The 69,440-nt window shown below is 44.5% G+C and overlaps 6 protein-coding genes across 9 annotated transcripts; 3 read left to right on the forward strand and 3 right to left on the reverse strand.

Moving 5' to 3' along the window:
* Positions 1-20,271: 20,271 nt before the first annotated feature.
* Positions 20,272-22,216, forward strand: nr2c2ap (nuclear receptor 2C2-associated protein). 3 transcript variants are annotated; one of them, XM_076153226.1, is made up of 5 exons: positions 20,272-20,602; positions 20,681-20,771; positions 21,226-21,331; positions 21,409-21,473; positions 21,805-22,216. In XM_076153226.1, the coding sequence occupies exons 1-5, from the start codon at positions 20,565-20,567 to the stop codon at positions 21,856-21,858; spliced, it is 354 nt and encodes a 117-aa protein (XP_076009341.1). In that variant the 5' UTR covers positions 20,272-20,564; the 3' UTR covers positions 21,859-22,216. The 3 variants fall into 3 exon arrangements, with proteins under 3 accessions (XP_076009341.1, XP_076009339.1, XP_076009340.1); XM_076153224.1 differs by having other exon boundaries at positions 20,274-20,602; positions 21,409-21,476; positions 21,806-22,216; XM_076153225.1 differs by having other exon boundaries at positions 20,274-20,544; positions 21,409-21,476; positions 21,806-22,216.
* A 62-nt stretch (positions 22,217-22,278) lies between these two features.
* On the reverse strand, positions 22,279-24,310 carry rfxank (regulatory factor X-associated ankyrin-containing protein). Its single transcript, XM_076153222.1, has 9 exons — positions 24,054-24,310; positions 23,837-23,941; positions 23,570-23,680; positions 23,415-23,480; positions 23,236-23,336; positions 23,015-23,140; positions 22,857-22,923; positions 22,685-22,765; positions 22,279-22,592 (listed from the first exon to the last, which is right to left on the reverse strand). The coding sequence occupies exons 1-9, from the start codon at positions 24,160-24,162 to the stop codon at positions 22,540-22,542; spliced, it is 819 nt and encodes a 272-aa protein (XP_076009337.1). The 5' UTR covers positions 24,163-24,310; the 3' UTR covers positions 22,279-22,539.
* Positions 24,311-24,350: 40 nt separating this feature from the next.
* On the forward strand, positions 24,351-27,854 carry borcs8 (BLOC-1 related complex subunit 8). The gene is made up of 5 exons (XM_076153227.1): positions 24,351-24,496; positions 24,696-24,808; positions 25,041-25,105; positions 25,197-25,304; positions 27,074-27,854. The coding sequence occupies exons 1-5, from the start codon at positions 24,460-24,462 to the stop codon at positions 27,135-27,137; spliced, it is 387 nt and encodes a 128-aa protein (XP_076009342.1). The 5' UTR covers positions 24,351-24,459; the 3' UTR covers positions 27,138-27,854.
* tmem221 (transmembrane protein 221) lies at positions 25,874-28,907 on the reverse strand. Its single transcript, XM_076153228.1, has 3 exons — positions 28,449-28,907; positions 27,523-27,608; positions 25,874-26,859 (listed from the first exon to the last, which is right to left on the reverse strand). Exons 1-3 carry the CDS (start codon positions 28,778-28,780, stop codon positions 26,324-26,326), a joined length of 954 nt encoding a protein of 317 aa, XP_076009343.1. The 5' UTR covers positions 28,781-28,907; the 3' UTR covers positions 25,874-26,323.
* A 3,632-nt stretch (positions 28,908-32,539) lies between these two features.
* Positions 32,540-40,866, forward strand: mef2b (myocyte enhancer factor 2b). Of its 2 annotated transcripts, none has more exons than XM_076153413.1 (10): positions 32,540-32,805; positions 33,420-33,478; positions 36,537-36,617; positions 36,991-37,194; positions 37,282-37,410; positions 37,501-37,681; positions 38,231-38,373; positions 38,458-38,572; positions 38,858-38,969; positions 39,097-40,866. In XM_076153413.1, exons 3-10 carry the CDS (start codon positions 36,564-36,566, stop codon positions 39,407-39,409), a joined length of 1,251 nt encoding a protein of 416 aa, XP_076009528.1. In that variant the 5' UTR covers positions 32,540-32,805; positions 33,420-33,478; positions 36,537-36,563; the 3' UTR covers positions 39,410-40,866. The 2 variants fall into 2 exon arrangements, with proteins under 2 accessions (XP_076009528.1, XP_076009527.1); XM_076153412.1 differs by having other exon boundaries at positions 33,439-33,478.
* A 2,011-nt stretch (positions 40,867-42,877) lies between these two features.
* On the reverse strand, positions 42,878-47,428 carry tmem161a (transmembrane protein 161A). Its single transcript, XM_076153410.1, has 11 exons — positions 47,321-47,428; positions 46,620-46,723; positions 46,450-46,533; positions 46,043-46,134; positions 45,750-45,906; positions 45,405-45,620; positions 45,175-45,318; positions 44,952-45,065; positions 44,637-44,811; positions 44,429-44,525; positions 42,878-44,313 (listed from the first exon to the last, which is right to left on the reverse strand). The coding sequence occupies exons 1-11, from the start codon at positions 47,321-47,323 to the stop codon at positions 44,009-44,011; spliced, it is 1,491 nt and encodes a 496-aa protein (XP_076009525.1). The 5' UTR covers positions 47,324-47,428; the 3' UTR covers positions 42,878-44,008.
* Positions 47,429-69,440: the final 22,012 nt, after the last annotated feature.

Genomic DNA, 69,440 nt, shown 5'->3' on the forward strand with positions numbered 1-69,440 from the left:
TGTGCAGACCCGAGAAATCCACGCCTGGCCGATCCTACAGGAGGAAGCACCTATACGTGTCCAGGCTCGAGTCCGGCAAGATGGAGAGAGAGGGACACTCGACCTAACAGTACATAGAGACGCCGGACATGTTCAGGAAAGTGTTCACTCAACACATCCTGGCGTGTAATAAGCTGTAGCCATAAACATTAGGATCAGATGAAACAGGATGTGATGTACGTTTAATGATCCCCGTGGGAAAATAGATGTAAGTGATACAAGTCTACACAGCTCATCGCCCAGGCCAAACGAGCCAAACTGACTGATGACATAATTGCCGCGTTGGCGTCGCCGAGGACAGACGACGTCCTCGTCCTCTTCAAGGACACGGCGAGTGTGAGCGGATGTTGGCTGAGGGTTTAGAGACGCTTTTGGCACTCAAGAGTAAAGCTCGGTCATCCTCCGGTGGGTCTGACACCAAGAGGAGGACTCCAGCTTATCGGGTCACTTGTCCACTCAGACGCTCTCAAAAAGGACAGGACTTAGTGGCGATGATGATGGTGGAGATGAGGATGAAGCCTGGTGAGACAGTGCTCTCTCTCTCTCTCTCTCTCTCTCTCGCTCTGTCGAAATAATCTAAAAGGCAATCAAACCTACAAACCAAAGAGTAAACAAAGGAACCACTTATATCGATCGCCTGGCTTTGTACATCCCAGGGTAAATGTGTTTATCTTGTGTAGCCACTTCATTATACTGAGGCTAAATACATATTTGAGGCACCGGCTGGAGCTGTGAGCAACTCGCCGATCCTTTTACTCGAGTATATTACATTTTTGTTAATACCTTAATTAGGCAAAGCATAAGAGAAATTAATCCCTGCGGTATTGTCTATTTTCTGAAACACCGTCCAGCCACCCCTGAAACCCACAGGGATAATTAGGCAGTGCAGAGATATGAGATATGTTTGTGCCTCAGAGGGGTTTGGAACCAAGTTTACTCACAACTACAGCGTTTCCCAGACGACGGCGGCACCGCCCTGCACGACAATCGGCCGCCGTGACAACAATGGAGCCTTTCAATCATATCAAACGGCCAAAAACTCAGAGGAAGACAAACAAAAATCATTTCATGTGGGCAAACGTCTCAAACAAAAACACACTTTGTGTGGCAGGGAAGCGAACAAATCGACCGGCTCGTCGTCTTTTATCTCCGCGAGGCGAAAGGAAAGGAAAAGGTCAGCAGACATGCAGACGCTGAGGAAGACCTCTGCTGTTACACGCTAATATTGCATCATCTTCCCATTTGGGGCGACTCAAAGAAGAGCTCAAATCAAAAGGCCTCTAAAACAGTGAAATCCAACCCCACTCCTGTTTTTAGTTAACTTCACAATACAATCATCTACAGCATTTAAATCACATTATCCCTTTTCCTTCGGCTTAATTCCTCCTGTGAATGAAAGAATAACACTTTGAGCGGCCGACCCAGACGCCACTCTGCTCGCAATTAGCCTGAGAAATCCACGCATTGTAACTTTCAAGGAGATGGAATTACTTTAATGAGCCGCGAAACTGCCGACGTTCATCATATCTCAAGGTAAAGCTCTGGATTCTCTAAGGCCTCCGTCTTTAAAAAGCAAATACAAAGATGAAAACTGATTGCCGCACATCCCCGGATGATGTAATCAATCAAATCCATGTGCGGTACCTGTGTATGTGTGTGTTTGAATGAAAAGTACACACCTGAATTCATCGTTTTCACACCCCAGCCATTCTATTATTATCTCTTTGTCGCATCTTCTGCTTGAGCTATGTGACAATTTTGCTCACAGGCTGCAGCGTTTTGATTATATTGATGTGACTTTAAAGCAATACGCCATCCATAATAACTGTGCGATAACAGTAATCTTTCAAGTTCACAGCATGTCACACTGTGCCAGCCTCAGTTCACTTGTATTGGGTGTCATATTGTAGATAACAATGTCCTCTCTATCACCAGCAGGAACCTGGAGTTGCTCCACTGTCAGGGTTTCCTCAGGCGGTGAGCTTGTAAGATAGGGCCTGGCCTGTGGGAGACAAGGAGGACCATAGTCTGATGTCTCCTTTGATAGAAACACAGTAGATCAACCCCAGGCTCAGACGATATAACAGGGACAAAGAGTAGGAATTCTTCATTTCTGGTCATTTAGTTTGGTTTTCTTGTTAAGGAAGCTACGTCTCCTTTAGCTTTTATGAAGAAAACAAAGAAGAAATGTGTGTTTGAGTTCTTGTAAGTGCATTTGTAGAGGTTAATGCTCATCAACTTTGTGGTTTGCAACTAAAATAGTAGTGCAGAGTTGAAAATCAAAGTAGGTGTGTGTGTGTGCTTGTGTGGGTTTTTGTCTGTGTGTATGTGCGTGTGTGTGCGTCATGGTGGAGGGGTCATTATTGGCGCTGATCCAGACTCCGTCGCTCACTGACCCAGAAACCACTGACACGGGCACTAAAAGCCAATCAACAAACTGCATGCAGCCATTTGCCATGACTGAGGACATCTGCCTGCAAGATGTGGGTGAAGTGACCAAAAAGGTGAAGATGAGAGCTCAGGGTGGGGGGAGGAGGGGGAGGGAGGTGGAGGGGGGGCAGAGGGGAGTGAGGGAAGTGAGGGGAGATGCTGGAGGGGTTTGTTAGGCCACAGAAAGGCATTTTGTTGGAGCACCGGGAGGCGACGGAGAAAAGGGTCGAGTCAGCAGAGCAGAGATGCTGAAAATGAGAGAGTAATGAAGCCTCGCAGGTGGGGGGGGGGCAAGTGGTTGGTAATGAATGAAGCGCAGAGGGGGGGAAGTGTGTGTGTGTGTGTGTGTGTGTGTGTGGGGCTCAGGGTTTGCTTAGGTGTTGAAATCAAAACACGCGGCCAATCAGAGCGAGGAGGATCTGTGCCTGACCTGGTGGAAGAGCAGAAGAAGGTCAGACTGAGAGAAGAGAAGGTTAAACCGATCCAACTGATCGATCGGTAATGTGTTAACTGGAAAGACAGGTTTGGAAGCTTGTCATCCAATTTAATCCACATCCAACCAAATATGAACAGCAGCAATTTCACCATTGGCTGGATTGCAGTGGTTGGCGTTTGCATATTTGTTGAGTGTTATTCCCAGCTTATCTTCTGCACAGACTTTAGCAGCTTCTACAATTGAACTGGTATGTTTCACAAAATGAGAAAGTTCAAACACTAAACAAGATTAAAAAAAGTACAGTTGAGTTCTCTTTGAAACATTAATTTCCCAGTGTAATTGCTCAGCCACAGTGATTAAAAACTCAAATTGGAAAACAAACCGCACTGACCTTGTGACTGGGACGGGATTTAAAATTAAAAACATGTGGAAATGTCACCTTTGGATGAATGGAGTCAAAGTCGACTGATCCGATTGGTTCTGATGGTGTTCAGAAAGAAAACACGTGCTCATGTGTTCCTCCTGGCAGCCTCTCAGCAAAAACGTATGACAGCTTTCCTTCCTTCTGTCTCCTCAGCTCGCAGATGGAATGTGCCATCAAAGAAAAACACACCAGCACCAGCGATAAACGCACACAATTCCATTCTATGCCCGTGTTTGTTTGTGAGCCTCTGGAGCGTCACACCAAAATGCTAAACTATCCACACATTAAGAGTTTATATAGATAAAAAAAACAATTAGTAATACATTCCCCTGTCGCAGCCGTGGCTCATTCTTCAAACCCAACCAGAACGTGATGTTTCCAAGAAGCCCGGTTGGGAGCAAAGCACCCGTGGGCGGTGTGGGGGGGGGGATGTCAGGATCAAAGTCTGCGTCCTTGGGCCTGGTTGTATTACAAAGCGTAGCGAGGGGACACTTAGGTTTTATGGCCCCGTCAGTGCTGACACGCGGGACCCAGAGGGGAGCTGCTGTCAGCGGGACAACGAGGGAGAGACAGACTGAGTGACAACCGGCAAAGACAGCCTGGTGGCGATGGCGGTAAAAGTTACTGGCACACACGCACACGCACACGCACACGCACACGCACACACGTCACCGGCAGGCCTGGACTTTGAAGGTGAGGCTAATTAATCACCCCGAGCTCTGATCATGGAGCAGTGATTAAAAACTGAGGGCCAACACGGAGGAATGGACTCTGATATGTGTGTGTGTGTGTGCGCTTTTAGATCAAGTGGACTTTAGATAATATCCATGATTTAATGAACTTATTATAATAATGTTCAAAGCTATCACATTTTAGTACAGGGAAGAGGCAAGGACAACATGTTTGTTTTCACTTCACTAAATTAGTGCAAAGTTTCTCTTGCAACAGCGTCAGCAGTGACTCACCTTCATCCCCAGTGTGTCTCAGCGTTAATGAGACACAGAATACACCACTGCATTATCATCTGACTCATCACACAGACAAACAGGAGGGGAGGGCGTATGTGTGTGTGTGAGTGTGTGAGTGTGTTTGAAATGCACAGGTAGAGAGTGTGTTACCATAAAGCACCAAGAGGAGACTTCAGTGTGAACCATAAATGTGTCCGTCAAGGTTTGGAGAGCAGGAGCGGGACGTGAGCCAATCTCTGAAGCTATGAATCCAGGAAACGCGCTTGTAAAACAACAGGATGAGAATCCACCGCTGCTGGAACGCATCCCGCTCCCTGAAATGACATCTTCTTCATCTTCTTCTATCATTTTGAATCACAATATGCGTCTGTCACCACTTTGTACTTTCTGGCACACAAGGTTGAGAAGTGATCTGTTATGGAAATTAATTGTTTCTGGCACATTTCTAATTCCTTATAGAATAAAAGTACGCCACAACTCCATCTTGCCATAATGCTACTGTGATATACAATACCATGTACACACGAGACTCACTATATTGGCAATACAAACGCATCAGAAATAAAGTAAAATAAAATAAGATTAAAAAAAATAAAAAAATATATATAAAAGAAATAAAATAAAAAAATAAAAAAAATAATATAATCTAGTAAATATTCATTTTATTGCAAGTTCAGACCCACATACCATTATCTTGTGCTGTATTTGCTCACTGTTTCCTGTTCTTCCAGACACATACTGTGTGAAATAAATGTATTGTTTTTCAACAAGCGCCTCTCAAGTCTTCTCTCTCAAAGTGTCCCTGAATGCACCATAAAGAGAAGCAACAAAAACATTCTTTAGATTAGACCGCCTATTGGATATCTGCTGGTATGGGGGACAAAATGTAAAACGTCCCCGCGTGGACGGTGGGGACGGGAACGGCGCGGTAATGAAATGTTTATTGACTCTGCTGTAATAGGGATAAATATGATGACAGTTAAGCTTCTTTTACAAGTCAAACAGGAGGGGTTTGTGAGGACATTGCCAAATTGGAGTTTCAAAGACATTGCACTTCTCTCAAATAGAAATGTCTGCATTGTCAGCTGTACTAAGACATTGGGGCGCACACACACACACACACACAAACACACACACAGGTAAGAGAGACTGTGAAGTTACAACTTACGAATGGTTTGCAATCATGTTTAACACAATTGATGGGCTAAAATGTGCACAATCACCAGTTTGGACCTTTACGTATTGATACAGTGACTCTGTGGTGCCGAGTGATGATGATGATGTACAGTAGATTCATCACATCGTCAATAAAAATGTATAGAATTCGTGAAGAGTAATGGCGCCATGGAGATCTTTCCTCTGCAGTCCGTACACAGCATATAGCCGGAGTATAAATCAACATAATGAGGCATAAATCAGCATTAATCAGCATATGGGTTATGGGCACACAGTAACATACATAATGGCACATGACGTATACTCTCCATTATCTAGTCGCACAGAGCAGCAGCAATTACCACCTCGCTCTCCCTCTGCCTCCCTCAGCCAGCTCATCATTATTGGCGATCAGCGTATTGTGTGACTTCTACAAATGCCAGGAGCCATTGCACACAGCCAGATGGACGACGCCTGCCTGCCACCTTCTTTTTTTTTTGTTGCAGAAAGCTCAGCCACAAACATGTCAATGACTTTCCTGAGGAGGAGGAAGAGGAAGAGGAGGAGGAGGAGGAGGGGGGAGAGAACAGCAATGACAAAAACAAGTCAACACAGGACAGAGTGCTGCACTCAGCACACTGGAAGTCATTTAGAAGAGTTGAACGGCCGTCACCTGAGATTATCAGAGGTGGGAAATAACTAAATACTGCACTGAGGTGTGGATCAGCGGGGACAGTGCTGTAAAAACCACAAATCTGAGTTTATGCGTCAAACAATGAAGATTCCTGATTTGCCGGGAAAACAAAAACAAGTATTGCCAATTTTGAGGTTTCCATCTTTCTACTTTCTTCTGATCCTGGTCTGGGTTTCCAAATTTTGAGGATTTTCCAAAACAAAATGTAACATTCAGAGCAATACTCTCCACAAATGCTGTCTTTTACATTGCAGCTCCAATTATGAGGACTTTATAAAATGGACTTAATTGGTGATGGAGAGCGAGACTCAGCACAAAACAGTTGTGGTAAAATAACCTCATAAAGGTTTTGTGGTTTGGTGGCATATCTTATATTTTAAAGGTTTTACTTACTGGCTTTAAAAATAGCTATAATACCACGAGTTAATAAATAGGTGGCAAAAGCCTCTGCAAACTGGAGTGTGCTCATCCGTTCCCCTCTCATCCCTCTCCATCCATATCCTCTCTCCCTGTCTCCAGCCATTGTCTCTCTCCTCTCTGATGTCCCTCCTTATCTTGTCCAACTCCCCGCAGAGCGCTCAGTCAATGCAGAGAGCATTCTGATTGTAGCCAGACAACAAGGAAGCTGTTCTGCTATAGCCGAGGCTCGGCTGCTGGACGACGAACACTCAAGCGCCGGGGCCCAGCGGCGATCTGTCAGCCCGAGCGTCTCCGGCGCCTCTCTCAATCTGCCACCCCGAATAATCAGGCCTCAGAATCGCAGCATGGCGTCCTGGCCCCCCTGGTTTGGCTTTATGTGAAAGGACGGCACGTGGAGATGCAGTCCTGGGAGATTTCAAAGGGATCTGGGAATCTGGAGTATGGTGAGAGACGGTCCTAAATCATGCGCCACAATATTTCCTTCTTAAGCCCTTTACTTAATACCTGCAGGAAGGCGACTCTCTCAGCACCCTGAAGATAGCATACCGTATTTATACAGATGATACCATATTTATACAGACGGGCATCAACCAAGAAACATGGTGTCCAGCCGCTTATTCTTTCATGGGAGAGAATCTATTCAACCATTCACCTTCAGAATCCTTCATTCCACTCCTGTCCTCTTTCTTCACCTCTCTTGGCTCCTCGCAACATCTTAAGTTGTTGACATCACTGCAGGACATTAATTCCCTTATAGTTTCATTAAGAAATGATATAATGAACAATTTCTGCAAATCAGTGCACAACACATTATTTTTATGTCCGGTGCGTTAAAGGAGCATACTGCACTTAGCCCCGGCCCTAATAAAAGGGGATTTAAACACAGAGTCAGTAAACTACCTGAGCGCCTTGCATCTTCAGCTGTATACTCCATATAAAATCAAATGATCCTGCGCCGTGCTGTTTCATAGCGAGGCGTGAATAATAATCACAGCTTCTTGTGCATATTTTAGCATCCTGAAATGAGCCTGGGGCAATATGAAAGTCTTGTCTAGTTGAGTCGAACAAAACAAAAGAGCACCCAGGTTACTGTCTCTACTGCCCTCATTATGTAGCTGCCATTATTAAAGAAGCGGCCATCCGGTTGTCGCGGCTTATAGAGTCAGATGTCGCACACGTGTCTGTATTAATATTAGAATTTCAATGGTAACACGGCGGAGCTCCTTTTAGAGATGTCTGATCTGTCGACTTTATTTCTGAGCTAACGACATGAGGTGCAGCCGGACGTTACGCGCACGCGGCAATTTCATTTCAATCGCCGCAGTTTCAGGGCGTATTTTTTAACTTTCAACCGGTTATGCTCGTCTATTTATGTGACATTTCTAATAGATGTAACCACGCTTGCACTGCTGTTGCGTGTAATTGTTATTCAGCTGCTGTATCCTCCTCCTGTGGTGAAACTGGGGGCGAAGAAAGACGGCGTTTTGCAAGTTATTCTATCCCAAAAAAAAGCGTCCCTGTGCAGCTCTCTCTAATATACCTCAATATGGAGCCAAACGCTGCTGTAACATTCTCATCCGCCTCAGCTGTGCTCCAGACTAAACTGCCACTCAGACGTGTCATTGTCATGCATCCTGCGTCACGTGCCGACGCCGACACATGGCGAGAGAGAGAGAGAGAGAGAGAGCCTACTGTTGGCTATCAAGACCTTTATTTAAATAATGGACTGAGCTGAGCAGCAGTCTAGTCCATATGGTCACCCCCCCTAAACCCCTCCCCCTCCTCCTCAGCTCGTCTTCCTCTAATGATCTCATTGGAGGACAGATATCAACACGCTCACAGGGAGAGAGAGAGGCTCACGTATATGGAGCTGTGCTGTGCAGAGTTTTGGGTTTGGGTTATTTGGGGGTTTTTTTTGCTATTGTTCGATGTAAAACTATTTTACCGAGGCCGGCTGGAATACGTTTAGATAAGCCGCACACTGAGATAAAGTTATGATTGATTTTTATCAGAGAGATTTCCTTTCACGGGGACTCAGACTCACAAAATCAGGGCGAATGCTGAACGCTCACCTGTGTTGATTGTGCACAGCTCTACTTCTCCATCCATCTCGCTAAGATCTCCTAACATCTAATGACCAATTTGTGTGTGCTGTGTCCAGATGTCTCACTTATACGAGTACGGTTCCCTTGCTGACAACTGTGTGTGTTACATAAAGGCTGAACACTATGGAATATATGGCAAATGTTTGTGGGAATTGCTGCAGCAAGCCTAAAAGCTCAGCATTGGTCATAAACAATTAGGAGATGGTTGAGTGTTAAGTGTTGGTGTGCTGCTTGCTGGTGGGAGTTCACCCACCGACAGGATGGAGAGGAGAGGAGGAAGCTGAGGGAGCGAAGAGGAAAAACACTCACACAGGTGGTGCAGAAGAGGAGACGGAGAGAGAAAGAAAGTAAAGAAAGGTGGAAAGAGTTAGAGGGTCGGCAGCAGGGGACTTGGTCTGAGGAGGAGGAGGAGGAAGGCCAGAAGCAGTAGAAGGGAGATCATAACTAAGGTCCACTGGGAGCAGCATTTATTCTTGGTAGTCCTGTCCTGGAAAAAAACATCCGACTGACTGTGAGAGTGTGTGTATGTGTGTGTGTGACTTGTTAAACCCCAGACGACCTCCCCTGAGCTGTCAGATGGACGCGGCTTTAATATTGCATGCGGAGCGCTCGGCTTCAGCTCATTTCAGAAGCGTCTAATCATCAGGAGTGAAGCCTGACGCGAGCTGTTTGTCAGAGCAAATTAAAAGCATGAGAGCGATGTGATAGATTTACATCACGACCTGTTATGAGCTCTGGACTTACGCAGGTCATTAAAAACGATATCCAGGCCAAAACAACCGCAGCGCCCATGATCTTAATGTCCTGGGCAGGAAGTACGGAGAGGCAGGAGTCATGATGTGTTGATGTGAGAGCTTTTGCATATGCAGCACTCAGATCCTTTACAGAGTGTGGAGACAAGGCTCTGCTCTCACAAGGACTCAGTGAGCACAATGTTTCCTGTCATTGTTAACATTAATGTGTAAATAATGATTCTTCCTTATTCAGCAGCGTGGAACCAAAGTGGGTTTCGTCGAAAGAAACATTTGTGGAATAATAAATATGGAAATGTTCTCAGACTGCTACTTTATTTTTTAACCGAGATAAAATAAAGTATAAAAAGTATTTTGGCGTATAACGCATTATTTTTTATTTTAATTTTTTTTCAGTAAAGTGGCTGGATGTAGACGTGGTATTAACTACAACTGCCAGATAAAGAGTGGAGGAAAACACACACACACACACACACATATAGTACATTTACTCTGAAAGTCAATGTGGTGAAAGTAAACAAAATGTGTTAACAAAATAATGAAGTGTGTCAGAGTGAATGCATTAAAATTACACATTTAAAACTGTGTGTGTGTGTGTGTGCGTGTGTGCGTGTGTGCGTGTGTGTGTGTGTGTGTGTGTGTGTGTGCAGCTACATCCTCACTGCCGCGCTGAGACGGCTCAGCTTAGTGGTCCCACACACACACACAACAGGGCCGCTGCTAACAAAGAGAAGTTTGGTCAACAAGACTTATGGCTTTTGATTCTAAAATCAGTGGTAATTAACGAGTCTCCTCCTAAACCAAACAGCGCTTGTTAGAAAGGCTCTGCCAGCTGGCCTTAAAATGTAAACACACCCTGGCATCACGTCCAGGAGCAAGTTGCCAGAGGTCCATTAGTTTTGCATAAACAGAGGATCATTTTCTTCTCTGTTGGCAAGGAAAACTTGTTTGCAGCTGCAGCGCCGTGCGAGCGTTGCTTTGTGTCTCATTCATTATTGAAAGAATCAGCGAAGGAGCTGATGGGTGCTGCTGGAAATCAGCCGCTTGAAATTGCCACCAGACAGCAGCGAGGCAATATCGTTCATGAAGAGATGAATGAAGAATCAGCCACACACACACACACACACACACACACACACACACAGCAGTGTTCAGAGGGGGCGATGCACAGAGGAACTGTAACAGTGGTGAGAACGTTCCTGTGACTTTCACTCTCACACACAAGAACTGTATGTGTATTCTCAATGTTTCTGCCAAAGCAACCTTCACTATTTGTTGAAAACATCCTTTTCATTTTTGTCTTACTGTGGAATGCGGGTGGATGACATCATTCCATTCATGTCAGAGCTAAAAAAGAAAATTCTCCCTCAGGAATTTTAATTTATCTTTGCAATTTTACTGTTCATTGACTTTAACAGATGACAAATATTCCTGTGTGACACTCTTTCCTACCCAACTTGTAAACCACAAATGAAAGTGGCAGAAACACTGTGTGTGAAGGACGCTGCCGATAATAAGTCATGTGACCAAGTTCAGAATCTACATGCAAGTACAAAAACCTGGAGCTTGGCACACATGTCCACCTGTCACATGCCAGACGTGACTGTCCTGTCTGGCAAATCATCAAGCTACAAGCCATGTAAACATCTGCACTGAGGAAGCTTCATGAAGCGATAAACAGATGTGAGCTTTAACAGCTTGAACTGACGGTGTGTGTGTGTGTGTGTGTGGGGGGAAAGAGGCGTCGAGAGCAATTAAACCAACAAACAATGCTCCTTATGGATGGCTGTACTCACCGCAGGAGATAATGTCTGGGTCTCATCATTACCAGACTGCAGCTTATAAAAAAAAAAAAAAGTACAGTTAAGACTTAATTAAGTTTTAATTCTTAATTGGCTCCACCGCTGGGGGCATCTAAACAAAGGAAAGGAGGGATGGAGCAGCTGTTTGAATGACAGAAAGGCTTAGGAGAAACGCTGCATCAGGTTCCTCAACTCTGGAGCGCAGCGAACACAAAATCTAAAACTGATTGTTTCCATCCATCATCCACTTACCTCTGCTTGGCAATGACTTGCTTGATTGCACTGATTATGATTGGATAGGCAAACCACCTCCTCCTCTCCTCTTTCTCTCCTTTTCTCCCCGTATCCTCTTTCTCCTTTCTGCTTTATTTATTATTTATGCGACAGCACACAGCTCATTGTTAGGCTGCAGTTGGAAATTATGGATGAAGTCTCTTTCAAGGTGGCGGGCTCGTGTGTCGTGTCACGCCGTCTGATCCTGGCAAAGGGGCGACAAATACGGATGTATCAAACTTTCTCCACCAGCACTCAACCTCGGCACACTCAACAGTCCGGAGACACAGCAGCGTTATCATAGAATCAGAAGAACGGGGGCCAGACAGGAGCAGGGGTCATGTCAAAGGGCAGACATAGTGTGTGTGTGTGTGTGTACATGCATGATGAAGCTCAAGGAACAAGAGAGTGATTCAACGCACTGCATCTCTAAAACTCAACTTCAAGTTGAGCTGCGTGTGTGTGTGTATGAGAGGTAGAGAGAGGTAGAGAGAGAGAGAGAGAGAGAGATAGAGAGAGAGAGATAGAGAGAGAGCCTGGAAGGGTTTGTGATTCCGTGCTGCTGCTGTTAAAGCAAACAGCCCTGCAGTCCCGTCTGCTTCATAACTGTGAGAAGAATCGATAGCAGCCATGAGATCGGGCAGAAAATATGGAAGCGCTGTGATAGAAAGTAGATAGATAGTAGTTTCTATGAATGACATCAGGCATAATCAACCCTTTAAGCTTTACCAATGAAGTGCTCCTTTAGCACTATAGTTAAAGAACATCAAAAAGACTAGAGGAGACTAGAATACTATACCAAGTCTCTATAGTACACACTACTACACTGAGCTGAATAGAAAGATGATGTGGGCCGAACAGGAAGAGGTGAAGTGCATTTTCCACTCTGCGACCAGAAATGATGGTGTGTTCAACTACTGTGGGAAATATATAAGAAATAATATGAAAACAGGACACGACAGGAAACAGAACTTTGTGAAAGCAGCAACTTTTCTCAGACAGGTGAGTGCCCACAGAGGTAATGTTGCCTGTCAGAGTGCTAAATTATAGATTAACACGCATCAACTCATGAGGTTCACCGTATAAACTACTGCTTTCACGACTACTGGAAATTCTGTAAAAGTGTCCGTGCTACTTAATGAGTAAATCATCAGACCTTGAGGATTATAAAACCCACACACGCAAGACGTATGACTTCATATAGAGATAACTCTAAAAAGCAAGCCATCTGCAGGGCAATAGTGAGTTTGCAGGTATCTAGGTGTTTCTTCTTCAGCTGTACCTCCATTACAGTTAACATTTGAAATCAAATTAGAGGATAAGAAGGAGTGCAAACTGGAAAAGACGCTGTAAAGTTAAGCAAGCTTTCATTCAGCTTACCGGCCATTGTACGGTTTTTACAAGGCGTACCCGGGCAAAGTGAAATGGCCTGTGGATAACGTAATGTGGCCACAGGAATAGACGACATCAGCCAAAACATGAAGAATCCCATTACTTTCCTCTAAACGCACAATTATCTGACATCTTTCACTGAGCATCAACGTAATAAAACGTCTGCGGTGAGGTAGTTATTGTCTTTATGGCGTTGTCGCTCTATTTGATGGCGTGGAGAGCGAGCGGGAGAGAGCAATGAGGGCAGACAGACAGAGGCGATAACGCGGCATACATGGCATGTGCTTGGTTTACTGCGACGCAAGCATACCAATAATATTGCTGATGGTATCGGCCCCGGGCCCCGCAGTTGAAAACTTCAAGATCAATCAGGGTTTGATGAGCTGGTTTCTAATACCATAACACATTCATGAAGCTCAGTCACGAGGGGGTGGGGAGATAAAATTGCCAAATCCAATTTCCCTTCATAATCTCATTGGCTAATACAGAACACGCCTGGAACCCCCAAATCCAGCTCTAATATCTTCGCCGTAGCCTAGACCCAAGTTTGGTCTTTCTATAGATCTGAGAGACGCAAACATCTGGTAAATGGACCCTGGCTGGCCAATATAGTAGTTTATCTTCATTTTATTGAGTTGGGAACTTATTCCTTCAGATAGAGAGAAAATCCCATTTCGCCAGCATATCTCAGTCCTGCTTGACATTGATGTATTACTTTGGTCCAAAGCATTCCCATTCATTTCTGAAGTAATTGCATTTAGGAAGCAAGCACCTGCATACTGGAGGAGGAATGCAAACCAACCGGAAATAATACAATAATACAGTCCTGGGGAATACACCCAAGGGTGCTCGTGTGAGATGAGACTTTTTAGGGACAGTGTGAAGCTTGATAGAGAGAGAGGAGATGACACAGATGCTGTTCACACACACTCACACAGACCCTTTATTGTAAACTATGCTAAATGAGAACATTCAGTCTTAACTATTGTAAATAAGGGAATATAGCTGCAACACACAGTGGGCCAACTTTACTACAGCACCACACTTTTGTACATTTAGAGTAACAACCCTGATGATTACCCAAGAAGAAGAATGAGCCATCAGTCATCAGTATGAATCATCTAAACCGACACAAACATGGATCCTTCAGTTATGGACCGGAGCCAGACGAACTATTGTTCAGCATACTATTGTTCTATAGAGCAGATGCATCCTGGACTGAGCTAATGGTACAAACTGGCCCGGAGCTCGTCCACTGATGATGAATGGCCGGTTTACCTTTGCACCTAAAGTGACTCTCTGCACTGATGACATCGTCAGCCTGAGAGCAGAATCCCCCCCCCCCCCCCCGTCTGAAGAATGATCATGTCATAAAAGCCATTTGTATCTGCATATTCTCCAAATTAGCCACAGAGCAGGTGTGTATTAGTGCCATCGCAGATTCAACCGCGAGAATATAAACTGTCTTCTCCCCTGGTGATGAATGACGCTGTTAAAAAATCAGTGAAACAAACGGAGATATAAAAGCATTAATATGGCAGCTAACAGACATATTAATGACACCCCGCACTGTGCTGCCTCTTTATCCGCTCCGCATTTCTCTGTATTTACTTTTATACGACACCATTACTTCTGCTAATTTACTTCTTCTTCTGCGTCTAAACAAGTGGCGGAGACGATGTGAGCGACGTCGTCCTTCGCCTTTGCCGCTTCGCTCCTCCCTCAAACTGCTGCAATACTTCAAGCCTCGGTGCCAAACTAGGTTAGTTGCTACCTGTGCAATACAGTGTGATTAAATCTCAGGCCATATGTTCTGCAGCAGGACCACCTGAGATGGATGGATCTACCCTAACCACTTCTCCTGATGGATCACCGTTTGCTTTTTGACGCAGTAGTTAATTAGGCCTGCCCAAGGACCTTGTCTCCGTCCGCTCATCTCTCCATACCGCCTGACCCGCTCATAAATAACGTCTGGGAGATACATCAGGCCTGCCGGACGCGTGGGAGGTGATTAAGGAGACTAAGTGTGGCCATTTTAGTTCCAGAGTTGAAGTTTAACGACTTTGCGTGTGTGATTATGTGGGATTTTCTTCTACTGCGCTAAAATGTTAGAGAGAGTCGGGGTAGAAGCGTCACCGCACGTGGAGATGAATACTGGCCGTCTGTTTCAGTCCTATTTATTCCAGTGACAGCTCCCAAACCAATTGTACGATATAGGTTTACTCCTCTGGTTTCATATACGCCTCGGTTGATAACGTGCCGAATGAAGGCGCTTACCTCAAGTTTTAGTGCTTAGAAAGAAGGAGACAGAGACGCAGAGAGAGACGGGGGCGGGGGGAAAGAGACGGGGGAGGGGAGGCAGGTTATGGTGAGCTGTTGAGTGCTTGCTGATGGTCTAACTCAATTTCAGGGAACACAATGGAGCCAGAGGCCGATTTCCAAAAAAGGTAAATTGTCATTCAGAGTAGCGTGGAACCCGTCTGCTGAGTTCATATCTTGGGGTTTACTCAGGGTGGGGGGGGCGGAGGTATAGGCAGAAAAGGGTGGGGCCGGCCTCACAGCCAGAGAATTGAAAGTGAAAGTGGCTGAGGTGCATTTCAATGAAAATCGGTGAAGGCTCTTGATAGGAAACCATTTCGACAGATGCCTGAGCAGCTCGGACCGAACTGTGAGGGCCAGGGGGGGATGCGGGTGGGGGGGTAGGAGGGTGGGGGATCGAGCCCATCTACCCGCACAATGATGCTGTTGCCTTAGTGATGGACCAGGGGAGGCTGCCCCCAGGACCACCGCTGCCAATCTCTGTACTCTCAGCCCTAACTACTCCCACCCTCCATCACAACACACAACACACACACACACACACACACACACACACACACACACACACACACACACACACACACACACACACACACACACACACACACACACACACACACACACACACACACATACACACACACACAGACACACCCCTCCTCCATCCCTATTATTTCCCCAGCTTGGAGACTGTGGGTGTATTATCAGTGGCAGGCCCCCCCACTACATGCAGCATGGTCCAATTACATAGCTGTCTGGGCAGATTAAAGAGGGAGCCCATCTGACACCAGCTAAACATTTCTACACACTCACACACACACACTCTCTCTCTCTCACACAAACACACACACACTATACATCTAACCCAGTGAACCCTACAGACAAAGACATGCACATGCACATACCCTGACTATTCTTCTCTGCAGCACAACAACCAACCTGACACACTGTGGCAATGTTCATACACACACACACATCTGTTGTCCCAACGCGCTTGACAATGTATGCATGCATGCACACAAACTCGCGGAGCCCCTAATTAAAGCTGCTTGGTTTTTAATTGTTATACGTACACGTTTGCGGCGTTAAACCGCGTGGGTTCAGGCCTGTGCGGGCGACAACATCATCATCCCCAGTGTGCCTGGCAGCGTTTGGAGCTCAAGTCCCCGACCTCTCGCTGTTTGGCAGACGCTCAAAAGCCTAAAACACGACCCCGGGAAAATAGGCTAATTTTCCTGAGAACAGGGAATATCCCCGCTTAGTCTGTGTGTTTATTCTGAGCTTCTTCTCCAACCACCCACTCTCGTCTATTACATCATCATTTCTGTGCAGAACTGCCAGGGGACTTTAAAAAATCGACCTTCTTTGCATCCCGGAATGAGTAAATCTGACAGATGGGATATACAAGAATTTACCAAGGCATCTATGAGCTTAAATACATTAAACATTACATGCTGCTGGTGTCTATTCTGAGTTTGAGTCAGTGTCTCTCTCTCTCTCGCTCTCTCCCCAAGGTTTGCTCAAGAATACAGCAAACTGACACGTGATGCTGCGAGCGCCGTCGAGTGAATTCAGCTCTTTCTGACTCGTCTTCCCCAGTTCTGTTTGTTTGCCAGACTATAAACGGAACCCTGCAGATTTGAGTGTTACCCCCTGAACCATGAGATCTCACTATCCCTCAATGTGTGCTGTGAATTCACCGGCTCTGGCTTCTCCTCATCTCACCCCCCTCTGCCCCCCCGTAGTCTGCTACAGTCTCCTGGTGGACATGCAGTCGTTAATACCAGGCCCATTTCCTTTCACGGGTATCAGTTGTTGTGGTTCTGGTGGAGGGAGCCATGCGGGTCCTGTGGGCCTGCGAACCGCATCATGAGCAAGCAGGGACTCAGTCTGCCGGAGCGTGACGCAGGAGCCACCACACTTCATAAATTCTGCCTACTGAGGCGCCGCACATTCTCGGGTCTGCAAAACCTCAGGGAGCACAGGAGTCTCGGCTCTTTCATGCTGCGTTCAGCTATATGGACACACACCTATAGTATAGCTTGTGCTGCATAATATAGACAGCACCGGCATTATGTAATTACCACTTGCCTTAGCAGAGAAACGCTGAATCATTCAAAGCAAAAAGTTGCAACCGATGTTTCTTATTTGCTTGTCACACTTGCAATACACACACGCAATGATATTCTTTCCATATTTCTGCCACCGTCTGTTGCGCCAAAGTTGTGCAAACCTTCTGGACACATAGAAACACGAGGCACTCCACGGGTTCCACTCTGCTTCAGCCATCCAATCCATCAACCTCTTAGTCATTTGGAGGCAGTGAGAACATGCATGTCCACCTTTAAACTGCCTGGCAGGAGAACTGTAGAAGAGATAGTGAGCAGCTTCACAGGACAACACACCCAGCCCCCCCCCCCCTGTGTGTGAGAGGATAAATGAGGAGTGATAGTGCTTAGTGAGGAAGGCAGTGAAGCATATTGTGCAAATGCGCCACTTTTTTTTATAAATGATTTAATTAAATAGCATCAACTCCAACTGAGGCAGAGATTTGTGAGCGTGGGGACTAGCGAAGGGACGAGCGAGGGGCGAGCGAGGGGGTGAGCGAGGGGCCTCTGCCAGGAAAGCTGCCAAACAAACTCAACATTCAAATTGACCAGAATCGTCCAACAGTGCCGACTCCCGTGTCTTCCCGTTTCTCTGCATTATTAAGCTCAGCCGGTTCCCAAAAGAACCGAATGATTTACAACCAGCATGCGGCGTCGTTTCCGTTGCTGCGTTCCCAACCACAGAGGGGCTTGAGTGACGCTCTGGGCGACTCCGGCTCATATTTAATCTGAAAAAATAACTCACTTGTTCCAAAATAACAAAAAGGAATACGTCTCCCTCAGCAAACTTCAAGAGTTCCAGATCTGTTTTATTACCCATCAACGTATACCCTCAATAAGACTAGACCTGCTATTTTAATAACGGCTGATTCCCCCGTCGGCCCCCCGGTTGAGTTTCAGGTTTGCGGGCTTTTGCGTCTCATTAATCAAACTAAGCTACAAGAAAGTTAAGCACAGTCAGGCTGTCAGCGCAGTCACTTTGTCACGCGGGCCGAAGGGGGACAGCCAGACGTGTTGTGTCGGTGGCCCAGCCTGGAAGCTGAGCCCAGGAGCCGACGGTAACAGAGGCATTAATCACCCGACTCCTTTAAGTACGATCTGCACAAGTGTCCACAGCTCATAAACTCTGGACTGTTTTACTCTCTGAGGCCAAACTTATTTAGCTCCCGGAAGACAATCAACACACCTACGTACATAATCCTCGGCTGCTATCTAACCTGCTGTCACACTGCTCACGTCTATTCACAGGATGTTTCGACTGTATGTTCTAGTTAATCTGCTACCTTTGCTGACCTCCCATGTACGTCAGCAGGTCAGACTGATTTTAGCTTTTTCGTCATACTTAGAGTTGAAGTCTCACGCCCATAAGATAAGACTCATTTCCTGTTGACAAATTAGATCTCAACTATGATAACAACTGCAAAGAGACACTGTTCAAATCTACGTTGTGCTATGTGCATGAGTATATTAAAATAGTATACACAATAAATTTGATGAATATTAATATGCCACGTCTCTCTTTTCAGTCTTTCCTCTCAAGTCTACAGAAACACCATCTTCCAGAATGTCGACTGGCGATGAGGAACACTTTTAATATGCCGGGATCTGATAGCTGGCAGGTAACGTGTGCCGCCTAGGTTACCATGGTGATAGACCCTGCACAAACGTGAGCAGCTGCTGTGAAACTGAAAAGCTGAGGTTAAGCCCAAAGTTTAGTCTGCGAATGCTATCTGACAAATACAGGTGACTACTACGTTTATCCCCTCATCGTTTCTTATGTCATCTTATTAAAACTCATACAGAACGATGTTATGATGTAGGTCAGACTAAGACAGCAAGAGAACAGGAGGATTTAGACGCTGTATTGGAGACAAAGGTGATAATAATCTAAGGTGAAAGGTAGAGAAATAGAAATAAATAGGACGAGATGCTTTTTCACAGGTCAGCAAAAACAACCAACGTAGCCACAAGACAAGAAATCCATCGAAATCAGATAGAGATCGAAACGTTGGCAGGGTTGTCAATCACTTGGGGGGGCCCATGTTTGCCCATATGTTCCCTAGCTGTAGCCCAAATAAGTGGACTTGCTGTTATGCTGTAGTGTTATTCCACCTGCGAGCACCAGCTGTAGGTCCCACTATCAACCCCCATCAGCAAACACACACACACGGCTCTTTTATTCTTATGAGCTTCAACGGCAGCTCATCAATAATCCATTCGGAAGCCACTTAGGTCCATTGGATGAAGATTGGCCAGAGATGACCGTTGAAAGGGAGAAAGGACTCCAAGTCCAGCCAACGCTCCTGATTAACAGCTCCACTAAACAGCCAAACCTACATTAGAGCCGTTCTGAGATATGGCACAGTAAAAACCTCACTGCAGCTTTAAAACATCACAATTTACACAAAATCAATCAATCTCAAATGCTTCAGATTGAGAGAGAGAGACTTGCATCTGGTGTTTGTTTTTTTTCTTCTTCTACCAAACCTTCTCTCCAGCATGCCCTCGCCCACCCACCCACTCATTCCCTCCTACGCAATTTTCATGGGCGTTGAGTTTCATCTGGTTTGTATTTCAGACATATTGATCATCTGCAGTGGAGGGGGCACCATGACAAAACCTCAGCAGGAGTTCTCCATCTGCAATGAGCCATGTGCCAAATACAGCACACACACCCACACATGTACACACACCCACAGAGAGAGAGAGAGAGGGAGAGGGAGAGAGAGAGAGAGAGAGAGAGAGAGAGAGAGAGAGAGAGAGAGAGAGTTTGTGCTATTCCCAGGATTAAAAAAATAAAAGCATTTATCTTACAAAGCCGTCCTTCATCCTGTCTGCTCCATTCGCATGTTGCAATAGGTCTGTAGGTCGATTCCCCCTTTGAGAGGCCGATTGTTTCCGCTCTTCTCTTTCCATAATCGATTCTTATCTCTCTGACCTTTGAGTCCTGAAACCCGTAGGCGCGCACAAAGGCTTCATTCTCACTTTCCAGGTCCTTTGCCAAATTAAATGGGGTTAAATTAGGTTTAAAACGCGGGACGCTATTCATTATTAACGTTAATTAAGTGCCACCGGGGCCGGAGATGACATCAAAGGACCGCTGGCGTCTGACGCGCGCGACTTTGGGATTTTGATTTCAACGGGCCGCGAGTTCCATCTAGCGGCGAAATGTGTACCTGCATACTGTCGCAAAATCTGAATCGCCACCGCCTCACTTGACGGCACATGTGAGTTCCAAACCCTCGCTATGGCTTCCTCATTGATCTGCAGCGAAACACAGAGCAGGTAAACAACATCTGGCACTGAATGATGGTTACACGAAGGTTTGATTTCAAACTGTGTGTGGTGTCGCTTGGTTTCCAGGGTGAGCTCGGTTCTCAACAGAGACGTAAAGCAGTTTGGAAAGAAGTTCATGTTTGATAGCAACGAGGAGACGTGCTGGAACTCAGACCAGGTACAGATATATGATGGAAACATGATCTAAAACTCAAAATCAAACTACAACTTGTATTTTGCTATAATCTACCAAAAAGTCCTTTCATATAGAGACATGACATCACTAGAAAACAACAAAATCTACCTTATTAATGTGTTCTGAGCTGTAAAATAGTCTGTTCAGATACAATTATGGAAAAGTTCAAGTTCCATTTTGAGGGAATTCAAGTTTTAAGACCTTAATCATCGTTCTTCACCCAAAAACATACATTCTTAATCATTGGGATGTTTTATGATTACTGCATGTCACAGAAATGAGGATATGTTGAATGTTAAAGATCTATTCTACAGGATAAAGAGTTAAATAAAGCAGGTTTACTGACTTTTCTTGGGGTCCAGGTCCTGGTCCAGGTCAGGGGGAATAGGCCTGTGTGTTGTTGTGTTTTAAACCTTCTGCGTGGTGTCTCTGACAGGGTGATCCACAGTGGGTTACTCTGGAGTTCCCTCAGTCTGTCAAGGTGTCAGACTTAAAGGTCCAGTTCCAGGGAGGTTTCTCGTCCAAAACATGCAGACTAGAAGGTAAAGTGTCGCCCTCTCATCATTTCATCATCACAGGTGTGACAAACTGAATGACCTCCAGCTTGTGCTTTCTGCAGGGAGACCAAAAGACGGAGACTTTGGAGTAATAAGCCAGTTTTACCCAGAGGACAACAACTCTCTTCAGATATCCTTTATTACTGCTCTTCAGCACTTTCTCACAGATTTGCTTGATTTTTACAGCTATTTTATGGCAAATACTAAAATGTTCCAATCCATTATGAACAAATTATGATCTAGCCTGAGTGGAGATATAAATATTGAACCCGTAATTTAACGTAATATATATGAAAATCTATTTTCATATATCTATCAGCTGTACCTACCCAGCCTGTATGATCAGTACAGCTCGTTTCCTCTTCCTGCTCTCAGCGGTTCATAATATAAGTCATAATATTTTCCTGGACATGCCTGTCATTAATACCATGCTTATCTTTCTCTTAACACTCCACCCACAGATTTCCCATACAGGAGGCCCCGGCTGTGGACAAAGTAAAAATAGTGTTTGAGAACAGTGCTGACTTTTTTGGAAGAATTATTATTTACTCCTTAGATGTCCTGGGGGAAAAAGCTTCCTGACTTCCGCTTTTTACATTTTTTTCCACATCCCCACCTCAACCGCCAGACACAGGACAGCGCGGTGGCACTTGGGAAACAGGACATCGGCCTCTCCCCGGTGAACTGATGTGAATGGATGCGACATGGCCTTTTTTGGTATGGAGGGTTGATGGCATCGCCCCCCCCTCACTCACACACGACCTCCGTCTGAATCTTAGTCTGAATCTCTGTCGCAGATTCAAAGGCTTGGTTGTTGTAAAAGTGACTAGATACGCATTTTTATCACACTTCATCTATTTATTCGTTGCGGAAACACAATTCCAGTGAAACATGGTATAAAAATACATTGTATTTTCGTAAACAAACTTCTTCCCCCCCATTATCAGTGAAACTAAATAACTACTGCACAACCATTTAGGCTGCATGTCGCTCTGTACAAAACTTCCTCAAAAATATATTTGTACACAATAACGCATACAAATGGAATTAAACAAATGATATATGAACAGATGTAGATTATTTTGTGCAAACATTTCTACATATCTGTGTATTTCTCTAATAATGGCTTCTTCATTCTTAATCTCTCCGCTGTTGGCATATAGTTGCATTTTCCATTCATTTGCTGGAATCTGTCATGTCGGCGGCTTGTAGAGTTTCAGAATGTGCTTTTCCAACACTTTCTGAACTATGAAAAAAAAATATATATATTGAAAAGTTACATCTACACAGTGCATTGTTATTTACAGGAATTTTTGACAACAAAGATTGTACTCTTACTCTTTTTGTGTCCGAGGGCAACAGCTAAGGCCATTGGACTGTAGCCAGAGTCCGACTCAATGGTCATGTCGGCCCCTTTGGCTGAAACATTGTACAAATACACCAATTATTACAATTTAAATCATGCAAACAGACACTTGCCATTAATTTATCACACAAAAAAGTAATGTACCTAAGAGTGCCTCGGCGCATTTGACGTGATTCCCTCGTACAGCATAGAGAAGAGGAGTTCCGCCATTCTGAAATTACAAGGGGATCAATTAGTGATAGATCCGTGCTTTGCCATAACTACTCATGATTTGTAATGACATCATAAAGTCACAACTGTACCCAGTCATAAGTGTTGATCTCTACACCGTGTCTCAACAGAGACTTGACAATGTCCACATAACCTCCAGAGCTGGACAGGGACAGGGCGCTCTCTCTCTCCCGTGCAATAGTCTTGGGGTCTGCGCCCTAAAAACATGAATCCCCAGTAACTGATGTTGTTTTGTCCTGCATGTCCTCATATATCTAAAGTAAAAGGTGCCAGTCTCTTTCTTGATACAAACCTTTTCTAAGAGAAAGTCCACCACTGCCTTTTCTCCAAACGCTGCTGCCCACATGAGGGGTGTGAATCCTCGTTCGTCCTCTTTGCTGAGGAGCGAACCGTCTATTAAATAACACAGGTTGCCATGAGATCAGTTACAATACAACAAAAGATGCTGATCGGTGAAAGAAACAACCTCACCTTTACTCAAGTGTGCAGCCACCTGTGAAACATCCCCCTGAGCTGCCAGCTGGTGTATGGACAGAGCTTGGGATGGAAAGAGAGAATCATTTTATGTTATTGTAACAGTAAAAAGCCATGATTGATGACTTTTAACCCCTGGTAATGGCACTCACAGTCTAGTGTTGCTGGCCGGACTGTAACCTCATTCCCACGCTGCTTGTTGGTCAATGTGGTGGAGTGTTTGAACAAACTGTCATCATCCATGTCCATGTTCTCTGGAGACACTGAACCACACACACGAATCATAAGAGCCATAGCAACGTCAGTAGAGCGGTCAGAGTGTGTCACTTGACTGCAGGTGTTGAACAGGAAATAATAACATACTGCAAGATAAGTGAGAAATACTATTAGATGTTTCATAATAAATATTCAACTGATACCATTGGATCTCTCTTCTTTGCATTTGGAAAGACGCGGATGGACGTTAGTGGACTGAATTTGTTGCCCATCTGGAAACGCATCATCACATTTTGCCTCCATGATCACTGCAACAGAAACAAGCGGCGGACTATAAATGTAGCACTGCCACCGCGAAGAAAGTAGCGAAGTACAATAAGTTAAAATGCAAAAGTATAAATGAATCACTTATCTACTTACCATCTGTAACTCGCTGGTGCACATCGAGCCTCAAATTCACGCTAACTTCCTGATGGAATAACTGAAAGTAAAAAGCTAATCTCTTAACATGATGGATCCCGATGCGCATTAAAGCAGATGTTAGCTACATCTTAGTTGATTCACTATGCTATTAATCGATTCATTTTACACAAGAACTCAAAGAGTGTTTGATACAAACCGCGCGATGTAGCATTTGGTGCTCTGATCAATGGACAGATTAGAGAGGGGAACCAAAGTGTTAAGAATCGATTTTTCTACCCGGAACGTTTTCGTGTGGCACATAACAACAAAAACACGGAAGGAGTGAGATCATCACGGACGCTGTTAGCTTTGAGTACAGTCACTCTGCAGCATCTGGAGCGGCTTTGAACTGTCCGTTTACATTATGGAAGATCAGGAGATGCAACTGAAAGTCAGACGAGGTAAAAGCTTTATTCTGTGTTTATTTTATCTCTTTGTTTGAGCGTAAAGACACGAATTAGCATTTAGTCCAAGTTAGCCCTTTAATTAACTCTGTAGCTGCCGGTGTTGTGTTGATATCTCCAATCTCCCGTGTGCATAATGTGAATCTGTGATATCAACAGAACAGTATCCGCATTGATTTTGTTTTATGTTGTACAGTGGCTGACAAATTCACAGAGAGCATGTACGTCCTGGCTAACGAGCCATCAGTGGCTCTGTACAGGCTGCAGGAACACGTCAGAAGGTCCCTGCCGGAACTGGTCCAACATAAGGTCTGTGTTTAGGATTAAGTGGATCCATCGGAACCAAACAAACAGTTGTGACTTGCAAACACAACATGAATACTGGTTGCATTCGATTTAGATGTCCATATGTCAGAGTATTGTAGTGTTGTGCTTGCCTGCTGACGGGCACATCGATATGGAACCTTGCCCTCTATCAATATCACGATATGCTGTTATTTTCCTATTATTGAAAAATGTTTTGGCGTCATGTCACACACAGACAGACATGCAGAGTTGGGAGGAGCAGAGCCAAGGAGCGATCTACACTGTGGAGTACGCAGGCAGGTGAGAAGACAAAGATATCAAGAATTCTGCTGATTATCTCTGAAAAATCACTTTGTATACATTAATTTAAACTGTTTGCTTTTTCTTGCAGTGCTGTGAAGAGCATGACAAACAGCAGCTTGTACTTCAAAAGCATCGACAGCCTCCTCCGTCAAGCCATCAGCATGAAGGAACAGATCAGCAGCTCCCAAGGACGCAGGTAGGAGACACTACTACACAGTGACCACGTTATTAGATACACTGATACAATCCAATACACACACTCCGCTGTCCGTCCAGTAGTGTATCAGTGTGAAGTTGATGGCCTTCTTTGATACTTACATTAGTATTTGTTCACAATAAAAATGCAGTGATAGATACTGGTGTGGAAATCCAAAATACCATAAAAACCACGACTGTAGTACAAATTACACAAAAGTCATGAGTTGTGCTTGTAAAAATCCCTTTTAGTCTTCTGCGTTTAGGTCTGTTGTATTCTCTCATCCTGGCCATATTTTGCTTGCCATTGTGCTACAATTGTGCCTAATCGTATTTGTGCAGGAACAGTTCTGTCTGCTTCTTAATCCAAAGAAAATCTGCCACGTCCATAATCTCTAAAGTAGAAATTCCACCACACGGGGAAATCGTCGTCCTGTGGCAATCGGCAGCTCAGTCATGTAGGAATGCTTTTTGTCCCTGCACGTTTCAAATGATAAATGAGTTCACAAGACAACGAGACAACTCACATGTACAACATTCGGTAATAAACGTTTTATCTTTCAACACGCTACAAACTACTTCAGGTTATTACTCGTGTTTGTTACAGTTCAGGCTTTGGTGGATTTGATCCTCGATGTCCGGTCGGGAGTTTTCAGTGAAATGCTGATTTACTTTATCCAGTAGGAATATTCAGACCAACTCAACTCTTGTCCCTCACTTTCATACACAGTCCCAGGAGGTAAAGGTTTCTTCCACCATGGAGCCACTGAAGCTGCTCACAAATTATTATTGCTGCTGTTGGAACATCTACAATAATTTGGTGGCTATGGGAACGCTATAGCTGTACAAACACGCCTATATTTACACATACACACATGGCACAACGCACAATTTGTTCCAGTGATGAAGAACATGTTGAATGTAAAAAAACAACTATAAGGCAGTTCTACATCTGTGTGGGGATGATAGTTGTGTTAGCCGTCCTTGCCACCCTTGTCTCTCACCAGGCCCTCCTCAGTGTCACACGAGCGTAGAGTCTTTTGCGGATATCCCCGTCTTGCGAGCAAGTACGCTCCTCATCTCGTTGTTGACCCCATTCCAGGGTTTAGTTTGAGGTTGAAGTAAGCCCGAGTCGGTGGAGAGGGTCCTGTGCATCCTCCCTCCGCTGCCGTAGACGTCTTTGTCCGCGGCGTGGCCCAGGGAGCCGGCAGAAGGGGAATACTGCTGATGGTGATGGCCGTGTTCTTGCAGTTTGGGGTTGTGACACGAGGAGTACGAGATCTGACGCTGGAGGTGCAACTGGCTGCCGTGCATCCGCGGTTGGTCCACGCCGATTTTGAGCTCGCAGGGCCGAGAGAGGGGCGTGTTGGCGCTTCCGTGTTCGTTGCGATACAGTGTGTCCAGGTGATCGTCGTGGTAGCGCTTGGAAGCTTGAGAGGCTTTGATGAGAGTGTGGATCACAATGACCAGCAGGATCAGGATCCCAGAGGAAAGGACGCAGGCGCTGGCAATGCCCGTCTCCACCTCAAATATCAGGAGCATGTAGACGGACATGGCTGCCAAAGAAGCAGAACAGAAATGGAACCCATACTTCCCTCTGTAAACACTGATTTTGGCATTGTGTATAAATGTAATAACGGGACAATGGACATAACACACAATAGATTCCAGATGTTATTTTTACACTCATCTGTCTATTGAAACAAAGGCATTGTTTCCCACTTTGGACATTTGGGTATATCTGTCATACGGAGTCAACTGTCTTTGCAGGAAAAAGCCTGTGGACTCTGGAATGCTAAAGGAAGGAGCAGAGGGACACGGCCCTGGGATGTGACGTGGCTGCAGCCCCTCGCTCCGCTACCTGGCGATTACGGCCGAGGTGGCGTTACGACAGCAACGGCTTCCTCATCGCAACAGGGTCAATAGCATCCAGTGACCCCCCCTCCCCCGTACAAGCCACCGAGTGGAACAGAACGCCACAGCTCTGCCAGATTCAGCATTATAAACTCTACCGTGCACGCTGCTCAAAGAAGGCATTGTTCTCCGCTGGACAGACCAGAGGAAAGCAACAGTGCTGTTATTTCCTTCCCTTTGTCAGCATGTCGGCACCCTTTGTCACATTTCTACAACTTTACACAGACTTTTTTTTGTGACGCGGCTGTTAGAAGATGTCCTGGCTGAACGGCATTCAAAATAAGGATCACATTTTTGGTTCTTACCTGCCAGGTAAACAGAAACCCCGAGGCAGAACAGTCCGATTGCCACATGTCGTATCCCCCTGCTGTCCAACAGGAACCAGTCTGCTCTGTGGAAAGCAAGGTCAAAGGTCATACAGCGATCATTGTCAGACAAGGCTCAGTCTAATATTCTTTGTGTGGACAATGTGCATTTGTTCCACAGTTGCATTGCACCGCCGTATCTCCGTCCTAATCAAAGCTTTTTCGTTATCGCAACATCAGAGCCTTCAAACACTCGCTTGTTGGTTGTTTTGGTTTTATTGAAATGTGTAAATGAGTGTAAATAATAAATCTTATCACTAATCACAATGTCTTGGAGTGTCCCCTCTATCGGTACAAAGGTCTTGGGGTTTCACTGTTGGATTTGTAAACCAACGTGGGAAAGGGCGAGCTGCAGGCTGCATAATGAGGGGAAGGGCATTGTTAGGAGGGGGTTCATGGGGGGCTGCCGAGGGGAGGGGGTCAACCAGCAACAGTGCAGGTCTCTGAACTTTGACACATAAGGGGCCCCCCTTTTTATATTTCTATGTTTTGCTACTTAAATCTAATACAGTTAAAATAAATAACCTTTTAAAGCTGTAATTTACACTGGACAGATACGTGGGTTTGTTTACACACAAGTGAGAAACTATTATAATGATGGAAACAATTACAAAATCTTAATTTTCTGATTAAAAAAATGTCATTGTCTGTCCCAACATAGCTGCAGGGGAGTTATTTTCAGGAGCGCATTGATTTATTCATTCATATAAACTGAAACGCGGTCGCATGTGTATGTTTATATATCACATCGCCATAAGAAGTGACCGGAACTCTTTGTTTACCCCCCTGGTGGAATGGCGACTTGAGGCGAGTGAGTGACGCAGGTGTAATTTCACAGCTCCAGGTGAAGTGAAGTGAGTGAGTACCTGTGCGTGTCCTGCTGTCCTCGGCACGCCTCTGTGGAGAAGTAGCCGTGGAGGAGACAAACCACCGCGGAGCTCAGGTGCAGCGTGAGGGAGAGAGCGGAGAAGACCGTGGAGACCGGCAGCAGGACGGCCCACACCGGGGCAGGCACCGCCGCCGCCGCGGAGCCGGGAGGGGGAGCGCTCGCCTTCGCCAGCTGTGGGGACTGGAGCTGGAAAAGCAGAATGACCGATAAAACGCACATAATGGCCGATAGAATCCCGAGTAGAGACAGCACCAGGAGGGAACGCTGGCCGTACGTCTGCGTCATTTTCACTCCCCCGGAATGTAGCATCCACAGACGGGCAGATATCTAGACTAGAGTCGTAAACTTTCCCCCGGTGCAGGTGGGGCAGCGCCGGTCTCAGCAGCCCTAAACAGTCAAATGTGTAATTCCTCCGGGCATTGCCGTGTGAAAGTGTCTCCCCTCGGCCTTCTTGGGAGGGGGGAGAAGTTTTCCTCGCAACCAAAGCCCCGCCGAGCTTGTGAGCATGTGATGTGCCTCAAATCCGGAGATTAAAAACTTCGCAACAACAATGGGAGTTTTTCTCCGGGACCCTCGGAAACAATGGCCCGGCGTGTGCGCCTATGGGGGGCGAGGAGAGGAGAGGCAGAGCTCAGCCACTAAAACGCACATTTGTTTTGTTTTGCATATTAAAAAGGAATTTACCCCAGGAATAATAAATGTAATGTCCGTCTATGATGAATAGACATTGTGTTGTATCTCCTTTTATTAATAAAATAATATTCATGTGTACATATTGTTTTTCTTTTCTTGCAAAATTAAATATTAATTCACGTCAAACAAAGTCTTATTTCAGAGTCACGAGGGGCTCCAAACATGAAAAATACAAAAGCACAGTATTTTTTTCCAGATCTCATGAAAATATGCATCAAATACTAAATTATATCACAAAGCTAATAAGAGTCTCTCTCCTGTTCTTACTGTAACTGGTTGCTTTGTTCCCTATTATTTCCTACGTTTCTTGCCTGGAGGAAATCAGGTTCATTTCACTCTCGTGCTCTCGATAACACCAAAAATGTCAACCTAACAGCGAGATGCCATAACATTCTTGTGTAAAGTGACCCAAAGCAATGAGTATAAGTTACAGGTTGAACACGTGAGGAATGTGCCGGAGCAGCAGCCTCAGCTCACCCTCATCCCTTTACAGAATACCCCTTTTATTCCTGCAATACCTCAAAGTCTCTGAATCTCATTAACTTTCACAAGTTGCCTGGGAAACGCCTACCACTGGACAGGAGTGCACTGTTTTTCTGAACTTGCACTTTGTTGATCTTCGCAGTCTTTACCTACAACATATTTTCCTTTTAACTGGATTGAATGAACAATCTGCTATTTGGCAGGTTTAATAGAGTTTTAAATGTTAAATGTCATGATAGACGTAGAAACGTGTCTTAAATCTAGATGGAGTTTGATTGCGTGCGTTTGTGATCCTCCTCTGTTATAAGAGCACCTTGACATACTTCTGCTTGTGTGACTTGTGTTACAGAGACCTTTCTGTTCTGTTAGCGGGGGGATGGGGGGGGGAGGTAAAGGTGTAGCCTCGTTCTGCTGAGATGTAGATAAGAGCGTTGCTATAAAGGTACACAATGTGAAGAACCGCTCTCACACATGTACACGCTGACCATACCAGCTATTTCTGAATTCGACAGGCCTCACCACATGCTCTAAAAGAGTTGTGGCTGATCTTGTCAAAAGCAGAAGTGAGAAGTTTCAGGAAAATGAAAAAAAATGGACCTGATACGGAAAGTTTTCAAAGGCACCTTTACTCTTTTGTACTTTATAGTTGTGTAGCCTTCGTATTCAACCTTGAGTCGTCCATCTTGACTGAGCCGTCAGCTGCCATGTTTCAGAGCACTTTTTATACACGCATGCACAGCACAGTCAGGAAAGCAATCCCCATAGCTGCAGGTGATTAGTAGCTTTATTTACAGATGAGAGATGGCACTATTCTCTGTTGGATTGGCTTGGCACAGACACACACACACACACACACACACACACACACACACACACACACACAGATGAAGCCTGGAGGTTAGAGCTCAGCAAAGGGATGTTGCTAACTATTGCATCAGATGCTGCCTGAGGCCTCCGGGGATCACAAACTCTCAGTGTGTGTATTTAGCCCTGTTAGTTTCTGTGTTTGCGCGTTATGTTTGTCGCTTTGTGTGTTTGTGCGAGATGATCTATGCAACAAACCTGTCACTGTTATTTTTAGGAGTGCATTGTGTCACATCCCAAAAATAGACAATTATGCAGCACATACAGTTAAAGTGATTCAGTTGTTACCTCTATATATATCTATTAACCCAAAAGCCTGTCAGATTTCCATTTGTCTCGTACACACACACACACGCACGCTGCAGTCTGAGCGCTGCTGCGAAATCACATCCCGTTTTCGGTAAACTGCTACATATGCATCACAAAATCATCGAGGATTAATCATATCTGACCCATTATTGACATCAATTGTTTGATATTCAGTCTCGCAATATTGAGCCCAAGTTCCTGGGTGTGTTAGATGGTTGCTTATCGACTTGAACCCACTTCAACCTGCAAATAAAAGGCATCGAGCTCACAAAGGGAAACCTTGCAACTATAAATAGAAACCATATAGGCAATCACTATCCCCTGGCATTGTCTTACTGTAAATCATCTTATTTGTGCCTTCTATCCTTGGGATGTTACTGGTGCATAGGTAACAGCAAACAAACAAACAAATAGAATAGAATTAAATGAAATGCTGCTGTAACAGATTTGATCTTGGTACGTTTGAGGCCACTGTGGGATTTCATCACCTGTTTTATGATGTTCCTCTCTTTTCGTCCACCTGCCGCGATGGACACAATTCCAGTTTCAGTTCACAGCTTTCATTTGTTCAGTTTGAACACAAATGAAACTGTAATGCGCCGTGATTCTCTGGTAATTAAAATCCACAAAATTTGAAATTGTTAAAATAATGAGGTATAGAGACAATGTGAACATACAAACAAAGCAACATATAGATAGATAGATATTCATACTGATGTGATACTTCATAGATCCTCTGGTTGAAGGATGGTGTCTTCAACCACCAGGCAAGTTTAACCTGCTATTCAATCAAATCACCACACTTTTGACACCAAACGAAAAAAATTAAATTACTAAATTATTGGCTGTTGAATAATTGACACAAACATTAATGGAGACAATTATGGGTACAACTCCTTTTTCTTTAAAGGCCATTTGACGTAGAGTGACTAAGAGTGAGAAACCTTCTCAAACCAAGGTGTCAAACAACAGTTTCATAATTATTCTGCAAACCTCTGTCTCTCTCTCTCTCTCTCTCTCTCTCTCTCTCGCAGGCACGCAACACACAAGTTTATTATTAAGATTATCTACTGATTCAACACCCTGAATGATATTTATAATGTTACATCATATTAAAATCATGCCTCACCTCCTGTAAATAACTGTATGTTACTACTTTATATGCAGCATCAGTCACAAACTGTTTCAGGCATAAAGTGGCAGTCCATTCAAACACATTGGTCATGTTGTGTACACTCAGATTATCAGATATCAGATGAGGGAAAAATACTTGTTTCTTCAAATATCTTATGTATGTGGAGGTTCAGGTTGACCTGTAAGTTTGCTTGGGTCCCTCAAAGGGTCACTGAGGGATTTCTATGGGATCTCCTGCAAAATGTTGAAATAATAAATGTAAAAAAAATAGATGTGAAATAACTGAAACCTTATTTCTCACTAATACAAAGTATCATCTGGTTATCATCCATTAACATATCATCACGTCAGTTCATGTTTTTTTCTGACATTCCAATAATCAGATGAATGTATGGATTGTTTGGCAGTATTATTTATTTATTCATTTATTTGTGAGAATGTGGATTTTAAGATCACCAAACAACACTCATTTTCAAACCTACCTTCAGCTCTCTGTGTTTTTACCTCATTGGTGGTTCAGGAGGCTGAGATGCGGGCTGACAGTTGAGTGACAGCCCTCGCTGAGTGGTGCGTTCGAGGCGGCTGGGAGGCGGATGTGTGTGTTGTCGCTTTAAGCCAATGGCCTGAGTGGGGAGGCGGTGTGTGTGTGTTCGACAGAGAGAGGAGCTTTAGCAGCCAGCTGTTGGAGAGAAGCGCTCCTCCACCATCCGCTGCCGCTGCTGCGCCAGGTGAACGTCTCCATAACGACGCAAGATACGCGCTTTTCAGATTTTGCAGCTAGTTTCTGCTGCTGCGTTTGGGTTTGTGCGTAGATCCGAGCTGCGAATAGGAGAAAAAGGAGTGAAGAACAGGTGAGAGCGGATTCTTTGATATTTTTAAATCATGTTTTAAAGCAAAAGTGTTTGTATGAGATGCTGTTATGCTAATGTGTTGTTACCTTATGACTGTGAGTGGAGTACCTGTTGTTAATGTACGTGTACAGGCGTAGCTATATTGGACAGGGATGCTTGGTAACTCAGGGACAGTCGGGCTATTCTTAAACGTCTGTTTTGAATGACGTCAGCAATTTATTGGGCCTAATTATCAGCAAACTATTTTAATCTGCATATTTCTTTGACATATGCACATTTTGACGTTACATTGTGACATTTTATTTTTTTATTTTTAGCACTGAACGCAACCGTGCTAATGTGCTTTTGATACAGACGCATCTCATGACTCCATTGAGCAGAGGACTAATTGACTCTGAAGCGTCTCAGCCCCATTTGTTCCATTTTAAGACAGACAGACAGACAGATAGACAGATAGATAGATAGATAGATAGATAGATAGATAGATAGATAGATAGATAGATAGATAGATAGATAGATAGATTCCTCACTGATATTCTTTCATATTCTTGCAGCAAATCTAACTGCTAACACAGCGGTATTCAGAGGTTGTGCATGTGACTCTTCTCATTCAGGTGTGTCTGGTCTTCACAGGTGATCTCGACTTCAAGTGGATCTCGAAGAACTTCACAAGGTAATGAACCCCCTTCTTTGTGGAAGGATCAAATGTTCAGCTCGCGTCCTCGTGCACTTCTGCTATTCTGGTTCCATCAAAAATATCAAAGCAATTCAATTATCTCCTGTTAAAATTAGACAAATATTTCTTCACTGCTGCTGTAGCCTATAGCAAGCACACGAACTGTCTGACCCTTAGACACACACACACAGCATTCATGCTCTCGAGTCAGCACAGCCAGTGGTATCATGTCAATATGAAATAGTATTCTTTCATTTGTTTCTTTAAATCTGGGGTACATACGTCAAACACAAACATTGGTCGTGGGCGTTAAGTGTGTGATTAATTTATTAATACATGAATTATTCAATATCATTTCTGGGTTTCTGCAAATGAGAATCCGGCCTATTTTACCTCCATACTGCAATATTCACAGCATTCAAGTATATCGTACAAACTTAATGCATCTATCAATCAATTACTTTCATCATAGGGAGAATATGGATGAAAAACAATATTTAGAGGACCGGAGTGATACGCTGGTGCAAACACAGTGTTTTAGTCTATTACGTAGTGTCACATTAGAGTATAACAGTCAACCAATCAACCACCATAATGACGATAACCTCATTGATCTCCTGAGTGTCGCAACCTCTTGACCTTTTAGTCCCCTTAAGGTGCTAACATGTGTTTATCTTACTCTCTGCTCAACGAAGCCATCACACTCTGAATGACTCATGGAAAGAAAACCAATGAAGCAGAACCCCCAATAGTCGACCGAAGCCTACTTTTATTTCTCATTCACGTGTGCGGTTCACAGCAACGAGACAAACACGCAACGAGACAAACACGAAGCGTGACGCACTACACAGTTACAGTGGAACCCACCAAACCCAGCGGCTGGTTCATATTCTAACCCTGTTGAAATGATGTTGTTTGCAGATGCGGCGGCTGTTGTAGTATTGTTGCACCGGCGAGGTCCCCCCGGTGCTCAGTCTGTGTGTCCCGCCCCTCTGGGAGCCAGGAGCAGGGCCACTCTGCGTCGGTGCATTGCCTTGTCTTCAGATTTTTCCACTGTCTGGCCTCTGGGAAAATGTCTGAGAAGGCCTTCGTGTGTTTCCCCCATAGAAGCTGGAAACCCAAGGGCACATGCGCCTTTGAGCAACGATCGCACCACGACAGAACACATGGCGACTCTCTTTTCTGTAGACGTGAACCCATCCGCTCTTTTACTCGCCGTAGCTTTTTCTTAGCGCAAAAGTAATGAGCCCCGGTCTTTATGCGTGTTCACCCGCAGATGAGAGGTCACGAGCAATAGGTGGTTACTGCTTGGCTTGTTCTGATGCTTAGACAGACCTCAAACAGCAGTTGTCTTTCGGGAAAAAACGTCCATAATTAGCTGAAGCGCAGCCAGGCCCTTACTGCCTGTCTCCGTCTTTAGGGTTTTTGAGAAACCTACCAAACCACACAGAGTTCTTGCAAACTCCACACGGTTTGGCTGGAGGTGCAGCTATATTTGCCCAGCTCAGTCATGTGGTCCACACGGCTGCGTGTCTGTGGCGGTGATACTCGCAGTTTAGTTATTTCTGAGGGGAGAGGAACTTTCTCTAAAAGCCCTGAGATAAAGATCTTTCTGCCCCGGCCTCTGTTTAGCGCATTTTCTCTCCCACTTCACTCTATTCTCACCATTAACATACCCCTGATATGAGGTTATAGCGTGAAATACATGAGACCCAGGCAGCCAAGTGTTTATATATTCGATGGACCAATGCTGGATTTATCTACAATATGTTTTCTTTCGCTTTCTCTCCACATTTCCAGTGGCTGTGACTAAAGGAAACCATCAAGGTGTGTCTGTGTATCTGCAGCATATCTTGTTTACTTGCTATCATAGGGCTTTATAAGGTAATAATAGGGACAATGAGATGGATTTCTGGAGAAATGCCCCTCGTGCCTGTGTGCCAAGCTTGGGTGCAGGGACAGCGGGCACTTCTAGGGTCGTGGGAACACAGTCGCCATATCCGCACAGGCATCATCGAGAGCAACGGGGGAACTAAATTTAGAGAAGTCCAATACATCTTCAATATTAGGGGGAAAAACCAGTGAAAGCTCCTCTGGGCTTTGGAGAAGTCCTGTGCAGTGCAGGTCGCAGAGGTCAGACGGCCACTTAACATAGTTGAAGCGTAAGAGCTGCGTAACATGGAAATGACTCAATGTGAAGAGTGAGTTTATTTACATATTTGTTACGGTATCAGGACGCACTGGTGGAATACCTCTCAGGGACATCAGGGCAGGGATGTCAGCCTTTCCTCAGCCTCCAGCTCTGTCCTGTTCTACATCTAGGAATAAGAAAAACATTGGGCGTAACTTCCAAATATGAACATTCTCATGCAAACCACAATATATCCACATCCTTGGCATCTGTCCCCTCCAAACCCGCTCTTTTTTCTTCTCTCCCCTGACCTGGCCATGCATGAGAGACGAGTGGGTGGCTCTTAGTGTGAGCCATCTTTCAAAAACACACCATTTCACTTTTACTGTTTGGTTTTTTTTTGTTTTTGCTACTGCCCGCTCAACCTTTTAAAGGAGCGACAGACTGTATTTTTATCTCCGTCTCTTGGGGCGGCGCGGTGCAGCCGAGCACCGCGCCGCTGGCCTTGGGGTAACCCAGACTGTGGGGGTGTCAGACAAGGCAAGGGCCGCTCTAACTTTAGACCGCATCGCCTCATGCTGGTAAAAATAAACAGCGTGCCCTTACCAAAGGGGGAAGGGTGGGACTAGAACCACTTCAACCAAACGGGTGACATTTTCCCACCAGATTATTATGAATCTGAAGAGAAGCATTACTCAACATTAGGAGCTTTTACACTAAAACACAGACTACTACACACAACTGTGAACTATAACTCACCATACAGGTTCAATGTGCTGATTGATCATTGATTGCACAGGACTACAAAGGAAAATGATGTAAATATTAGAGGTTAAAGTCACATTTCTTTGATAATTTTCACTGTAATTGGCTATTTTTTTGAGCGTATTGTGCTTCAATGATTTGTTTTATCTCCTTCCACAGGTTTCAGAGTGTCACATAGAGGGGAAAATGGGAAGAAAGAAAATACAAATTTCTCGTATTCTGGACCAGAGGAATAGACAGGTGGGTTGGCAATATGAGCAATAATCCACAGAATCAAAAGCAAAGTTTGAGTAGATTAGACGGATGTACAGTGTGTGTGTGTGTGTGTGTGTGTTTGTGTGTGTGTTGAGTACAAAACTCAAGAATGTTTGCAATGAACAAAAGCTTTTGTGTGATGATAACCAGAGAGAGTATGATATCGTTTTTGTGAATTATTCAACAGTAATTTTTAATTATCATTGTTATGATTATTATTATTCTGTATTTCCAACTATTTGCAACTTTTGGAATGCTAGAAAAAAATGTGAATAATTAATATGTATCTCACAAAACGGAACAATATTCATAAGCTGACACAGCAGCTGTGTGTGTCTGTGTGTTCTCTGCGTGTCAGGTGACTTTCACCAAGCGTAAGTTTGGCCTGATGAAGAAGGCCTACGAGCTGAGCGTGCTGTGCGACTGCGAGATCGCCCTCATCATCTTCAACAGCACCAACCGCCTGTTCCAGTACGCCAGCACAGACATGGACAAGGTGCTGCTCAAATACACCGAGTACAGCGAGCCTCACGAGAGCCGCACCAACACAGACATACTGGAGGTGAGGATGACTCTAAGATGGATGAAAGCGGGGTTTGTTCCACTGTGAGATGTTATATTGCTATTGTTGTTATTGTTGTTCCTGCAGACCCTGCGTAGGAAAGGCCTGGGCATAGAGGGCACGGAGCTGGACAGCGAGGACAGCATGCAGGTGGCCTCAGACAAATATCCACTCAGCGAGGGCATGGATCTGTCTATGGCCCGGCAGCGCTACTACGTCAGTACACACACATTTCCACTCTCCATATCTCATCATCTAATACGAACACTTTCAGCTCAGTGTTAACATGCTTCTGTTCCACCTCAGGCTCCATCACTGCTCACACCAGAGGCCCAATTCCTGGTGTCTGCAGGGTGCGAGAACGGCTTCCCCAACTCCTCTGGATCCAGCATGGCGTCCCACAGACCCACGGGCTTTAAACCCAGGCCAGGGTCTGCGAGCCCTGCTGGACCACACCCTCACACCGCATTCATGTCTCCACATTCAGGTGAGGGGGCAGAAGGAGTAGTGGACCCTTAAGTGTACTAAAAACTAATCATACAAGTAGACTTTCTTATATTATTGCACTGTACATCATCTCTTCATATGATCACCAAACTTCAAATATAGGATCCATTTATAAACTGATATTGACCTTTATCTTCATGATTGATTGCTGCAAAGATTACATTTATGCAGTGAAACTTCGTGTGAGTTGTGCAGCCAGCTGTGAACTCACAGGAAGTGTGTATGTGCACGTGTGTGTGTGTGCATGTAAATCCACCCAAGAATCCAGTGTGTTTTGTGAAACTAGCCCTCTGTCAGTGAAACGGCGCCTGTAACCACGTCTGTGGTTTCTGGACAGAATGCGTTGCACCTGTCAGTCGTGTCAGCTTTGGATTGAAACATTAGAACGCATTCAGATGAACTGTGATGTCATGAGACAGGGCGAGACTCTGAATAGTGCTAATAAAGGTCTATGTGGCTCTGCTGTGAAGATCAGATGCTATCTGGAAGGTGAGTCCAACTGTTGAAGTTGTGTTTTATCTCTGTGTAGGCATTGGCTACTCTGTGTTCTCCCACGGCAACCTGAATCGGGCTCTAGACATGAAAAGCCCACCTCCCCTGGGCATTGAGAACCTGCAAAGAGAAGCTGCTAATCAGGGCATGGGGGCCACAAGGGCCAACCACAACTCTGCTGTGAGTGTTCATACCCTGCGTTATCACTGCCATCATGTCATCAGACCCTCACATCTGACTGTTTCCTCTTTCCTTGATCATCAGAGAGGATTGTTGTACCAAGGCCTGCACTCCAGCAGCTCCATGGTAGCTATGGGTAAAGCAGGGCTGCTGGGCCACAGCTTGGGAGGATACAGCCTCCCTTCTCCTGGAACCTCCGGTAGGTTTGCTTGTTTTACAACTACAAATGTAACAATAAAACAAAGCAAAATCAACTTTTGAGCTGATTTACCATATAACAGTAATATTTGATTATGCTCTTGTTGAATTTAACAGCTAAAAAGTATCAATCCCTCTGAAATGTAGAGGAATAGAGGTAGATATATAGGCCAGATGGTAATTTGATTGATATTAATTAGGATGAATAGAGACAATATGACCACAGTAGGTTTGCTGATAGTGCTGCAATAATCCACTCATCAGCTCTATTGTTTTGTCTTCCCAGAGTACAACCAGTCTGGTTTTTATCACTCTGTCAGTCTACAGCGAGGACCAGCGAACCCATGGCAACCAGCACAGCCTCCTCAGGAAGCCCATGGACCTCATATAAGTCCAGTGTAAGGCTGTTATGCATCATTCATAGATTTATAGATGAAATGCTGGATGAATGACAAATGGATCTGGACTGTTTCCCGCACATTTAGGAGTTCACATCATAATATTTGTTTCTGTTGCTGTTTCCAGGATGTGCAGTGGAGGGTGCTCTTTCCCCTCGCAGACCTGCTCCTCGTCCTCTCCGCATCTGCCCTCCCTCAACCTCAGCATCAAATCGGAGCGTAGCTCTCCGGAGCACATGTCCTCGCCCTCCTCCCCTCCCCTGCACCACCTCCGGCAGCATTCTCCAATAGGGAACCCCGAATCGGCTCGCCCCAGTCCTCCGGAAGCCTGTCCGGCCAATGAGGCCAAGGAGTTTCCCAAAGCCGGCTACCCGCAAGATGAAGAGAAAGGAGGGCCGCCTCTCAGGCAGTTAGAGATAAGTGATGGCTGGCAGAGATAGCTGGTCGCTGCGGCACAGGCTAGTCCTCAACCACCCCATTCAGCACACACACACACGCACACACACATACTGACATTAGTGGTAGTAGACAGGAGATAGTGAGATGGGTCCGATTTGTGCCCGTCATCCCCGGAGAGGAAAGCTTCCCTTTGTCTCCTCATACAGAGCTGGTCTCTCCTGGTGATGAAGAGTTGCCTCACAGTTATTTGTTTGGTTTGGTTTTGGTTTAGTTTTTCTGTGTAGAGCTTATGTGAATCAGGATGCTATTTGAAACGTGCTGTGTTTTGTTCTGTGACTGATTGAAGTTTGCTACAGCAGCACAGTGGGACCAAATAGTTTGCTCCAATTGCTCTGAAAAGAAAAGTGCAAAACTCCCCAGCGGCTCTGAGTGAAGCCCCTGAATACTTCACTATATTTGATCCAGGTGTGGTTTAACATATATGTATACTGTATATCCCCAGTTACCACATGTATATGCTTTACTGCTTTAGCCTTTAGCTCCAAATGCTCTATCCACATGAGACCAATTAGATATCAGACCTTAATGTGGCCTCGGTCTCTTCTTCTACTAAAACGTGCCTCTACGGTCTTGCTCATACTCAAGACTTTACTATGCATGGACATTTATAAGACATTTCTGGGCATCAATGTGTCACTCAGGGATGTTCTTGATTTAAGAAAAGGGGTTTTTCTTCATATTTGTTTGTGGAACAAGAAGTGTAGATCATTGAAACTCAATTTTACTCCATTGGTTCAAAATGTATGACAATCAAGTCCAACTTAAGACCAAAGTATTTATTATTTACCCCTTATGCAATACAAACAAATACAGCCAAAGAAATACGTCAGTCAGCTTTCATACGTACAATATTTTGGAATATCTGAACATAACTAATTTTTTAAAGAATACAGACACGTTCAAAAGTCACCATAAATCAAGTGTACTGTAAAAAAAAAAGCAGTGAAAAGGAATATTCATCTGTAAGCTTTCATTTTATGTACTGGACTTGTGTGTTTTGGTGTGTGTTTTTGCATATTTGTGTGTTTTTTTCCTCTGAAAGTGACAAAATACAACCAGACCCTTTCATGCAGAATGAAGTTCCACTGTTTGCCCACAAGGGGTCGTTGTATTTATATATTTAATAAGGTTATTGTAGCAAATAAGCAAATACAAAGAAGAGGAGCCTTTATAAATATGAATGACTTAATTAAAGCGCATTTCACCCTGATGTACACACACTTTAAAGATGCACTGAGCTATAACGGAGGTCTGTGAGTGCTGCTGTGTCTTTCTCGCTACGTCTCTATGCAGTTACAGATTAGAAATGTCAGCAGGAAAAAAAGATCAAGTTAACAGTATTCTGATGTTTGGACATGTTTGATATGTTTGCTGAATGCTTCACTAACAGAACAGAGGCAGATTTGATTTGGCGTCCTGTCAGGTTGGAACCCCCCCCCCCCCCCCCCCCCCCCCCAAAAAAAAAAAAATCAACAAGCTTTTTTTGTTCAATATAATTAATGTTGTGATTCCTTTTAAAATAAAAAATGATATGATTTGTACGCTCGCAGGTCCTGCTGTTTCAACAAAGATGTTTACCGTCTTTCTTTTGAAGGAGGAAAAAATGTGAATCTGTCGCCTTTTTGTGTGGTGGACATTCAATTTGCAGACAGATAAAACGTCGTCGCCTGTGTAGCCATCATGCTTTCATTTATCTGTTTTTTTTTTAAGTCTTATTCACCTTCATTCCATCTTTTCAACACACACACACACTCCCTCATTATCATGTCTGGCCCCAGTCAGGCAGCTCACCATGCAGCCACTAAGCAGAGGGAACAAGAATGGACCACTTAAAAGCCTGGGGGCCTTTATGGCTTCTAAAATGTGGAAAAGAGGGCTCATTTCCACAGCTGGGTGTCTCACAATAACTACGCCGGTGCATTTTCTTACGCTGCCCCTATGGAGCGTTTTGCCTTCTCTTACATTTCAACCAAACACCTAAAGGGGGCCCTGCCTCGCTCTGGTCCGTCTCTGTCGTCTCCTCTCCCTAAATGAAAAGAGACTCTCACCGGGGTCACGTCTGGTCTGCTCCCTTGAGACCAGGGCCAGGCTGTAGGACATGTCTGGCTCCTACACACACACACACACACACACACACACACACACATGCATGTTGGTTTCTATGGTAACCCCATCCCGCCATAACTGCCTGGCCCCGCTGCAGTCCACAGAGCAGACAGAGGGGGCCCGAGGCCTTCCTGCACATAATTAATGTGATTATATAGATATGTCAACCCTGCCACCTTTCACTTCATTAGGCTGGACTCGCTCAACGTTTTTGTCGGGGAGGTTCAATGAGGAACAGGAAGAGCAGAAATGCAGCCTTGAGGTGTGTGATGAACAAAAAGAAATCACATTAAGCTTTGATGCTGTGTGTGTATTTGTGTGTATGTGACAGTGGAACCAATCCGGTTTGAGGCGACAGAGCCTTGTGGTTTCACTCATTAAATTGAAGAAGGACTCAAGCAATTTTCCACATCAAATTCAGTTTACCGCACACGAGGAAGACTATTCAACACGGGAAAACAAGAGTTAAGTCTGGAAAAATGACCGTGAAATCATTCATGTCTTAGCACTTTGGTGTTTAAGACGACTGGTGATGAATGTGCATGAATAAGAATGAAATCCCTCCTTAATGCAGCTGTTTTCGCATGATTAATAGTTCCTCCCCAAGACCAGTTAACTGAATTTAATGCAGAGATTCAAACTCTCATCCCCAGTGAAATGCTACGAGTACAAATCACTCCGGTCCCAAACCTCAGACAGGCCTTATATATGGCCGTCTGGTTACATACGGCTTGTTAAGTGGTGCCCTATCAAATATCTTCACTTCTCAGTCCCATTGTCATATTGATATGCTGCAGTGAAGCATGACCCAGTGAACACCAAGCAGAGCTGTCCCTGCCTAAAGTGGAGAACCTTTGTGTTTTGATTGGAGGTGAAAGTCAAACGGTATCGCCAATAAATCATGTCAGTGAGCAGACAGGGAACCTCTGCGGGTCTGATGATGTCACCCTCATTAGATGTTGTTCCATGACTGTTAAAGCTGAATGTTTGGGAGAAGTTTAGGGTTTAGTTTGGTGTGTTGGCTGGAAAAAAATATTAAATAAGAGTCAAATCCACAGAGTAAATATATTTCTTTCCCAGGGCATCAAGTTCATAGTCATCAGCGATTAAATAATGATCTTCTCAGGAGGTTGGGGTCAAAGCTCACGACCCAGCGCAGCAGCGAGACACCATTGTCATGCATCATGTCCTTTGTCGCACAAAGCCCTGATTTTGTAAAAAAAAAAAAAAGAAAAGTGCACTATGTCCCACGCTCCTTGAGTAAAGTCAGACATGGGGGGGGAGAGAAACAGAAACACAAAAGGACAAAATTACAATGTTCACTTTACAGAAACGCAACAATCACGGGTTTGAAAGAGGCGTTTTTATTTTATTATTAAGCCACACAAAACATTCAGGTTACAGCCGACAAGCTTGCACACCATGCATCCAGAACATCTGCACTATTCATATAAAAAGCTTTTAAAACATTTTCTTGTGAGCTTCACAGCATGATCATGATATCAGTGCAGTCAAATATATGGAAACAAAAACCAAAACTCATTTTTTTTCTTAAAATCACACAAATCATAAATCATACAAATGTACAGTTGCATCAGCATTTGTATCATCTGTTAAATAACATTGAAGTCATTTCTGAAAAACTCTCATAAATAAATAAATAAAAACCACAGAGCCCAAACTGATTGAAAGTATGACGTGATTGGTTTAGGATATGCGTGACATGAATACAGTCCAAACTGTAACTAAACCGATGCAGATCATTAAGACATTACTACTTACTACATTTGCAAAAGAAGAAACAAACAGAAACATGTCAGGAGTGTTAACAACTCGCCTCCATTCTAAATCCTCACGAAGAGGAAGACAGGAGAGATCCGCTCCATCCCAGAGTTCCCAGGCACTTCGGAATTCTAACGGAAACTCTTGAGATAATAAACCTCTCTCCTGTCCTTTGCTTTCAGGTAAATATAAACTAAACTAACACACAAACCGCAGCCGCAGCTGGGACTCGCGTGTGCGTTAGCCCTCATAGTCTGGCTCAGAGCTTTACTATGGTACAGCAGACAAAAGATAACAAAAAAACCATTTAGCACTCTTTAAATCGGTTATCAACGGGGGACGAAGAGCCCCGCGTTAAATTAAATGTTTTATCCACACGGGGATATCGTAGGAATACTTAGCCTGGCTCAACCTCTCATTTCATCATCATGTCCTATTAGAACAATCAGGGTAACACTGGCATAGATACATTTGTGAAACTGCAGAAGAACCTCCTGCTGATGTAGTCGACCCGTTCTCTCAGTGGGACCTCGCCACCGTCTGCAGCCTCACCTGTCACTCAAAACACCAAAACCCACTAAGGGTCCAGCCTGTGTGCAGTTGTAGTGTCGTTATTTTAATTTTTTCCCTTTGCTACCCATAGGTGGGGCTGCAGGCGGGATAGTGTTGCTGTGTTGGTAGAATAGTCTTCCTCAGTTCTGCATAAGGTACTGGTGGAAGTAGATACCGAACAGGGAGCTGATGACCTGACAGGCGGCCACCCACCAGGTGAAGAAGGCGAAGAGGCCTCGGAAGAAGAGCGGCGTGAGGAGGGAGCGCACCGCTGTGAAGGTCTCCGACAGGCGAGCCACCGTGGCCTGGATGTCTTCCTCCATGTCCTCTACCCCCTCTTCGTCTTCGTCGAGGACGCCGGGCATCACGGGCGCTGCTGTGGGCGTCAGAAACGCTGGCGTCACCCCGGGGGTCTCCTCTAGGCCCACACCCCAGGAGAAGTCCCCTGTAAGATCAGAAGAAAGCAGAAGTTAATTTCAGTATGGCAACATTACAAGTATCTTTACACGATACATCCAATCAACCTGAAGCTGGTTAAAGTTCGTAGCATGGCGTGTTACCTAGAGCCTTGAGGGCAAATGTGGAGAAGAGGATGAGCAGCACAGGAACCATATACTGGAGCGTGACCACAGTCAGGTAGCAAAACACACGGGTGACCTGAGAAACAGCACACACACACACACACTTTACCATCCACAACTCGGCAAGTGAAGCATCTCCTGATAAAAAACACCATAAGGAAAAAAAAAACAGAATCTCATATCTCACCTTCCTCTGAATGTCAATGGCAGCGATGCGTCCCGCCTCCTTCTTCATCTGCTCCACCCACTTGGGGGCCAGATTGAGATACGCCTGCATGTGGTAACGGGTCAGGGACAGACGCAGCAAGCACAGGGCCACGATGATCCACAGGCGCATGGCGTCAAACGATGCACTGGGCACTCTGCAGGGGTGAGGACAGTAACAGACAACCAGTGAGCATCACGTGTCTGATCTAACCGGACACCCGAGATACATATGGAGGCACAAAGTGGCAAATAAGTGGGGAAGCATTGATAGATATTAATATACATGCTAACTTACAATGTGACAGAGGTTTTTCCTAAAGGTGCATTGGCCAGGAAGTCTCTTGCGATGGGCTTAACCCAAAGGATCAACACAATGACAGGAGAGAGGAAACTCATGTGCAGCAGAATCCTACGGGCGACAAAAGTGAGGTCACTGAGGGAGAGCGCCACTCTGAACCAAGACACAGAGTGCATTTCTGTTTGATGATGTCAAAAGTAAAAAAAGTGTCCGTTCTTACTGGATGAGTGGACGGTCGGAGTTCATCTGGACGGCGTCCAAATGAGTCTGAGCCACTCTCAGGCCGGGGAAAGCCAGGAGAGCACCAACATAGGCACAGATGGCCGCCAGACCGAGCTTCACTGTCAGCTTTGTCACTGGGATTCTGACAAAAAAAACAAACAAGCAATGCTCATCAAATCTTCTATCTGTGTAACTCCCTGAAATTATAATCCTATTAGCGACACTTACGACCAGTCGGCGTAGCCCTGCTGCTTGGCGAAGACTTCCAGGTTGTCAAAGAGACTGACGAAGCCGGACTCCAGGCCAAACTCCAGGTAGTCCTCTCTGACCACCAGCACCAGCATGGCCACAAGCAGAGACAGGAAGCCGAAGGCCAGGCACACCGAGCGCTCGCCGCCCTCTTCAGAGCGGAAGTAGTGGCTCATCAGAGTGTGAAGGGTCTTCCTAAAGCAGGCGGGTTAAGGGCGACACAACTGGGAGGGAAACGCTCCTATATGCATCGGCTCCACAATTATTACTCTTTTTGTTTTCTGATTTGTGTTGCAGTGGCATGACATGAGGTTTGAAGGATACAGGGCAAAGAACACGGTCAGCACACACCAGATGGCTCCGATGTTCACCTCTTTGCTGGCGTCCACCACGTTGACGTAAACCTCGGTGAACAGGAAGATCCCCATGGCATAGACGGCAAAATCTATCAGCCACTGATACTCCAGGAAGAAACGCAGCACTGAGGGCAGAAACATAAAGAAGAGGTCAGGCGTGGTAGAGTAACGATCTAAGTTCATTACATGCAAATGAAAGGTGTGAGCTTGTGTTTGTTTGCACAACCTCACTGTGATAGAGAGGGTGGGTGTTTGTTTTACCTAGAGCGTCGATAACACCGACGGGAGCTTTCTCCAGGTGAAGGTCGATGTCTTTGGGCACAGTGAGAGGCTTATTCTCCCCATTCTGTCTCCTACAAACAAAAGCAAATGTAAATAGAGCCAATTCACACACAGTGTCACACCCCATTAACACTGAAACTCTGCACCTTTGTTTCACTCAAAGCAGATCAATGAATAGATTTGTTAAAGACTAAAGAATATATTTTCATCTAAGAGAGAAAGTACCATTATATAACTATGGGGTATTTAAATGAATATTAAAATGATAAGGTAGGTAAATATACTGTAAGATATAAATATCTATCAGCCCAAATTTAGAGTATCTGGTGTCACCCTGGCCTAGATGTGACCCCTCCCTGCAGGGTCAGGCCTCCCCCTGTCCCCACCTGTCTCTCCTGTTCTGTTTGGGCATCTGCTTCCCTGCCAGTGCACACAGCTCTCCTTCTGACGGGTGTTTGAACCGGAACAAACTGGAACAGGAAGAAGATACGTGCGTGAAACACTTGTTTGTATTGTACAGTGTGTAGAGTATGAGAGCAAGAGGACGAGACCGTACCTGCCGTTACACAGCAGCCAACGAGCAAATGAGCAATGTGGAGCCATCCTCTGCATAATGCTGGCAGCCAACAAGCTGACTACCAGCTGGATCCCCATCAGAGCCTGTGAGAGAGAGAGAGAGAGAGAGAGAGAGAGAGAGAGAGACAGAGAGGGGGAGAGAGAGACAGAGAGGGGGAGAGAGAGACAGAGAGGGACAGCGACAGAGAGGGGGGGAGAGAGTGGGAGAGTGAGGGACAGAGACAGGGGGACAGAGACAGAGAGTGGGAGAGTGAGTCTGAAGGTTTCTCAGGTTTGCCCTCTAAAAACAGTGACGTCACTTCACAATCTGTGCCCAATATTCCAAACACGGTAGTTTTTGGTGATAAATCTCTGAATTCACATAACGGTCGAAACAGAAGACGCTAAATTGCACACACGTCATGGCCAGATATGTTAACCAAAGAAAGAGTTTACGCGCAACGAACTTTCCTTCACTTTTCGATCAACCCCCTGCGAATGAATGAAAGTTAGCATGTGGCTAAAGTGCTATATTTAGCTAAACTTCGCCACCTGTCTACGTTGCGTTAGCCAAGTAGCTAGCGTTAGCAACCTAGCTCTGTGACAAACAAATCCGTGCAAATGCGCAACTCGGTAAATCATACAGCAAGTTATTGTAATATAAGCATTTAGACGCTAATGCTCTATGATATAAATAGTTACCATGTCTTCTGCGGGCTGTTTTGTTAAAGTAGATACTTGCTGCGGTAGCTTCTTCTCATGCAACAAAGTCTGGGCAGCTGGGCTGACATGTGAAGCAGCTGGAGACCCCGGATGAAGCAATGGCGTTACATGCTGCCTTCAGGTGCGTCTCGGAGGCTTTGTAAATCCCCCAATCTTCCAGTACCAAGGTAATAAAACTGCTTCAGTACTCCAAAGTGTACTGCACTGTGCACTCCGCTGTGTTTATCTGACAGCTACAGTTTCAACGGTTCAAACTAAGGTTCTACAGTACTGGAATGGCTACTTACATGTTAACACTCCATTTGACACTGTTACTCACCACTTTAATATCAATGTAGATAACGTTTCATACCTCAGCCTCAGCACACTTGATTGTCACATCTTTGCTCATTCTATGATTAACGTGTTTTTGAAGATATTCTTGAAAGTAGCAGGAAAACCATAGTTATATTTTTTTAGCTCTGAGAGAGAAATATTATTATTGGCGATTATTTCCACAATTTCAGCATATTTCTGTTGTCTTTTTATTTGACACACATGTATTTTCACGTGTAAATGAAATCCAAGTGTGCTTAGATTATTTACAGCATTTTCTTTAAACTATGCTGTTATAAATATTTGTAATTGTTGTGGCAAGACCCAAAATGTGCCTTTATCTCTAATTATAATGTAGGATCCACCCATCTTAGCTCCTTGTTCTTCCTCAGTACCCTCGAGTGCCTCTGTAAGATCCTGCTAATGATAATCCTCATGTTTCATGCTTCCACCATCATGTGTTTCAACATGGCATTGGGTTAAAAGAAACAGCATGCAAATCACAGAGCTTAAAGTCTCAGATATGCTTCTGTAACTCTATACTTTGGCATTAACACATGCAGACACCAAAGCAGAAAGAGGGGGGGAGGAGAAGAAGACATTAATTTTGTTGTGAGTTAAAAAAAAATCCATCTCGATGGATCAAAGAAGGAAATGCTTAATAATATCAACATGCTAACCCTGAAACCTTCTCAAAAACTTTATATCAGTGTAAATTGTGGATAAAGTATCATGTGGTATGATCACGGAGCCTCAGCTTAGTGTAAGCCATGAGGTGCTGGGGGAATACTGTGGTGCGCCGGACGATGGCTCTATGTGTGTGGTATGCTTTGTGACTCAGGATGAGCATGATTGTCTCACACACGCACCCACACACACACAGTCACACAGTTGGCCTGGACATGCATTATAATGTCAGATCATGTAAAGCGGAGGCCCGTGTGCCTCCCACAATGTTTCCAACTCCAAACCCCTATGAAGATCTCCTGCCAAAAACCATTCACAACAATCCAATCTGTGTTTAGCATGTGTGTTCGTGTTTTGGGTGGTCTACAAAGTTGATTGAATTCCCACTTTCTACTAATCAGTGCCCCTCCCACTCGTGTCAAAGATGTGTGTGATCCCTTGCCATGTGAATCTGACCACACAAGCATGACATTTCGATGATTATTGGAAATTTGATCAAACTTCGCTTTGGGGGATTGTTGTGGACAGACATCTGCACATATCAATGGTGGAATTAAAATTTACATGGCTACATTTGAGATGACGGGTGGTCATTTGACCTACATGAATGTTGTTTACTGATCCAATGTATAACCAAATTGGAAGCAAATAGCAGTCTTGGTCAACCTTATAGAAAGCTGAAGAAGACTAATTGTTAATGTTGACTAATCAGCTAACTGAATTTTGGGCCGTAGCTACTCAACTAGTCATGGGTTAATAGGATTTTAGCCATCAACCGCCAGTTAATTGGTATCAGAGCTCATTCCCTAAAAAAGCCTTTGGCCGTGTTGTTCTACACAAACCAATCAAAGGCAAGGAGTCACTTAATCAATGACTGAATCAATCAGTGGTGAACAATCAGCAGCCCTTAAACTTATTACGAGCTCTCATCTTGTCTAAATTGTGTTACAGCTGCCATAACATTAGTGAACATGTACTTTGCAAACGTCAACATCCCTAAGCGAACTTGTGAATGCTCACAAGTGGCAAGGAGATTAAAACAATCGTAGTCCGTCAGTCAGACTGTGAGAAGAAATGTGTGTTCGTCTGGGTGGAGAAACATTTCCATCATTATCATCTCTGACACAAATGGTAATCCCTCCGCCATGTTGGCCATCTGTGGCTGAAGTGGCGTGGCAGAATTTACTGGGTAAAATGGACACAAATAAAATGCTAATTCACCGTGGACTACAAGTGGCTCCCCTCCTCCTGCCCAGTTCGGGGGGCCTCTCCGTTCCCACACCACTTCCTTGTGTCTCCCCCAGGGTGCTGCTGGGATACCGTCGGCTGCTCCTGAGCCCGCAGCAGGGACGCAGACTCTCCATTGGCTTGTCTTTGTTTGCTGCGTGCGTGTTATTCATTATTCCATTTGAATATATGCAAATGTTGCAATGGTGCCCCCGTCAAAGGAAACTCCCCCACCCTCCCATCCACCCACCCATCCTCTCTCCCCTGCTCCTCTGTGTTCATTTTCCCCGCTCTTTTCCATTTCATCCTGTCTTCTCTTCCCTAACTGCTGCGTCCCGTGCTGGAGTGCTCTGTGTGTGTGTGTGTGTGTGTGTGTGTGTGTGTGTGTGTGTGTGTGTGTGTGTGTGTGTGTGTGTGTGTGTGTGTGTGTGTGTGTGTGTGTGTGTGTGTGTTGGGGATATCTGTGGGAACCAGCGATGGACAGCCAGACCTGCTTTGTCACAGGGATTTAAGAGACTGAGATTCATGACTGTGAATTAGCACACGCAGACATATATCATCAATTATCAGGAGCGTTGTAGGGAGAAGCGACAGGGAAGAAACTACAGGGGGAAACCTGCAGGCCCCCTTTGATTCTGTTTATGGTCCGCACTGCAAACCATCAGCCAATCATCATCATCATAAATGCTATATGATGTTGTTTACTTCTTATCAAACCAGTAAATATAGATGCATGTTGCTTTATGGTAGTTTATGGGACCAACCTGTATTACTAATTGTTTATTTGAATGCTTGATGGTTGGTGTGACTGAGAGTCCGCACACACTCACACCTATATTATCGGCCACATGCTACACAAAAGACAAATAGATAATAATACTATAGGATAGGATGGAATTAGTACAATGAAGAATTTTGCTGCCCAATGTGATGGCAAAGTCGTGTGATGACAGTCGTGATTCGAGACCTTTGGAACATGAAACACCCACAAACCCCTGCAGGAGAGACTCCAAACCATCTCAATCTATGGATGTTCAGTTAAGTGGCAGATAGGATAGATTACATTCAGATGAAACCTTTTAAGTTTAATTTATTATTCGTTTTGATCAAGCATTGTGTAGTTTAAAACCCACTTTCTTCTGTCTGCTCAATATGGATCTGTGAGCTCTTGAGCTCACTGTGAACCTCTTTGACTTGACTTCAGAGAATCAGAGCCACTGGGTCAAACTATTTTCTTTGGGAGCATGAAACTTTGTCCATTTGTAATGTGTTTGATATGAGTTGGTAAATGTCAGATATTTAGATTATATTCATTTTACTATGACAAAAGTCAGCAACCACAGCATAAAACACTGAATTTGAACTATACCTCCAGCGAGAACCTTTAAATAATAAGAATAGAGTGATAATTTAATGGAAATAGTTGCACATAGTTATTGCAAAACTACATATAGTATTGAAATGTTTTGTTACTTTATAATGAGATGAGCATTTCTAATGTTGTATTGTATAAGTTGCTGGTTTAATGTTTAATAACTCTTGAATTTACAACAAATTAAGTAAGATCAAATGAGCTTAGAACAGATTTCACTTCTTCATCTGCAGATTCAGCCCCAATAACAAATAGTATTAAATAAGATAAATTAGCTTACACACACACACACACACACACACACACACACACACACACACACACACACACACACACACACACACACGTGTTAAGCACACATAAACCCTTTTTAAATATGCCATCACATCTCCTCATATATCTGCATGCTCACTGGCTGTATCCCGGTCGTGTGTGTGCAGTTGTTGTCAGATTCAGAGACAAACAGAACCCAGGGAGCTTGTGTGATGAGTTAAGCTGCAGCTTTGGCCTCTGCTCACACACACACTGGATTTGGACGCCATGAATGGTCGCACATGGATACATTATAATTAGGAAAATGTACACCACTAATTCTCTTTTGTGAGTGCCCATGATGTGATCCTGGCAGAGGTGATCCTGAGGATGATCTGGTATTTAGCACAGTACACACACACACACACACACACACACACACACACACACACACACACACACACACACACACACACACACACACACACACACACACACACACACACACACACACAAACAAAACATGATGTCTCTCCCCAAATCATCTTTCTTTACCAAATGAAGACATAGTTTTGTTAAATGTGCAGAGGATGAAGTGAAATGTGATCTGGACCCGTCAGACCCTCATAAGCTGCTCTGATCTGATTCCTCTCATCCTTTTGTGGAGCCATTTAATAATAAAGGGGTTAAATTCACCTCATTATGAAAGGAGACAGATCCTCATATATATTCTGCATATTTAACCACTTTGCTGTCTTGGATCCTGCAGTCTGTGCTGCTTAATGTATCTGCATATAAAATACTTTTATAGTGTAAAATGCTGCATGAAATCCTTTTTTAAATGTAAATTAAGCCTTTAAAAATCAATTTCAATGAATTTGAATAACATTTTGATAAAAGTTTTGTCTTCAGGTCTTTGGTTCTATATGATTTTTCTTGTTGATCAATCGATAGTAGGCTGATTGGGCTTATTTACCGCATTCCAGGATGTTCACACGTGAAGCTAAATGGGATTGCGGGTTTATACAGTCTCTTCTCCTCCTGCTCCTCTTCCTCCCTCCTCCTCCTCCTCCTCCTCCTCCTCCTCATCCCCCCCTCGTGAATTTGTTCTGTGCATTAACGTGTTTTGAATGACAATCGGCGCACATGAGGCGCCGCGCTTGAACTTGACCGGCGGAATTGCCTGGGAAAAGAGGCGCGACTTTGGCCCTTTGCTCCTCTCCTTTATGGCGCGGAGGCTGCTAAGCACTGATGTCAGCGCTCATTAGCATAAACTTCAGCCTGGTCCCAATTAAACCAGCAAAGCGCTCGGAAAGCAGCCTGTTTCCACGTAGCAGGGGATGAATCAACACCTCTTCCTCTTCCTCCAGTGTCAGACCTTATAATGTAAGTGGACTTGTACTGTCATTTAAATCTATTTAATGTTGATTATCTGTTGAGTTGAACCTCATTTCTGCACAGTAACTCGTTTGTTTTTGCTGTAGCTGAATTTCTGCATTTGTCTTTTTTGTCTTGTGACCATAAAAGTGTTAGTGTTAGTGTGTGTATAGTGATGATGATGATGGGCAATGACACCAGCATGCTGTCAGGCACTGTGGGCCCTAATGCTGCACGGCTCTATCCCCTTCTTTTATGACCGTTGATGCTTAAGTGCCTTCCTGATTTTGTTCCAAATTTATCCGATTCCTTTGGTGAGGCGGTGCTGGAGGTGTTGTATGCCCCTGAAAGCCTTTTGCATTAGGCCGATTGGCCGTTTTGCTGAGTGTATACTGCGGTCAGCCAGTCTTAATGCAGGAGAGGCTGTGAGTGCTTATCACACCGACTGCCAAGTAGGCCGTCAATATCAGATTTGACTCAGATTCTCCTTACTCACCTGTTTGGCGATGTAACATTTCCCCTTTGAAGCATTTTTGGTTCAGTGGTTTCATATAATACTGAAAATAATGCAGTTGTTATTATATTTGCTGCCATATTCTAAATGGAGCATCAATATCATAACAAAATAGACTCGTAACCTCTTGATGCCAGAGCCATACCCGCTGGACAGGACATAACTCCAGCTATAAGACAATGTCTCTGCTGCCGTCTCATTATAGCTGCAAATAAATGGCAGGGCACCAATACAACATCAATAAACAGGGAACATAAACAGTATATTCAGCTCGGATCTCTTCAAGCAGTGAGGGAGGTGCAGTGAGAGGCCTGTTCAGGTCTTCACAGGCAGTGTTTCTTCTCAAATCGGAGGAGGGGAAGTACTCCAAATTCAGACGTGAGCTTCAGATACTACAGCTCCATGTTTCCATCATTAGATCGTACCAACAGCTCTCACTTATCCACATCTGAAATTGATATTGTAACCTAAACTAAAGGCGTATAAGTAACTTCACCCTCACAAACATACGTCTGTCTATAGGTGTTCATCTCCCTGCTCCGTGTTTGCTCTTCATGTGTGACCTTTGACATCTTTATGTGCCTGTGTCAGGTCAAAGGCTCTTTGAGGTGCAGCCATTACAATTCCCATAAGTGGCCACTTGAATTGGTCAGTTATTAGCAATTGAACCCAACAGGAGTCATTCTTGTCCTGCATAATGACGCACACAGGCACATCAATTGGACTGGAATGAATGATTTTGAGGTGATGGGCGATATACAGTTTGGATTATGGGAGCATAGATCGAACGCTCTCTTTGGTGTGTGTGTGGTGTGTGGTGTGTGAGACCTTACAGTGCTAATAGTTTCATTCAAATATATAAATATATGAATTGTGTCAAGTTAAAATACTGGTTAGTCATATCTGATAATACTACAGTTGATTAACTATCTATTTAATGTCATTTATGTATACACCAAAGGTACAGACTGACTGGAGACAAAAACGGAATCTTTCTCAGAAAATGTATCAGTTAATAGATAATAGATAGATCATATTAATAACTAGATAAATACTGTAATAATCATGTTTCAGTTTCCTCAATACAACACAGCTGGATGACAGTAAAATCAGAAACATTGCAAAAAGGCCTGAAATACTGTTTATGATCTCACAGCCATTAAATGTCCATTTGTAGCCAAATACATGTGAAGCTTCCAATTTTGTCCTAACTGTAAATTTGACTCCGTCACCTTTCAATCACCAAAAATAACAAACACTTTTACAATCACTTAACAGTATTACAAATACTTGCAATTTATTATACAGGATTTAAATTCTACCAGGTTCTTTATAAGCGCGTAATTTAGGCAAAGAACGAGTAAAAATGGAGTCGAACATTTTGTCTGCTAAGTAGATATGTAACAAAACCAAAAACCGTTCGTTTTCCATATTTTTAATTTATATTTACACATTTTCCAGACGTTTATCAGGCTTAACGCTCCAAAACGCAGACATGATGCTAATTATCACCAGGAAATCATAATTAATCTACAGTTTTTACTCCGTGATATCATCGAATAATCTCGCTATAATTTGGTCGTGAAATCATCGTTTTAATGAATTATAAATGGAGGTTTGGAAGGAAATTATTTAATTTGTCTGTCTGTGTTACTTATAACGTCTTAAATACAGCAATTCCTGAATTTTTATACAACCAGAACATAGATATGACGTAATTTCTACGTATTTTAGATGTTTCTTGTTGGTATTATTGTAGTAATAAGGACTGTAATGTATAGAATCAGGTTACTGCTCCGTGATCTGATGAATATCTGTCATTATTTCAGAACAATAAATTCAAATACATAACATTTTTCACCATGATTATACGATTTTATTATATCTCCATCATGAAAATATAAAATATGATATAAATAATATTAAAATAGTTTAAAATTCTATCTCCCTCCTGTACATTATACACTCATACAACCAAAATGTTATTAATATAGTAATGTATCCAAGTATAGGGCTTTCTTAATCAGTTATAGAGAGATCATGTTTTAATAAAGTGCTGTTAGATTTATTACATTTACTACAGTGCAGCGTTTCTATTGTGTTATTAGTTTTATGGGCCATTTTATGACGTTTTCTATGAATTAAGGCCATTTCGTTTCACAGGCCTGGACGCCAGTTATACTTTTCAGCCAGTAGGTGTCACTGTTTAGCTCGAATGCAGACTCGTGTTCACTACGAAGTCTAATGATCATTGGCGATATGCAGTGGAAATAAAGCGCATAAAACACTTTAAATTCCATCGTTAGTTTCCGTGGAGTGTTTGAAATGTTTTCTAATTTATTTCATCTCTTAAGCTCAGATGGCACCTCAGAATTGTGCCTTCGTCCCGGCCTGATTGAGGCAGATAATCACACCAATGTACAAGGTTAAACAGTTTAATGTCAAAAACGATTGTGTTAAAATATACATGACGTAGTATGGGAGTTTCAGGACTATATTACAACAAAATCAATACATCACTGATTACATTAAACCTGCACATTGTCTACTCTACATAGAGAGACATATATTTAATTTATTTTTGTCAGAAAAATTGAAACACCATTGGGTATTATTATTATTATTATTATTATTATTATTATTTTGTGGTGGCTCAGGTTTTACTTTTTGGTCCAATTAGCTGAATTCTCAATGAAGAAAGAGAGAGAGAGAGAGAGAGAGAGAGAGAGAGAGAGAGAGAGAGAGAGAGAGAGAGAGAGAGAGAGAGAGGTTACTGATGGCAGCATGTTTGCCTTCTCACTGAATCCCACTCCTTCTTCGTTCCACAATCGTTCCTTGCGTTAATGCTACTAAAACCCACATAATGTAAAGTTCGTGTAGTTTCTGTGTTATATTATCAGACTTCTAATAAGAATTAGACCTATACAGTGATCTGAAGTATAGTGGTAACTCGTGGGCTTGGCTCAAACTGCAGCAGTTGGTCCAATGACACACCAGCTTTGCTCAGACCCCATCACAGTGACTCTCACTTCCAGGCGCACTGAGCAGGAACCGTTTTTGGGTGAACCTACCCCGGTGCCTGACGTCACCACGCAAACACACGTGCGTTGGTTTTGTAGCACGTAGCATGTTTAAGCTACACTGCCTCTCATCTGCACGACCCTATAGTGTCTTCAAATCATTTCATATAGATGTCATACGTATTGTATTGAGTTTAAAACGCGGGCATTTGGCATCGTGCGCTCCATTACGCGCAGGAGACCACGCACCACGTCAACCAACGTGACCAGGAGCTCCGGGGAAGCGTTCTCCTTCTCCTGACGCTGCTGAGGCTGCGGCAGGATCAGCATCACACACACACACACACCATCGCTGCATGTGCGCTCGCCTCTCTCTCTCTCTCTCTCTCTCTCTCTCTCTCTCTCTCTCTCTCTCTCTCTCTCTCTCTCTCTCTCTCTCTCTCTCTCTCTCTCTCTCTCTCTCTCTCTCTCTCTCTCTCTCCCGCTGCTTCCTCTCTTTACGCGTTTCCGCCGCTGTCCGCCTGTTACGGAGCATATTGAAACCTTCCGCCTCGGCTCTGATTCGGTCTGCCTACAAGCTGTTAACACGAGCGCTCCATCCTCGCAAGGTGCACGCTGCTCGGTCACACGGGTCCCCTCTCCCCGCGGGGCTCACACGGTGTGCCCGGTGCCGTGAGGTGGGGGGAAGGATGCAGGATGGAGGGGATGGAAGGGATGGAGCGTGTAGGTATCTTCTTCCATTGTACATGTGTGTGTGTGAGACCCTCATGCCTGCAGGTGTATAGCGAGCCGCTGCTGCTGCTGGAACGCGCGTTTACATCCTGCGGCGTAACGCAACAGCATTTTGATAGCTTTTGTAAGAATCTCCCTCCAAGTTTGGGTTCGCATCTCATTCCTAAACGTCCTCCGTCCCCCCGTCTGCGCTCCAACCCCGCAGCTATAGGCTTACGTCGCTCACTATACGTCTATCAAATGGTGCATAAAAATTCTAGAGGGCACCCCCCTCCCAAAAAAGAGGGGAGACTGGTCATTCAAAACAGAACAATGGAAACCAGTTCACAATGGGGGGGCGAAGAGAGTTTGGGTTTCTGTACACGTCGTTCAGCAGCCGGTCTACATGCGTGTGTGTGTGAGTGAGGAAGAGAGAGAGAGAGAGAGGGAGAGTGTGAAAGGGAGAGGTGTGTGTTGGGGGTGTGGGAGGGTGGGAGGGGGCGGATGGCGGCGACGCAGCAGCAGCAGCCCCGTGCACACTGTCATCCTCGGCTGGTGAGGATGCGGAGCGTCTCTCCTCCTCCTCCTATCCTCTCCTCCTCTTCCTCGGCCTCTGCTCAGCTCGAGCCAAAGAAGTCATTCCAGTCTTTGCATAGAGAAACAAACGAACAACCTGCAACCAAACAGCTCGTGTGGGTTTGGATCGAGTCGTTGTGTAGGTTTGGCTCTCGTTCAGTGGAGACTTGGCTTCCTCTCTGGACTCTTTTGGGCTCTGATAGTTTCATTAGCTGATCGGTAAAAGCTCGACAAAAAACACAGAATGGACTTTGGACTGGAGGTGCCGGATTTACGCAGAGATTACGGCCTGTAAGTATGATTTTAATATGATTCAGCTTTATTGGGGGAGATGGGAAATGTCGACATGGGTGTTTCAGTTCGAGCAATAACAAAAATAACGAGAATAATCATAATAATACTCTAAAAATGCCATTTAAAGTCTTGCGTAATCGCCCTCCTGAGTCCTGAGTGTCAGTGGGCTCAGTCCCCCTCAGCCCCGGTGTGAGGCGGGCTGAGTGGCCCCTGAGCCGGCCGGCGCTCGCCTGTGTAAAGCAAACAGTTGTGTGATTGTTAGCGGAGCCTGGGAAAGTGTCCCCTCGGCCGGGGGGGGTGGAGGGACTGGACGCCCCCGTCTCTTGTTAAGGAGACTTGTGTGCTTCCCCAGACAGCATTGTGATGCTAATGAGCAGCCAGGCACGTTGTTGAACTTGATGTTGACTTTTTTCTTTCTTTTTTGGGGAGAGATTTTTTTCCCCTGCTTTTTTTGGAGGAGGAGAAGGGGAGGGGGGGGGGAGGGGGGGGGGGGGGCACTCTTGTTTGTGGGAAAGTCTTCTCCCAGAGCTACAGTATGAAATTAATTCATCAGGCCAAACAATAGGACAGACATCAAATTCTAGGTTAGAAAATAAGATTTTTAGGTTTATTTTGCCAAACTAGCAACAAAAGAGACTAAAACCAGATATTTGTTGGGACTATTTTATAGGATTTTCTCCCATTCTCTCCCACTTATTCCAAACTACAGCCTGATGAAAATCTTTCTTTCTTTCTTTCTGTCTTTCTTTCTCTCTCTCTCTCTCTCTCTCTCTCTCTCTCTCTCTCTCTCTCTCTCTCTCTCTCTCTCTCTCTCTCTCTCTCTCTCTCTCTTCCTTATAGTGCAACAGGTTTTTGGGCCCTGCTGTAAATTACATTAGGATTCAATTTTTCCCCTCTTCTCTTTATTTCTCGCAGCGATGAAAATTGAACTCTTTCCACAAACTGAATTTCGACATTATATAAAAAATACGCCCTTATAAGATAATAATGTAAATGTTAATTTCAGCATTCAAATGATCGATATTGTTTTTCCTCAACAAAACCAGTGCAGTTTTACTCGTGGATCCTCTATTAGTCAATCTGTGAATTATTACATTACGAGTCTGAAAACACTATTTCATGTCGCCTGTTGATTGTTTAGTTTTTAATAAAATAGCTGCGTTTGTCCCAGTTTTGCCTTAAAATCTATTTAAATAAGTAGATCCCACTTTGACTCAATTTACCACAAAATTAGAGCACATTTAAATGGATCTTTATACGTTTACAGCCGGGCCGTGAATTTAAAACTCATTCGTTTCAGCACCAAGGACAGAGAACTGACGCGCTCTCACTCGCTGCCGTTTGCTTCCATGTATCTGCTTAACACTCATTCCAACTTACACACTTTTCATTTATAATTATAATATTGGTCAAGACATGTTCCTATTTATTTTCTGGAAGTTTTCTGTGATAAATTGTCCTACCATAAACGAAACCGGTGTATCGAGCAATTCCAATATAAAAATGGCACATTAATGAATATTTGGCTGGATGATAAAAGAGATACTAGTTTCAGATGATTAAAAGATTGCAAGGAATTACAAAAACAGAGCAGAATAGAATAGAATAGAACAGAATAGAACAGAATAGGCCTAGACAGCCCGTCTACTGTACTGTAAGTGTGACAGGACGTGACGAAGGTAGGGGGCGTGTCCAGCTGACTTCACGTGAGGCTGATGAAAGGAAGAGGAGCAAGTCAGTGTGTATTAATATGCGTCATTTTCAGGAGAGAGAAGGAGAGAGAGAGAGAGAGAGAGAGAGAGAGAGAGAGAGAGAGAGAGCGAGAGAGACGTCATAATAATTTACAGCAATGCATTATTCCTTTAATGCTCTAATATATCAATTTTCTATAGGCACATTCACAAACATTTCTCTCAGTAAATTAAACGTGAGCTTGTATTTTTAGGGGGGTGAGGTAAATAGTTTATACTAACTTATATTTCATGTTTTATTAATTAAAGTGCCAGGATTTCATTTGGGAAAAATCTACATCTGCTATTATGAACCTATGTAGAAATATTGGGATTAAACTATAGACTGTAGTTTTATCTAAAATAAAAATAATGGAAAATACACACACACACACACACACACACACACACACGCACGTCTTCCATGAAATATTAAATCCCTCCGCATGGTGATGAGGTTATTTCAGCTGCATGCAGGCCTGCAAACTGGCACATCTGATTAAAATTCAAATGAAACCCCTCCAACAAAACACGACCTACAGTATAAGCTCGTATCAGACACATTTACACTTGAATTCAGACTTTGCAACTTGGAATATTTTTGAATAGATATTCTAATAAGCATAATATGAATTTGAAAGACAGCAGTGCAGCTACAGAGGCTGAGCCAACACGTGATGCCAGGCTGCTTATTGTTGTTTAGCAAGGAATGGTAGTGATGTTGAGAATTTGTGTCTTTATTCTGTATATTAAAAATCAGATTATGAATTAATTTTGACCAATAGACCAAAAATTTAAAAACATAAACCAACAATTCTTCCATAAGGACATTATATGAGTTTAAATGATTGATTTAGATTTTTTTCTTCATATAAATCTCTCCATCCTAGCACTCCAGTCTTATTCCCCTGCAGCCCCCTGCAGGTTAGTAACCTTGCTCCCAATATGTGAACGCACTCCTCGTTTCTGTGTTGGAAAAAATTTTTGTCTGTATTTCCCCAGATAGGGTGTGGCTGAGAGATGGATGGCTTATTGTCAACAAAGCCTTAAACATGTACACTTGTGGGATGTATTGCACAGCTATGTACACAAATGCCCACGGTCTGTCTGTCTGTCTGTGTAGGCCTGTCTGTATAGTGTTGCGTTCAGGCTCATCTCAACACATTAGCCGTTTTTGTAAATTATGATTTTGATATCCGTAGTGAAACATGGAGACTGCTTTAGAAAATTCCTCAGTTTGCTTGAGGGACCATTGAAGCCCGTGAGTGGACCTCAAAAGGGTCCCTATGCCTCAGATTGAGCAAAATTCGTGCAGTCACTCATGGCGTTGGACTGATATGAAAGTCTAGTTGGCAGTGCTGTTGTGAACTGACTGGTGTGTGTGTGTGTGTGTGTGTGTGTGTGTGTGTGTGTGTGTGTGTGTGTGTGTGTGTTCGCTCTCATGTCCGTCCCGTGTCTCCGTTGCTCACCCATGTGTGTGCCAATGAGCTGGGGGGGGGAGGGGGGGGGGGGGGGGCACACACCGCGCGTCCCCCCCTCCCTGGCAGCGTGACCCTGAGGCCCCCCGGGCGGGACACTCGCTTCCCGCACCGCACAGCTGACACTCGGTGCTTTGTCCCCCCCTCCTCTCCGTTTGCTGCATTTTTGGGGGGTTTTGACATCCCGCCATGGACGTTATTATTATTCCTCCACTACTTCCTGAGCGAGGATGCTGCTGGCTGCTGCGAGGCCGGGATGCTGTGCCTATAAAACGGGCTTTTGTCCGAGTAGATGTGCCGGCATCCCACATGGCGGGGACAGGAAGCGCTTCCAGCCGGGGAGGGAGGCTCGATCACGGCGTGAACCTGAGCAGAATATCACGGGACCTTTTTATATAAGCTTCACCTCATAATGGATTTAAACAATCCTTCTTTTGTGTGGTTTGATGTGGAGACACACCCTGATTCTGATCTCGTGTGAGTATGTTATTTTATTTTCAATTGTCACTCGGTTTTAATAATATGAAGCGTCGTTTAAAGAGGTTTTGGGAGAGAAACACTGAATTAATATGTAAATTATCATTAGTTTACTTCAGTTAAGGTTCAAACGAGCAGCCAATACTGATTAAACATATTTAAATACTCAAATAAGTCGAATTTGATCTTTGTTTGTTGTATTACCTGTTTGTTTCTATACTCACATCATTTAGTTATGCCTTTAAAACATAATGTAACCACGTTCTGGTAATTGTTAAGGTTAGTGGGCCCTGGTTCAGCCTGTCAACACGTCACTAACTAGTTCAAGTTCACCCTGACGCGCTGTGAAGCTGGACATGTTTCATTGTTGACATTTAGCTGGCAGCCTTTCCACTGTAAACGCCCGTTTTTTTTAGTAGTTTGTCATTCTTTCAAATCATTCATGGATTAATTCACTCAAGATAGAAACTATGGCTCTATGGTCTGAAATGGGTCGATAGGAGCTGGCATTTAAAACAATGCCGGTTGTTTGTGAGGGCCTATCGGTGTGATCTTTTAAGGGAAACAGTGGAAGTAACGTTGTGTCTTATCTATAGAGCTTGTGTGAGTTGTGTGTTATCGCTGCAGAGCCCCGTTGCATTGCATGATATGGTTTCTATTTGAGAAGGTGATTGTACCGCATATATTTAGGTTATTAGTTTGCACAGAGCGGGCTGTGCGTGTGTGTGTGTATGGGTGACAGCCATGTGGAAGTGTCATCATGTGCCATCACCCCGCTGCAGCTGCGACTTGGAGCTCAGCACGACTCTGGGTTGTGTTCATGGGTAACCAAGTTCATCAGGGTAGAAGATGATGAATTTCTTGCCATATGATATTTTAAATGTGGATAATTGCTGCTATTAAACTGGAGATTTTATACATTTATATTTTTTTTAAATGTCAAATATGGTTGTCACAAAGGATGGAGGATTTGCGTTGTGTTTCCTTATGCGTAAAGGTCATAATGTGGGTTTATAAAACGTTATCTGGTTCATGTGCAGTTATGTGTACGAGAGAGAGAGAGAGAGGGGGAGAGATAGCGAGAGCGAGAGAGTGCGAGAGAGCGAGAGTGAGAGCGAGAGAGCGAGAGAGAGGCGTGTACATGCAGGCGGAATGCAATGGCTCCATGTGACCACAACAGAAAGCAGCAGCGGCACCAGCGGCCCCTTTAAGAGACGTGGGTTAGTTTTTCTCTTTGGTTATCTAGCTGTATGAGTTTATGTAATATCATAAAGCTAGAGAACCGAATGTATAAACTAATTCCGCAGACGTCACGACGGAACGATCGGAACCGGACCCGACGAGGCTGCCCGGAGGAAGAGAGGGGGGGATGGATGGACGCAGCCCGGCACGGAGGACCGGGTGCCCGGCAACGTCCGTGCATCGCACCGCCGCTCGAACGTCACCTTTTCCCCCCGGAAGGTGCGGATGAAATCGCCGGCTGCAAATGGATTTATAGTCGTTGATTTCTTTGAGGAGGAACGCGTGGAGTGACAGTAGCCTAGTTAGCAACGGGAGGCGGGCTCCATTCACACAGAGTGGTGAGGAGGAGGAGGAGGAGGAAGAGGAGGAGGAAGAGGAGGAGGGCGCCGTAGCAGTGGTAGCTGCTGTGTCTTTGGTTCAGTAGCAGAAGCTGTGTTATAGTCAGAGCGTAATGGCTGATAACTTGCATGTTAAGTTGTTTTCCAATTAACTGTGTCGTTAATTGGGACGCTGATGACCCCCGGATGAGACAAAGATGGCACCTGATTGGACGGCTCCTGGTAGTCACGTGTTCCACCACTAGCCCCCTTATATCCTTTGCTGTATCTGCCTTCTGATATGAAAAACCACTGTAACAGTCTGAGCTCATGCAGCAGCAGGCTTGGGTTGGTGTTTGCAGGTCAGAGGGCAGTGCAGCTTTATCAAAACTTCATGCTGCCGTCCTCATTGTGGTCTGTCACTCAGCGCAGGATGTGCCCAGATGTGCTCCACACTGGGCTGCTGCTGCTGGATGAGTTGGCAAATGATGTCACTGTCAGGTCTATATGCTGTGCAGCTTATGAAGCAGAGACGTACAGCAGATATCAGGACATCAAAGTAATGTGTCACAGGTTATGAACTGGCAAAGAAGACAATATTGTGATTCAGTAGGTGTTTGTCAACGAGATTGGCTTATATCCCCGGCTTTAACTTGATTGATGCTCCTATTAACAAAGGCTTTGGGCCTCATGCCCAAGGCGGACAGAACACAACCATGGCTCACACTGCTGGACCAAAGGCCTGAGGGATACCAGGGAAATCTGACACTAACGTTTGCATCTTAATCAAATTGTAACAAACATGACTGTATCACGGTGTCCAGTGATGGACAGAGCAGTGTTGCTGTGGCTGAACTGTGTTTTCAGATTGGCAGCTGTATGGTGCCCACACATACACACCCATAGGTATGCAGTGATAAATGACATGTGTCACTTATCACTCCAGGTGGGATTGGGAGCTGCTCTGCCGCTGTCACATCGGGCCAAGCAGAGATTTGGGGGCATGATTAGGGGGATAGCAGGTCTGCTGGGTGCTGGGTGGCCAGAGATTGGGCCGATTTCCAGATGGGTTTTGTTCCGCTGTTTGGCCACTCCACCTCAGTCAGGGTCCAGCTGTTCCAATCTGGACTCTAGGATGTATTCTGTAGTGGAGCCCGCTTGAATTTTAACTACGCCGATGACTGTGTTAGCTGCTAAAGCTGGAGCCGCTCTGAACCAGCTCGGCTCTGCACAGTGGGGAGTGTGTGAGTGTGTGAGTGTGTGAGTCAGGTGCTGCTGTAAGGCCTCAGCTTACTGCATCACAGTTTACCAGACGAGGTGTGTGTGCGGCACGTGTGTGTGCGGTGTGTAATTTCAGGTTCAGTGTTCATGCATACAGAAAGATCGTCATACTTTGACTTATTTTATAGTTTGGCACAAATTCACTGTTTTTATCAGGGAAAATGCTGCAGAGTTTTATCTCAATTTTCTGTTTATGATTAAAATATCAGAAATGCAGCTTTAATCTGATATTTTTCCGGTGAACAGTGTGAAATCTGTGTATTGTTTTCAGCTGGGAGATCCCGTGCGGTCTTTACATTAACACTAATATGATTTGATAAACATTTCAGCTGTGGTCTCTCTCCAAAGGTGCGTAATGGAGGCAATATTACGCCAATGCATTCCTAATACAGTGTGCTTCCGTTTGATTTGACAACGGCAAATATACTATGACTAAACTGATTTGAGACCTTGAACAGGCAGCACCACCCACCCAGCCTTTGCCCAGTTGCGGTGGAAATTAAAGTACCGCTGAGGGGTAATAAATGAAGGATATAGGCAGAGTCCTTTGAGATTGAAATGCAGTCTGCCGAGTGACTGAGCTAGACGCTGCTTTTCCCACATTAATATGTGTCTGTCTGGGTCCTCTTCGCCATCAGGAGGAGGCCCTTAACACCAGATGGAGCCCAGGCTATAGTCTAGTTTAGTCTAGTCTATAGTCTCCTAGTCTAGCCTGCCAGCACCTGCCATAAGGCTGCACTTCACTCTCTATTGTCTTCCACAGTGATTTCTCCATTTGTTCATCTAGTTGACATTTTATGCGCCACTACTCAGATACACCCTGCGTGACGTTATAATGGGGAAATTAACAGACAAAGAAAAAAAAGAAAAGAAAAGCGGTTTGACAAAAAGGCAGTATAGGAGAGAAGGAGTGAAGGAGGAGGATGAGGTTAGAGGAGAGGAAACGTGTTTAGGTGCTGCCTCGTGTTTCTAACCGTGTCATGTAGCCTTTTATGCTGAGGCAGAAGCAGAGGTATGGAAGTAGGTCTCTCTCTCTCTCTCTCTCTCTCTCTCTCTCTCTCTCTCTCTCTCTCTCATATTAACATTTCACATTTTAGAAGCATTTTAGCAGCAGATGAACATGCTTACAGTGATTTGTAGAGGCTGCATAGACGTGAGTGTGGCTTGTTGATGAGGATATTGGTCAGCCTGTACGTGTTGTCCAACACACACAGCACAGCCTTTGTTTTAGGTTTACAAGCCTGCTGCATTTTGAAGCTACCAGCCTATAGATGTTATCTTGTTTGTGTCACACTTGGCCACTAGATTGCAGAGCCCTCACTCTCCCCCTCTCTCTCTCTCTCTCTCTCTCTCTCTCTCTCTCTTCTCTCTCTCTCTCTCTCTCTCTCTCTCTCTCTCTCTCTCTCTCTCTCTCTCTCTCTCTCTCTCTCTCTCTGTGTGTGTTAATAGCACATTTGTCCATGTGCTCCTGTGCACATGTTTATGTGTGTGCTATTTCACACAGTAACTGCACCTGTAGTGCCACATATTCTGTCTGTATGGAGCGCCATAAACATGACAGCACACTGTTGATTATGGCGCAGCTCTTTTTTACAGTATGGGATCAAACGGCACAGTTTGTATTTTACATGACAGCCACACTGACACTGTTAGAATATTTTTTGGCATTCGTATTTTTACCAATGCTGATTTAGAATGTGTTCTTTTTATTTCTGTTTAGTTTTTTTTTTACGTTTTCCATTTTTCATATGATAAAATTAATAATAATGATTTAGTTTTTTGTCTCTATTGCTATTTTACATTGAACTGCATGGCCTACATAAACCATTTCCCTGAACTTGTGAATTCCGGGGTTTGGTAGCCCAGCAACAGCCTCTGACCCATGCAAGGAACAAAATGGAAAAAAAGGGAGGGCTGACACCAAGCTTTCAACCTGCAAAGGGTGTCATATTTCAGCAGGTGTCATCTTTGAGTATTTTGTGTGTGTGTGTGTGTGTGTGTGTGTGTGTGTGTGTGTGTGTGTGTGTGTGTGTGTGTGTGTGTGTGTGTGTGGTGTTTGATATTGTGATACATTTAGCAGTGACAGCAGAATTTATCTATAAATGTAAGACACTTCCCACCTCCACATGGTGTCATTTTAAATATAATATAGATTAGAAATGTGATATATAAATATTTTCATATCTAACATTTCAGGCTGGGTTGTGCAGGTCGCTCTGGATTCCTCTAGAAAAATATATTAATAGATTTTTCTTTGGATGAAACACAATTTAGAAATGAATTTAGAATCACAATCATCAATCAGTTTGCTTTGTTTGCGCTTCCTTTCTTTTGTAGTAAAGAAGTCATACGTTGATTTTAAGCTCCACTTAGATTTAAGGGCCTTTTGACTACCAAACAGATCTATTTTTGCATTTCTACATGGCAAACTTCACTTAAAAACTTAAATATTGTTACATTGGTTTTATGGTTTTATATATTTTATATTTAATTCAACTTAATATACCTCAGTGCTTTGCATATTAGGCCAAATATCCTAAAATGTATCACAGTGAAATACGTTGGTGTCCAGAAACAATGTGATGTGGGTAAGAAAATCCAGGGGAATTGAACCCAGCGGCGAATGAGTCTGCAGCAGTCGTATCTCTCCTCTGACCTTCTGGATGGAATGGACTCTCTCTCTCTCTCAACTGAATGCATTATATTTTCTTTTTTTTTGCAGGAAGCCTGGGAGTGCAGAAAGAGGCAGAGTCCCCCCCCGCGAACACAGACGCACAGACACACACACACACTCATCTGCAGGCCCTTGTGTCGGAGCCTACACAGGACAGCACAGGGGTCTCCACAGGGGTCAGCGGCTGAATCAGACCCTGCCTTCATCGCTGCCAGCCTCTAGGTGAGAACTGCTCATATTTCCATCCACACTGACGCACAACAGCTTTTTGTGTAAACACACTTGAACTTGAGACAGTTACATTAATTTTACATGTGAGCCTGTTTTGGCTTTGAGGGCTGAGAAATCGCAATCATTTCACCACAAAAGAGCAGCGAGGCCTCCTCCGTCTGCCTCTCCCTGTGTGTTTCCTCCTGCTTCCCTCGCTCGCTCGCTCTCTGGCTCGCGTCTCGGCCCCCCCACACCCCTCCTCGCTTTATAACGTCTGATCCAATTTGTTAGATTCCTCGGGTTTTGGTAGATAAGACGCAGGGTGGCCACTTGTGTAATCTATATTTTAATTCCTTTGTCCGTGCTTTTTATCCCTTTAAGGATACTTGGGGGGGCTTTGGCCTTATGTGTGCACAAGGTGTGCTCATGTGGAAAGACCGGGTGGCTAAGTCCCTCACTCCTCTAATTCCCTCTTTCCTCTCTTCTGTCCCTCATTTCTGTCCTCTGCTGTCTGTCCAAACCCTGTAGCCTCATCCAAACTCCTTGTAGCCCTTCTCTCTCGCTTTGTTTTCTCTTTATTTCTATCCATTTCCAGGGGATTTGTGGGAAGAAACGTCCATGCTGATCACACGGGGGAACATTTCCTTCGCTTGTTTGTATCTATAGCAACATAGCCAACGGATACTTTTGTCTTCAGCTGTCATGTTTAATCCGTTAAATAGGCGGGAGAGTGGAGGAAGTCTGTAATGTGAGCTACGTGGTTGTACAGCGGCGTATAATGTTGACGGGAGCCTGAAACTACACACAGTTTCCACCCCCCTCTGCTTCCCTGTCAGGGTTTGAGTGACACCGCTAAAGATTACCTCCTCTATCCACGCAGCTGCTATACACCAGGCCTGGACACACCGCTCGGCTCGTGCATGTTCAACCTCCTGCAGAGAACAAAGTAGAGGTAGCGATGGAGGGAGGGGTGGCACAGGAGGGGAGAGAGAGAGAGGGAGAGAGAGAGAGATGGAGTTCCATCCACGGAGATTGAGGTCCGTCATTGGGGAGGAACAGAAGAAGTGATTTTTTATTTCCCTCCAGGGTTAGATGAGCGTTCTGTGACATTGGCCTAGTTCTATATCAGTGCCCCCTCCAGAGAAAGAGCTGCGTTGGAGAATCAGACAAGGGGAGATCAGAGGAGATTTCACTGCCTGTGGCTATCCTCCTCCATAGCATCTGACCACCTCTTAAACTGCCTTCGCTCTCCCTCAACCCGACCAGGGCCGCCGCTCTAAGGGCTAAGGGCTTTAGAATTGCAGGCATGGCTACAGGGTAAATCTGACACATATATAGATGCAGCATTCAGCAGTCGACGGCTCTCACATCTCTTTTGAATGCGTCGGAGCAATTAAGAGCGGCCGGGGCTTACAACGCCAGTGTGAGTGTCGGGCCCGGCGTCGCCCCGGCGTACTCGGGACATACATATGTGCCTTTGTTACGGCTCGTACAGGAAGTGTGTGCTGTGGGATGTGCGATTTCACACACAGCAGCGTTGGCTTCCACAGCTGAGCACTCTCATGTATATGGAAAGACCCGGAGCGAGAGGGGAGCAGTAATCCGCTCATTTACAGTACCTCAGATCCGGCCATCTCCCTCTCTCTCTCTCTCTCTCTCTCTCTCCCTCTCGCTCCCTCGCTCTCTCTCTCTCTGACACACAACCGCACATGTGCAGGAGACACACACACACGTACGCCGGTGTACCATAACTCTCCCCCCCCCCCCCTCCTCCAACCCCATTCGAGCTCATCTTCCCATCACCTCTCCAGCTGCCCCACCCCAGAGAAACCAATTCAGCCCGCTGCTCCACACCGTCATGGCATGTTGGCCAAGGGAGATGGAGTTCTTTCAGGTTCTGGGATGCAGCCTCCTTCTCTCTCTTTCTCTCTCTCCCTCTCCCTCTCTCTCTCCCTCTCTCCATCCCTCTATCACAGCCACCTCACTGCATCTCAACATTTCCTCAACACGCCTGGTGCATCAGCGGGAGAGCTCCGGCAGCGTGATAGGTCCGCTCCTGAGAGTCTGCTGGAGTTATTCAGTGCATTACGTGACCTTTTTAAGTTGTGGGCGAATGACTGTGTGTGTGTGTGGGTGTGCGGTTGTGTTTCAGTCAACCGTTGCTTGGTTACACTGTCTGATTAGTAAGAATATCTAAAAAAACAAATTAAGTGTTGAAACTGATTGTGAGATTTTACCAGTATCAGTTTAATGGTACACAAACACACACACACACACACACACACACTCACCCATGGCTCCTTAAAGTTTGCACTCTGCACTCCCCTCCCCCAAGCGTTGTAGAT

The sequence above is a fragment of the Genypterus blacodes genome, unplaced genomic scaffold (genome assembly GCF_046128005.1).
Source record: "Genypterus blacodes isolate CSIRO-AG114 ecotype Tasmania unplaced genomic scaffold, CSIRO-AGI_Gbla_v1 ptg000058l_1, whole genome shotgun sequence".
NCBI classification, from domain to species: Eukaryota; Metazoa; Chordata; class Actinopteri; order Ophidiiformes; family Ophidiidae; genus Genypterus; species Genypterus blacodes.

What these genes read in the sequence shown, in the direction of transcription:
- nr2c2ap (XM_076153224.1), top strand. Translation starts at nt 20,565, where the DNA reads ATGGCTTCCTCATTGATCTGCAGCGAAACACAGAGCAG. An exon ending in TGCAGCGAAACACAGAGCAG is followed by an intron (nt 20,603 to 20,680) that starts GTAAACAACATC and finishes CTTGGTTTCCAG; the next exon opens with GGTGAGCTCGGTTCTCAACA. An exon ending in AGGACAACAACTCTCTTCAG is followed by an intron (nt 21,477 to 21,805) that starts ATATCCTTTATT and finishes CACTCCACCCAC; the next exon opens with AGATTTCCCATACAGGAGGC.
- rfxank (XM_076153222.1), bottom strand. Translation starts at nt 24,162, where the DNA reads ATGCGCATCGGGATCCATCATGTTAAGAGATTAGCTTTTTACTTTCAG. An exon ending in GGCTGCACACTTGAGTAAAG is followed by an intron (nt 23,337 to 23,414) that starts GTGAGGTTGTTT and finishes GTTATTTAATAG; the next exon opens with ACGGTTCGCTCCTCAGCAAA. An exon ending in TGCCCTCGGACACAAAAAGA is followed by an intron (nt 22,593 to 22,684) that starts GTAAGAGTACAA and finishes TTTTTTTCATAG; the next exon opens with TTCAGAAAGTGTTGGAAAAG.
- borcs8 (XM_076153227.1), top strand. Translation starts at nt 24,460, where the DNA reads ATGGAAGATCAGGAGATGCAACTGAAAGTCAGACGAG. An exon ending in CGGAACTGGTCCAACATAAG is followed by an intron (nt 24,809 to 25,040) that starts GTCTGTGTTTAG and finishes TGTCACACACAG; the next exon opens with ACAGACATGCAGAGTTGGGA. An exon ending in ACTGTGGAGTACGCAGGCAG is followed by an intron (nt 25,106 to 25,196) that starts GTGAGAAGACAA and finishes TTTTTCTTGCAG; the next exon opens with TGCTGTGAAGAGCATGACAA.
- tmem221 (XM_076153228.1), bottom strand. Translation starts at nt 28,780, where the DNA reads ATGCTACATTCCGGGGGAGTGAAAATGACGCAGACGTACGGCCAGCGT. An exon ending in GGACAGCAGGACACGCACAG is followed by an intron (nt 27,609 to 28,448) that starts GTACTCACTCAC and finishes TGCTTTCCACAG; the next exon opens with AGCAGACTGGTTCCTGTTGG. An exon ending in GGTTTCTGTTTACCTGGCAG is followed by an intron (nt 26,860 to 27,522) that starts GTAAGAACCAAA and finishes CTTCTTTGGCAG; the next exon opens with CCATGTCCGTCTACATGCTC.
- mef2b (XM_076153413.1), top strand. Translation starts at nt 36,564, where the DNA reads ATGGGAAGAAAGAAAATACAAATTTCTCGTATTCTGGACCAGAGGAAT. An exon ending in GGGCCAACCACAACTCTGCT is followed by an intron (nt 38,374 to 38,457) that starts GTGAGTGTTCAT and finishes CTTGATCATCAG; the next exon opens with AGAGGATTGTTGTACCAAGG. An exon ending in GGACCTCATATAAGTCCAGT is followed by an intron (nt 38,970 to 39,096) that starts GTAAGGCTGTTA and finishes TGCTGTTTCCAG; the next exon opens with GATGTGCAGTGGAGGGTGCT.
- tmem161a (XM_076153410.1), bottom strand. An exon ending in TGGCTGCTGTGTAACGGCAG is followed by an intron (nt 46,534 to 46,619) that starts GTACGGTCTCGT and finishes TTCCTGTTCCAG; the next exon opens with TTTGTTCCGGTTCAAACACC. An exon ending in AAACAGAACAGGAGAGACAG is followed by an intron (nt 46,135 to 46,449) that starts GTGGGGACAGGG and finishes TTTTGTTTGTAG; the next exon opens with GAGACAGAATGGGGAGAATA.